This window comes from Aythya fuligula, chromosome 26, assembly GCF_009819795.1.
Source record: "Aythya fuligula isolate bAytFul2 chromosome 26, bAytFul2.pri, whole genome shotgun sequence".
Lineage (NCBI taxonomy): Eukaryota > Metazoa > Chordata > Aves > Anseriformes > Anatidae > Aythya > Aythya fuligula.
Genome location: NC_045584.1, coordinates 304,052 through 369,679, shown reverse-complemented (window position 1 = coordinate 369,679; position 65,628 = coordinate 304,052). Strand labels below are relative to the sequence as shown.

Here is a 65,628-nt window from a genome sequence, read left to right as displayed (position 1 = left end):
TCTGCTGCTACGTAGGGGAACCTCCTGCCCCCACCCCAGTGCCCAGGCTGCAGTGCTCCCCCATCATCCCATAGCCCCGGGGAGCCCCCAAACGCCCTGCACAGCATCAGCGGGCAGGAGAGCCCAGCGAGCTCCTCACCCCGGACCAGGGCTGCGCTCTGAACACATTTGGCAGCGCCCAGCCACGCCACGGGGCTGGGACGGGTCCTGATGCCACAACGCTCACAGCAAAGCCGCAGGGAGGCTGAACGGGAAGCGGGCCACAATGCAGGAGCAGCCCCGAGCCCCCAGCAGGCGAGCAGGAGCCACTTTCACCTCCCACAGGGCCAGCTCCTGCGGACACGGGAGCGCCTGAGCCCCCACAGCTCCCACTGCACCCGGGTGGCCGTACCCACGGCTGCGCCCACGCACAGCCAGGGCAGGGAAAGGGGGGGACGTGCTGCGGGCTGAGCCCACGGCCACGGATAGGTGGGGGCAGTGCGGGGGCTCTCTGGGTGCCCCATCCTCCAAGTTTCTCCAGCCAGCGAGGCTGCACCGCTCCTGCCTGCAGCGGGGCCTGGAGGGCAGCATCGGGGGGCTCGTGCCTGGGGCCTCTCGGTGTTTGAACTGGACCTCGCCAAGCAGCGAGTGGAAATCCCATGGGCAGGGGCGATGCTAAACATGATCCTGGGGGCCAAAGCCCCTGCAGGGACCCTGCGGGAATCCCCCTGGTCCTCTGGGGCACCTCGACCTGCTGCTGTCCTGCGAGCCCTGCTCCCTGCCCGCGCTGGCAGCGAGTGATGGAGACGAATGTGACTGCACGAGGAGGAAGACGGAAACTCCAGCGCTGCAGCCGGAGAACCGAGGCTGGCAGGCAGCGACCTCGGCTCAGCACAGCGGGGCTGGCAGGGCCACTGCGATCCCGGCTGGCCTGGGCGCTGGTGGCTCCTGCGAGGGAACGGCCACCGAGCCACCGGGCTGCCTCCGAGCACTGCAGAAGCTGCCGGTATGGCCACCCGACCCGGGAGGGCTCCGAGCTGCAAACTCCACACCCAAACCGGGAACCGGCTGCGGCTCCCGGCTCTTCCCATCCGGGCCGGGCGGCTCGCAAAGCACCGGAGCTCGGCGCTCAGCACCCCGGGGCGTTGAGGACCGGGACCGCCCCGGGCGGTGCTGCGGGGCCGGCAGCACCGGGGGCTCCGCTCACCTCCAGCCCCGAGCCGGGGGCCGGGACCGGGCACGGGCGCTGCCCCGACGCGGGCCTCGCTGCAGCCCCGGGACCGCCGCGGCCGGAGGTGGCCGGGACGTCCCCGGGGCTCGTCGCGGGCGGGACGCGCGGGGCCGGCGCCGCGGGGCGGCGGGGCACCGGCGGGGAGCGCCCCCCCCCCCCGCCCCGGGCCACCGGCAGCGGCTGCCCGGGGCCGGACGGGGCGCGCCGCGGGGCACAGCCCGGTAACGGCGCCGGGAGCAGGGGCCGCCGCAGGCACCTGCCGGAGGGACGGGACGGGACGGGACGGGGCGCGCCAGCTGCCGTCGGGCGCGGCCGCCCGGTGCCCCGCGGCCCCCCCCCGGCCCCCCCGCACTTACCGTGCGCGGCGTCGCCGCCGGCGGGGCCGCAGAGGGCGAGCAGGCAGAGCGCCAGCCGGAGCGGCATGGCCGGGCCGGGCCGGGCCGGGCGGCGGGACGGGACGCGGCCGGGGCGCTCCGGGACCTGTTGCTGTGAGGCGGCGGCGGGGCCGGCGGCGCTATAAAGCGGCGGGGCGGCGTGAATCACCGGGCGGGGCGGCGGCGGGCGGGCCGGGGGGGCCGGGGGAGCGGGAGGGGGGGGGGGGCGGCGGCGGGCGGCAGCGCGGGGGGGCGCGGGGCTCGGTGGCCGCGCGGTGTGGCCGCGACCGCCGGGCTGGAGCGCAACCGGGTGGCGATGGGGAGGGGGCCCCCGGTGGCGGCCCCCGGTCGCGGGGAGGTTCGGGGGCGCCCCCGGCACGGGGGAGCCGAGCGGCGGAGGCAACGTCGGGGCAGGAGGAGCGAGGTTTGTGCGGGGACAGCCCGGGGTGCTGCTGGGCTTGGGGTCCCCACCCTGCCCGCCCCCTCCAGCCGAGGCCGGAGCGAGCCCCTGGCCCCCGGCCCCCCCCGGAGCCCTCCCAAGCAGCAGCTGGGTCCGGCCCACGCTGGATGGCATCCTTGCCTCGCAAGCAGCTCCGCGGCCCCGCTGGCAGCCCAGGCCGTGCCGTTAGGGAAACCGAGGCACAGCCGGGTTCTGCTTCCCTGGGCAGTGCCAGCCCTTGTGTGAGCCGTGCGGGGAGAGGTGGGGAAAGGAGAAGAGCTGGGGGGGGCGCACGCCCCATGGCGCACAGTGCCACCAGGAGCGGTGCTCCTGCCTGGCATCATCCGGCCTCGGTCCCTGCCTGGTGCCACCACGCCGGGATCACCAGCCCATCCGCACGGGGTGCAGTCAGGGTCCCTGCCCATCGCCCTGCACCCAGAGCAGAGAGCCAGGGCCACGGGGCCCCTCCTGCTGCCGCTCCAGGGGCCTTTTCCAGCCCCTTGAACCTCCCCGTCCCTCTGCGCCGTGCAGCTGAGGGGAACGTGTTACCCTTTGCACTGGCCTCAGCTGAGGTCATGCTTTCAGCAGCGCTGGCCCAGCTCTTTCAGGAGAGGGGCCCCATCCGGACGGCCCCGGGGAGCTCGCACCACCCCTGTGCTCCGGCAGCGGCCGCCCCGCTCCGAGCCGATGCCAGCACAGCGCGAGCAGCTCGCTCTGGCGCGGGGTCGGGCTGGACGAGCCTCGGTCCAGCGAGGCAGAGCAGCGCTGGTCACACGCCCGGGGAGCGGGGGCGATGCCAGCGGGAGCAGCGCGATTGTGTCCGCTGCCACTGCCACATCCCCCCCTCCCAGGGGATGAGGACAGGGAGCTGCACCGAGGCCGAGCTCTCTCTCCACTTCTCCCCACGCAGCCCCCAGGGAGGGGACGCGAATGGGGAGAGCTGCGTTTTACCCCGTGCAGCATCACCGCGAGCCTTGGGGCTTCGCTGTCCTGAAGGGTCACATCACCTGTGGCCAGCACATGGGGGCAGAGGCACCCTGCCATGGCGAAGCACGTGCTGTCCCCACGGACAGGCGGACCCAGGAGCCCAGCACATGCTCGTGGTGTGCTGCTGGCCTCAGGCTGGGCAGCGCTGCCTCCCAGCCCCTGCCCTGGTCCCAGTCCCAGTCCCGGGGCGCCGTGCCCCCGCCTGGCTCTGCCGCCGCTCCGAGCGGCTGCCCATGTAAGGGCAGAGGGCTGGGGAGCCAAATCCCTGAGCTGGGTCTCAGTGAGAGAGCGGGCAGTGATGCACTCGCTCACATGCTCGAGGATGTCAGAGGAGCTTCGCGGAGGCCAAGAAGGGATTTTCCCTGGCTGTGAGCGGCGTTGCACAACCGGCGGCTCTGGCAGGGAAGGGGTCGTACCTCTCTCCAAGCTGCCGCATCTGGACGGAGCAGCACAGCTGGGCTCCCCGCTCCAGCGGGGACGGGAGGAGCTCGGAGGCCAGGAGGGGAGCAGGTCAGGCCCCTTCCTCCCAGCGCAGCGCAGCCTCGCCGAGGCCTTCCCAGCGCAAAGGGCAGCTCCGTGCTGGGGGCTCGGGCTCGCCCTGCGCCCGGCTCCCTGGGGGAACGCCGTCTGCCTGCTGGGGGCCGGGTGTGGGGCAGGGAAACGCTGCCCACGGTCCTGCCTCAGGCGGGGACCAGGGCAGGTTCTCGAGCAGGGCTGGGAGCAGAACTCAACCGAGCAGACCGCAGAGAGCCGGGGACGTCCTGCTGCCGTGTCCTGCTGTGCCCAGAACAGGACAGGCGGCAACCGCGAGCAACACAGCGGCACCGGCAGAGCGAGGGGAGAGAAAGTCAGACGGGGACCCCCGGGGGAAAACTGCCCGGCTGCAGCTCTGCTGCTCGAGGCAGGCGGGAGGAGCGGTGCCTGCGCCCTGCTCGCGGGGACGGGCAGGATGGGGCCCCCGCGCTGCCCGGCCGCAGCCCAGCTCTTGGCAGGGAGGGAGCCGAACCCAGTGGCCCGCGCGTGGGGCTCGGGGGCGGCGGGAAGAGCGGGGACAAAGGAGCTCTTTGCAGCCGCAGTGAATGGCAGCCTCGCATCTGACCTTTTCTGTCTGGGTGTTGGTATTGTTCTGGGTAAGGCGGCTTCCCGTCAGCCTTTGGTCTGCAGCAAGATTTCAGGCCGAGGTTCAAGAGGCGGCCGTCCCCCCGGCACCCGGGCTGCTCTGCTCTCCTCCTGCGCTGCTGGGCTCCTTTAAGGAGGGAATCTCGTCTCTCTCATCAGTTCAGGCTAATTAAACTCTGCTAAACCAATTAGAGCTGCAATTTACAACAAGACATTCAATTGAGAAGCGTTTCTCACAGAGCCCAGGGTCAGGGCGCATGCAAAAGCGTCGAGGTTTCCTGTCGGCTCCGAGGATTTGCTGGGAGGTTTTGGGCACGTCCCTCAGCGCCTCGGCCTCCGTTCCCCCCCCGGGAGCAAAGCAGGCGGCCCCGGCAGCCCGTTACTCCCAGCACAGCCCACGGGGCAGCCTGCGGGGAGCTGGGGGCCTCGGGAAGACAGAGGCTGCCGGGGACCCGAGCTGTGCTCAGGGCGATGGGGCCAGCTCGCTGCCTGCTGGGCACTCACAGAGCACGGGGGAGCCCAGCAAGGCCAGGGCGAGGCTTGGCCCCAGCCTTGGTTACCCCCCCCGAAAAGCAAGAGCTGAGCCCATGCTGCAGGGAGGCACCGGCTCTGTGAGCCCACGGCACCGTGCGGGGGTGCTGGGCCTCTGGTGCGCAGCTCTGCTGCCCGGCTCTGCCCCAGGGGGCTGGATTTTCTCCGCCGTGGCCGCACGGCCCCAGCCGGGCTGAGCGGGGAGCTGCCTATGGCTCACGGCTGCATCAGCGGCGTGGGGGAGCGCGGAGCCGTGCGATCCGATCCGCACCTCGATGGCCCGGTTGGGCACGCTCCACCCCCAGCTCTGACACGCAGCTTCGCCCCGCGCCCGGGGGCAGCAGCGTCACCGCTCCGAGCCTCAGTTTCCCCATCTGCTGCGGCGAGATAATGCTCCTCTGCTTGATCCTGCGCTATCTCACAGGAAGGTTGCATTAGCAGTTAGCTAATGCTTGCGAGGAGCTTTGAAGATGAAAAGCCGTGAACAAATGCCAAGAAGTGCTGAGCTGGATTCTCCTCACCGAGCAATCGTTTCATGTTACTGGGGCACTTCCACTTCTGCAAAATGAAAGAGGGCAGGGTGGGAGCCTGCGCGTGGGGAAGGGCGGGGGGCGGCGGGGCGCGCAGCTTCCCAAGACCTGCCCCTCCAAATCTGATCACCGTGCGTGGTTTGCTCCCATGCAGAACCCTCCTGCTGCTGCCTCGCCGCTGACCTGGCTGCACCCTGCGGTCGCTCGGCCCGACGAGCAGGACCCAGCCCTGCCAGGGGCGGCTTCGTCCCGCACGCCCTCGCCTCCCGCTGCGCTCAGGGCCCTGCTCCTGCTGCAGCATCCTCTGTGCGCGCTGCGGCCTCGGCTTCCAGGCTGCTGAAGTTGCGGGGTTAAACAGCACCGCACCCCCCTCGTCCCGCAGCCCCCAGCCTGACGCGCTGCTTTTGGCCGATGATCTTCGTGCCCGTTTTCAGCGTGTTGTAAAAGGGCTCCTATCACAGGCGATTTGATTTAATTATTCGGGTAGGATCTCACAAGGCGCCGTGTCAAATGCTTAATTAAAGCCTCAATCTGTGCGGCTGCCCGTGCCCCCCTCGGTGCGGGCTGGGTGAGAGCTGCTCCCCCGGACCCAGCACCGCCTGCTCCGTCCTGCAGCCCCGCAGCGCTCACTGCCCCTTCGTGGGGCTTGCTCCGCTCAGCCTTGGGTGCCGGGGAGGGTCCCGGGGGCACCCAGGGGGGTCCAGCCCCGTTCCTGCTCCTTGCCCTCAGCATCCAGGCTGCAGAGCTGCTGGGAGCATCCTCCCCAGGCAGTGCCCGCTGCTCGCTCCCTCCCCGCTGCCGTCCCCCTGATCTCCGGGGCTGCGCCCGGCCGGACCACGCTCACCCGACGCCTCTTCTCTTCCAGCACCTTCTGCGGTGATGCCAGCGGCAGCCCCCACATGGGAAGGGTGCACTGGGCTCTGTCCGTCCAGGGGGAGCACCCGGGGGGGGTCTCCATGGAGCAGAGACTGGGAGAGGTGGGCGAGGGGGGCGCAGGGAGGTACAGGGAGGGGAGGCGGCGGGGACGTCCCGCGGGCCCCGCTCGCGCGGCCGAGGAGAAGTGGCTGTGTCTGAGGGAGCGCGGTTCCCTGAGTGGAAGAACAGATGTCTCTTGTCTATGGCTCGCAGTTGGCTCTGGTTTTCATCTCTCCTGTCTGTGCACACGCAGATTTATGGCTGCCTTAATTAGTTCCTTACAAAACGATCTCGTTGCCCACATGGCTGTCTGAGCCCCGCAGGGGGGCCGGGGCGGGAGGTGCGGGGGGCAGGAGGCCGGGGTGGCGCGGGGCAGCGCGGCCAAGCTTCGGTGGCCCCGGTGGCCCCGGTGCTAAGCCCAGGGCACCTGCCGGGGGCCGGCCGGCACGGGCGGCTGTGGCCAGGGGAGGGCAGAGCAGGGGGCCCAGCCCCATGCTGCTGCCCTGGGCACGGGGGGGCTTCCACCTCCCGCTGCACGCACGGGACGAGCAGACCGGGCAGGGAAGCAGCGCGTCCACGCGTGCACAACCCCCTGGAGGCATTTGCACAAAAACAAGTGACTGCACAAACCCACCGCGTTCACACGGACGTGCACAAACCACGGCCACCCCGCGGGGGTGGAGGGGGGGATGCTCCAGGCACCCACGGGACGGCCGAGCGGCACCTCCGAGCCCAGCACCTCCCAGAGAGGCCCTGGCCGAGCCCCCCTGCCCGTCCCCGCTCCGTCCCCGGCCCCACCACGGGCCGGGAGCTGCAGCGGCTGCGTGGCCGTGGGGCTGCGGCCCCTCGGGGCTCTGCCCACACCTCGCGGGTTCCTTCCCCTCCTCGCCTCGCCCCGTGCCGGCCCCAGGTCGCTGCGCACGCACGGTGCCGCACGGTGACACACTTTTCTGAGTAACTTTCACAGGCACGCCGTGTAAACAAGCCGTGAGTCAGCGGCCGGCCGCCCGTGCGGTTTCCCCAGCGTAAACGCTTCCTCTGCCGCGGGGGAAGGCAGGGAGCAAACCCAGCCCGGAGGGGAGAGCCGGCAGCTCCGCAAAGCGTGAGGAAGCCGTGTGGGGCTGAGCCGGGTCCAGCGGGGCCGAATGCCAGCACAAATCCTCCCGGTCGGCGAAGCGGCTCCGCGGAGGGGCCGGGAAGGCTCTGCCCAACGCCGCTCCAGCAGCAACGTGTGGGCAAGGGGGGGGCTCGCACCCACGCCACTGTGGCCACTCGAAGCCACCCGAGGGAGCGGGGTGACCCATGGCGTCCTGTGGGCACGGCCAGGCTGATGCCGACCCTGGCCCCTGCAGTGGTGCGAGGAGGGGGAGCGGGGCCGGGGCACCCGGGGACCCAGGGGCTTGGCCAGGGAGGGGCAGAGGCGCTGCGGGGCCCGTCCCCCCCACAGAGCCCCGTCCGCCCCGCAGCTCCCTTCAGCCGAGCAGCCTGATTGCTTACATAGCCCAGGCTTGCAGTAAGTAGAAAAACATGTTTTTCGCATTAAAATTTCCCTTGAAAAACAATGGTTTAAATTAAGCGTAGGAAAAGAAAAGCGAAGAATCCAAAAAGAAAGAGAAAAAAAGAAAAAAAAAAAGTAGAAGAAGAAAAAGGGAAATTTTTGGTGGAGCCCAAAAGCAGTCCCCTGAGACCCAGAACTTTCCCCCGGGCTCGCAGAGCTCCCAGAGGCAGGTGGGCTCCTGCTCCACGCCGCAGCCCGCGGCCCCCGGGGGCTGCTGGAGGCCGGGCTGGAGGCTGGAGGCTGCGTGGGGAGCCGGCAGGGAGCCAGCACCCCCGGCCCCTGGCATGGCCGAGCCGTGGTGGTGCTCAGCACCGGGCTCAGCCCCTCCGCGGGCGCTGCCAGACGCTGCCGGGGCGGCATCCAGACCTGCGGGGCGGAAGGCTGGGGAGGGCGAGGTGGGGGATGCAAATCGTCTGATCTGTCTGCGAGCGAATTCAAAGGGAGGCCGATTCAAATCCGCCGTGACACGACTGGTTCGGGGCTGGCAGACGATCCCTGCAGTGCTTGTAACAAATCTCGCCGCTTTCCTTTGAGTGGCCTCCAATTTATTAATTAAAATAGGCAATTATATATAATCTGGGTGGAGGGGAGCAGGGAGACCAGCTGCACCAGTTATTCTCCCTCGGCAGGCGGGGCGCGGGGAAGGCACCGGGGAGCGAGCGCTCCCCAGGACCCGGGGCAGGGCGCAGGATGGGGCCCGTGCCCGGAGCTGCCCCCGGTCCCCGGCCCGACACGCCTGGGCGAGGAGAGCCAGGCAGCGGGGATTTCGTTCCAGCAACCGCTTGATTTAAGAAGACAGGGCCCAGAGGCCAGGGCGGTTTAGCAAATGACCTGCCCACGTCACCGGGGAGGTGGTAGCAGAGATGGAACCGAGCCCGAAGTCACCCGGGATCTGCTGGGAGCGCTCGCTCTGCCTGCCCTTCCTTGGGAGGCAGGAGCGTGGGGGCTGGAGAGGGAGCCCAGACCCCTTCCAAGCATCCTCACCCACCCCCCCTGTGCTCTGAGATGGGAACACCATGGGCAGGAGACCCCCGGCTTCTGCAGAGCACCGGGAGCGTGGTGCGGGCGGAGAGGGAGTGCCACGGGGAACACGTCTGTGCAGCGCGATGTCTGCGCGCAACATCTGCATGTCTGGGATTTATCCAAGCACTGCAGAGCTCGTGTCAGCAAATCCCGCGGTCAGAAGGATTTATCCAGAGTTTGTTCCTCTCTGCCGGGCACGCTCACGCGGGACAGCCCCGGCGCTGGGGCTCCTCCGCCCACCGACCACCCTGGTGCGACGGGCGCTGGACCCCGGTGCCACCGGCACGGTGCCACGTTGAGCCCAGCCGTGCAGTGCAGCGGGTCCTGCCCAGCCCACGTGCCCGGTGCACACGGACACTCACCCGCACGCACAGGCCTGTGCTGAGCCAGAGCTGGAGCCCGTGGCCGCCCCCCAGCAGCGCCTGGCACGGTGGCACCGCCGGCATTAAGTAACGTCTCGGGCGGTGAGCTCATCGCCAACACCCACGGCCGGGCGCTGCGAGTGGCCGCGGGTGGCCCCGGCCCTGCCTAACCCCGCCGGGCGCCCTGGGACTGCGCCACCGCATCCGCACCGGCTGCGGGAACGCTCCCTGCCCCGGGGCCGGCGGGCACCGTGCGCCTGGGCACAGGGCACCGCTGCCTGGGCCGGCTCCCATGTGAACGCCAGCCCTCCTCCACCTCCTCCTCGTCCTCCTCCTCGTCCTCCTCCTCGTCCTCCTCCTGCTCCGATCCCGGGAGCAGCACCGCTCTCTTTGCCTTTCCCTTGATGCCCAGGCTGCAGCTCCTGCCGGGCCCTGTGCTGACCCCGCTCGCAGGGGAGGCCGCCAGCCCCACGCCGTGCGCCCCCGCGCCCCAACACCCAGGGGTCTCGCTGCGGGGTCGATGCACGCACAGGTTCCCGGGAATCCAAATCCCTGGGCTGGGATCACGGAGGGGCACGCGTCCCCCTGCCCCCTCTGCATAGCCCCATGTGCCTCCCACCCCATCCCACCCCATCCCACCGCACCCCACCCCCTCGGGCAATGGCCCCACGATGTTTCCCGCTGCCCTCGGCCTCCCCCCGTCCCCGAGCGGGGCGGTTGCTCTGCGTGCCCGGGGATGGGGCCGTGCCTGGCGCTGACTCGCCGTTAATTTGGGAGGTGTCACCCCCCCGTCAGGGCTCTGGGGTGGGGGCCGCTGCCGCCTCCTGCAGCGCCGTGGGAAAATCTCCGCAGCCGCTGGCCCCGCGGGGTGACTCAAAATTCCGACCGGAGCCGGGCTGCCCCGGGGCAGTGTGGGGGGGGCACGGCCGGCTCCACAAACCTCAGCCCCGGGGTGCGCCCCCCCCCGCGCCCCCCTCCCCGGGCACACGTCGGGCTCCCGGGGCCGGGGCTGCCCTCGGGAGGGAGCTCGGCGCGGCCCCGGGGCAGGGACTGGGGTCGGGGGGGGTGAAACGAGCGGGGGGGGCACGGCCCCGGCATGGGTGGGCGCCTCCCTCCGGTGATGGGGGGGGGGCGGCCACGGGACGTGCCTGCAGAGCCCCGCACCCCCTCCCCACACCCTCACCCCGCACCCCCCCCCCGCACCCCCTCCCCCCCCCGCCGCCGCTCCCGCCCCGCCGCCGCGCCCCCCCCCGGCGGCAGCGCAGCCCCGGCCGGGCCCGGTACCGCCGGGAGCCCCCCCCCGGTGCCCGCCCCGGCCCCGGCCCCGGGAGCCCCCTGCCGGCTGCCTCGTGCACGCGCGGGGGGCGGGGCGGGACGGGACGGGCTATGTCCGGGGGGGGTCCGGAGCCCCCCCTGCCCCCTCCGGGTGGTTTTTGGGGGAGCGGGGCGCGGGGCCGGGCAGGGCCGGGGGGGGGGGAAATGAACGGGGACGGGACGGGAACGGGGAACGGGAATGGGAACGGGACCGGGACGGGCACAGGAACGCGCCCCCGGCCCCGCCCCGCGCATTTGGCCCCGCCCCCATCCCCGCCCCTCAGCTCCTCCCCCCGCCCCGCCCCTCTTCCCCCGCGTTCCGCCCCCGCCCCTTTTTGTCCCCTCCCGGCCGCCGTCCCCTCGGCCGCGCGTCGCCGGGCGGGGCGGGGCGGGGCGGGGCGGCGCGGGGGGGGTGGGAAGATGGCGGAGGCGTCCCCGCAGCCCGGCCGCTTCTTCTGCCACTGCTGCGCCGCCGAGATCGCCCCGCGCCTGCCCGTGAGCGGGGCCGGGACCGGGGCCGGGCGGGGGGGCCGGGAGGGGAGCGGGGAGCGGGGCTGGGGGCGGCCGGGCCCGGCTCCCCCCGGCGGCTGCGCGGCCCCGGTGCGGGCCGGGCCGGGCCCTGGGCGCTGCGGCCCTCGGGGGGGGGTCCCGGAGGGGTCTCGGGGGGTCCGGGGGGGGGGTCTCGGGGCCCCGCCGCCGGGGGGAGCCCGCCCGGGCCCCGCCGCCGCTGTCCCGGCCCCGCGCACCCGTCGCGAAGCCTCGGAGGCCGCCCCGCGGCCCGGCCCCGCTCCCTGCGCCGCGCTGGGGCCGGGCCGGGGGCCGGGGGCCGGGGGGGCTCCGCTGGGGCACGGGCCCCGCCCGGTGCGGCCCCCCCGGCGGTGCGGGGCCGGGCCCCGGGGGCGCTGGGTTTCACTTCCCGGCGGCCGAGCGAGAGCTGGGGGCGGCTGAGGCGCAGCGGCGGCGCCGTGTGCCCCCCCCCCCCCCCCCGCCAGGGACCGTGCTGATCCCGGCGTCTGGAGCTGTGCGGGAAGGGGAAAAGCCCGGGCTGCCCGCGGGGGGCGAGGGGCGGGGGGTGACCCCTGCCTGCTCCCGAGCGTGCCCAGCGCCGTAACCCGTCCCGGTGAGGAGGGAACGGGAAGGGGCCGTGCCCGAGGCAGGGGGAACCGCTCCCAGTTCCCGTGAGCTGCCCGGGGGCTGCGCCCTGCTGACAGCCATGGGGAGGCTCGGGACGGGGCAGGGGCGGTGTTGAAGCCCGGCGTTGTGTGAACCCCACCCGCCCGCTGCTTTCACAACCGCCGGCCTGGAGGGCTCGGCCCCGCAGGGGGAGTCGCAGCCCCCGTGGGTCCCTCTGGAGGCCTCGCAGCTGCTCGCTGCCCGCCGGCCCCTTATCTGCCGGGCAGACGGGAGCAGCTCCGAGGGCACCGCTGGCGCTGCCGCCTTCTGCGCGCCCTTATCGGCTCCTCCCGCGGCGCCTGGGGCTTATCGGGCCGTGGGGCTCGCTGCTCGCCCTCCCTTCTCTGGGAATCCACCGGCTTTGTTCCGGGTCTCGGCTCAGTGTGAACCCAAAGGGGTGAAGGGGGCTGGGGTTACCCTCAGCGGGTCCTGGCCTCCTCCACGCCCAGGGGTCCCGGCCCTTGCACGGGGCCCCCTGCCCGCGGCAGCTGCCCCGGAGGTGTGGTGAGGCCGGGCGTAGCGCAGGTCCCGGAGCTTCCTCCGGTGACTCAGCGGAGCCGAGGCGTTGCTGCTGCTGCCCCGACGTGCCGACGGCCTCGTGCTGCCGGCTGGGGTTTCCTCCCCTGCTCTGGGCTTCTCGCTGCTGACCCCCGGCGTCAGGGGGGACGCGTGGGGAGCTGAGGGAGCTCCTGAGGACACAGGCTGGTTGTCCCCACACCCGCTCTCCTCAGCGTTAAGGCACGAGGGCGGCGCTGGCGTTCTGTGGGAGCGTGAGGCTGGGGCTTTGTGCCTGGCCGAATGCCCCTCTTGTGGCTGCTGGGAGCCCCCGAGGCCGTCAGCTGCAGCCTTCCTGCAGTCCTTCCCCAGCGATGATGCCGTGGTAATTAGCCAATGCTGTGGTAATTAGCCCACGGCGCTGCTCCCTCCTTGGCCTCTCCTGAGGGCAGTTTGGCCCTCTGGGGACGTGGGGCTGCCCCCCGAGCCCACAGCTCTCTGCAGCCCGGCGCTGAGTTCCCCTCTTGGGAGCGCTGGAGGTTTTGCTTTCACTTCGGCCAGCACCACATGGGTCGTTCCCTGGTGCTTTGTGTGTGCTGCGGGTCCGTCAGGATCACCCAAACCTTTTTTAATCCCGACTCCCAGGCAGGGTCAGGCTCAGCAATCTGCCTCGTGAGCCTGGGGGAGGCAAACATCGGCGGCTGGGGGGGCGTTTTGGCTCTGCCAGCCCTGCGTGCTGCCTGCACTGAGCTGTGTTGGTGACAGACCTGCCAATGGGTTTTGTACAATAACTGCTCTGTCTGTGCTGGCTGGGCGTTTCCCTTTAAAATAAATTTCGCTTTTCCCCTTAAAATAAAGGGAAATGGGGTTTGAGGCTGGCTGCAGCAGTACACAGCCAGACGGTGGGAGGAATGCTGCTGTCTGTGCCGAGTTGCTCTGAGTTGTCTTCACTGGGGCAGAGTTCCCTTTCTAGCAGGTACAGTGTGGGGAATCGATCTCCCTTTACGCTGCTGTGAGGCTGATCGAAGAGGTTTCCCGGGCTCAGGGCTGGCTGCCTGCTCTGCCTGTGCAGCAGGAGGGATGCCCCTGCCCATGTGGCCGCGGCGTGGCTCGTCTCGCTGGCTCTGATCGCAGGGAGCGTGCTGCTGAAGGTGTCGCAGCTCTCAGGGAGCTGCCTGGCTCCCCGGGGGCTGGTGCAGGTGCTGTGCCCGTGGCGTGGGGCCGGGGCCGTGGGCTGCAGGGCTCTGCTCTTCCAGGGCACCGTGCTGCGGGTGCTCCTCGCGGCTCTTTGCCCACTCTCTTTTCTCACTCTGTTTCTTCTCCCGCAGGACTACATCTGCCCACGGTGTGAATCTGGGTTCATTGAAGAGCTTCCTGAAGAGCCAAGGTAACGAGCTGCTCCCACAGGCTTTTGCAGGGGTGATCCCAACCTGTTTTGTGCTTTTCCTCTTCCTAGGTAAAAGGCACTGCCACTTACTACCTTTTTTTTTTTTTTTTTTTTTTTCCTCTGGCCAGTTTGTGGCCTGTCACCACGGGAGTGCAGCACGTAATTTGTATAGGCAAATCAGCCGGTGCTGGGTGTCGGTGCTGGCAGAGGCTGGGGGTGAACGTGGTGATTTAAAACAACAAGAAAAGGCATTAGAGAGGCTTTCCTTGTGGCACATGTGAAAAGGAGGCCCAGAGGCGACCTCGTTGCTTTCCGCAGCTTCCTGAGCAGGGGAGGCGCCGGTCTCTGCTCCCCGGCCACTGCTGAGCGGCAGGAAGGGCACCAGGCTGCACAGGGGAGGGTCAGACTGGCCGTTAGGGAACATTTCTGTACTGGGAGGGTGGCCCGGCACTGGAACAGGTTTCTTAGAGAGGTGCTTGGTGGCCCCGTGCCTGTCGGCGCTCCAGAGGCGTTTGGACAATGCCCTCGTGTGCGTTAGCGTTCGGTTAGCCCTGACTTGGTGATCTCTGAGGGTCCCTCCCAGCTGAACTGCTCTGCTCAGACCGTCCCAGAGGAGATTTCAACCACCTGCAGAAGGGAGAGAGCGCGTGGAACTCAGCTTAAAGCACCGGTGGCACCGTGTTTTGGCTGAGCCTTTGGACTCTGCACCGAGGCAGCTGAGATCTGCGTCCACGTGTCTCGCTGCTGACTCTGCAGCGGGGCTGCTCCCCGGCACTGTCAGAGTGGGCGAGGGTAGGAGTGATGTCCTCGTGCCTCAGATGCTTGCGGGACCTCAGCTGGGAGCAGCACGGGTTGGCACACACTCGGTGCAAGGGTTCCCTGCCTGGGGCGTGTGTCAGGCACATCTCGCTGCCTCCCGACTGCTCTTGGAGCTGGGCAGAGCTGCCGTGCACCAGCGGAGGTCTCTGTGCTGACAAGGTGACCTTTTGTTTGCCTCTGCCAACCCGAGAGGTGGAAAATCAGTCCTGGCAGACCCTACCTGTGCTGCTCGTTTGCCGTGACCTTGGGGAGAGGCTCTTAATCTCCAAACCTTGGGTTTTGTTACCTACAATGCCAAAATGGGGACCTGGACACTGAGCTGCAAATACTCCTGCAGCTCTCCAAAAGCAGAAGCCTGATGGCATTAGGAGATTTCCTCCTGGCCTGCCCCATTCGGTCACATGCTGCTGCAGCAGAGAAGTTCCTTGGATTTGAGATTAGGCTTAAGCATGTTTGGGTCGTGGTGCTGAGGGTTGTGCCCTAAGTCTTCCCTTCCTGGTTCCCCAGGGGGTAGCTGACGTGTTTGAGGTGGGTTGTGCAGGGAATCTTTGCTTGACATCGTGCTCCGGTCGCTTCTGTGGCTTCACGGAATTGGAACCTGAAAGTGTTGGGAGAGACAGATGAGGGCACGAGGAACTGAGGGCTGCATGAGGGCAAAATGCAAATTGGTAGGGACAACTAGAAAATGAGCACCCGAGGCAGGCTGCTGTCTGTCTGGGCTGGAGCTGCTCCTGCCATGGGGCAGAAGGGCAGGGAACGGCCCCTCTGAGGTCCCTTTCAGCTCTGGCTTTCTGTGCACTGAGCAGCTGTGCCTGTGCTCAGCACGTCAAACTCATGTCCCTTGATCCCCTCTGCTGGGAAGATCTCTGCACAGCACCCTTCTGCTGCTTACCAGCACTCTTCGTTCTTCTCAGAAACACCGACAATGAGACCAGCTCCTCTACGTCAACCAGCGACCAGAGCAGGCATCCTTTTGAGGTGAGTCCTTCCTGTCTCTTCAGAAGTCCTCTTGCTGCTGAATTCAATCCGCTAACAGAGACGTGCTTCTTTAAATGTTCCTGGATTGTGATCAAATCTGGGACAGGAGGTGTTAAAGGCATCCCCGTGCTGCTGCTGGAATGGCTGCATGTGGCGTTTTGCTGTGTTTTTAATAGGACCATCCCTTGTAGCTTATCCTCGTTGTGAGGGGGCTGAGCTGGGAGCTGTCTGGGGGTGTTGCTGTGCAGTGGCCTCGGCTTAAAAGGCAGCAGCCACACACAGCAGCTACCGAGGAAGCAGGGGGGCTGTCTTTATTTCTTAGGGTCACGTGGAGCTGTCTAGGGGTGGGTGCCCCGGCCCATGTCGGGGTTGGAATTAAATGATTTAGGGTCCCTTCCAACCCAAACCACTTGGTGTAGTTTCGGGCTGTGTCTGTGCCTCACTAAGCTATTTCTGAGTGTGCACCTGGACCAGCCGAGGCTCGTGAGCTGATCTGAAGAGATCAGTCTTTGTTGGGAGGCTGAGGAGATGCCAGCAGTGAAAACCGAGCTGTTCCTGTTCCCGTTACAAGCTGCTCCTGAATTCTCTCCCCCCAGAACGTGGATCAGCACTTATTCACCTTGCCGCAGGGCTACGGCCAGTTCGCCTTCGGGATTTTCGATGACGGCTTTGAGATTCCGTTCGGGTCCAACGTGCAGTCGGAAGACAACCGGGACTCTGAGAACCGGAGGGAGCGAGAGCACCAGTCCCGGCATCGATACGGCGCCAGGCAGCCCCGCGCTCGCCTCGCCGCACGGCGTGCCGCTGGCAGGCACGAGGGCGTCCCCACGCTGGAAGGGTGAGCGAGGGGCCTGGGGAGGGGGCTCTGCTCCTCCTCGCTGCTGGGCCTGCTGCCAGGCGGGCTGCGTCCTCTCCTCCTCCGTTTGAGGAACGGTCTCTTGAAGACTGCTCTCAGCACAGCCGTGCGCTGTGACCGCCTTTCGCAGGCGTCCATTTGTAAGATGCGGTTCCTGCAGGGTGTTTCGTTCTTCCTTCTATTCCCTCTGATGATGCAGCAGCATCCAGCTGCTCTTTCCATGTCAGATTTCCGGGCTGGGAGCTGGCAGACCTGAATTCTTTTTTAATCCCGGTTTTCTTGTCTTTCAGGATCATTCAGCAGCTGGTCAATGGCATTATTGCACCAACAACAATACCAAACCTAGGACTTGGTCCCTGGTGAGTTAAAGATGGACTCTTCTTTCTGACGCTGTTCCTATTCCCCCCTGAATTTAACTCTGTTCTTATTCTTAAAGGGGAGTCTTGCATTCAAATCCAATGGACTACGCCTGGGGTGCTAATGGCTTGGATGCAATTATCACACAGGTAAGAGTAGCGTTGTCGCGGGGTCTGCAGCGCTCTTGGGCGGTGCTGCAGAATTGTCAGCACCCGCTGTGAAGCAGGGGAGCAACCACTGGAGGTGCAGGCGTGGGAAACAAGGCCCACGGTGCCTCCGCTTGGTAAACGAGCAGATTCTGTGTGCTGCTGAGCTCACATCTTTCTGCCCTGTATGGCCTATTGTTTTTTCAGTTACTAAATCAGTTTGAAAACACTGGACCGCCGCCAGCAGACAAAGAAAAGATCCAGGCCCTCCCCACCATACAGATCACACAGGAGCACGTAGGTGTGTATGTCTCCTCCAGGGAATTGCTCACAAAGAGGTCTGTGAAAATTCTGTTCAGCTCTTTCGTGTGATTTTAATTTTGTCTGCCAATGCCTTCAAGGTCTAAAATGTTTCAAAGAGGGGCGAAAGCTGACATTGCTCTACTCACACAAAGTGAAGAGCAGCGTAGACTGGATGGATTTGCCCTGGGGAGGGAAACTGTTCTGAAAAGTTGAGCGCAGATAGAGATGAGCAAGCACGTGCGCACTGCTGGGCCGGGCTGCAGCTCTGTGCTGGCGTGCGCTGCCAGCTCTGCCAGGCGTGCTGGGTGAGAGCTTATTTATCAGTTGGGCAGGCACAAATTGAGCACCAGGTGCTTTGGTATGAGTATGTGCACGTGTACATGCTCTGCTCGTTAAATATGGTTTGTATGTAGTAGGTTGAAGAGGGGAGCAGTGCAGCAGACCCGGGGCAGAGGAAGGTGGAGTGGTGCTGGTAGGGCCTGCAAAGCAACAAGTTCCCCTCCCGGGATGAAGCAGCAGTGGGGGCAGAAGCACAAGAGCTAAATGGGTGGGAAGGGAGAAAGTGATGGGATCCTGAGGGGGTGCTTCAGTTGTCGTTCCCTCCTTTATTGCTTAGCTGTGTTTTGCTTCCCCTTGTGACGCAGATTCTGGGTTAGAGTGTCCCGTGTGTAAAGAAGACTATACAGTTGGGGAAAACGTCCGACAGTTACCTTGCAATCACCTCTTCCACAACAGCTGTATAGTCCCTTGGCTGGAACAGGTTGGTGCCTTCTGCGTGGATCTCGTGGGTTTTGCAGCAGCTGGGGGCTTTCTGGTGGTACTGCTCTCTTCTGTGAACATTTCCACACCTCCGTGATGAGGCCTAAGCAGCCTTTCATCAGAGGAAGGAGTGTCACCCTAGCCCTTCCCTTGAGTGTCGCTCCTGTAGCGTGTTTCTAACCATATTTCCCATATTTCTTTTTTTTTTGTCTGCTCTCCAAAGCATGACACGTGTCCTGTGTGCCGGAAAAGCTTAAGTGGACAAAACACTGCCACAAACCCTCCAGGACTCACAGGAATGAACTTCTCCTCCTCCTCTTCCTCCTCTTCCTCCAGCTCACCAAGTAACGAAAACTCATCGAACAACTCATGAATCTTAATCCATACCTCTGTCCCTGGGGCCCTGTCCATTGTCCTTCCTCCCTCCCCAGCCTACGTAAGCAACAAAAGGGGCTTCCAGAGCAGAGCAAGGGGAGGGTGGCGAGGGGGAAGCAGCACCCCCAGAATTCCCTTTTGAGTTCTGAAGACGCGGAGACTCTGGGTCCTTCAGAGATGAGAAGCCTCGAGTTCTGTGCTGGGGGGGAAGAGCTCTGTCTAGTAATAAAATGCATCCAATTGCCGCGTGGACTTAAAGCCGTTGCAGTGAAAGGCTGCTGTGCCCCACAGGTGGAAACCCAAGGTGCTGAGCTAGCGGTTGCAATTCTGAATGGAAAGGTTGTTTGTCAGATTCTGAATTTGAGATTTCTTTCTTTCTTTCTTTTGCTCCTCCTCCTCCCCTTGGATACTCTCTCTTCTGCTTTGGAGATTGAAGTCTTTAAAACGAAAGCGTAACGACACTGCCTCCCTCCCAGGATCTCCAGCTGGGGAGGGCAATAGTTGTCACTGAAAAAATGAACTCTTGAAACAGACCCCATTATCCTTCCCTTTCCCCGGCTCGAGTCCCATTTATTTTTCTTTATAACCTTGCCCTTCTGATACTCGACACTGAAAGGGTTTTTATAATTTTAAATTATTACTGCTGTTTAAATAAATGGACGTTTCAGCTCAACGAGACCTTATGCATGATTTGAGGAAAACTACAGGGTAAGCTCTCTGGAGACTGCTGTGCTGAGCCCTCCCCTCTCACCCAGGGGCAGCCTGGGCTTTTCCCAGCCCTCCCGGCGTGCTGGGGGCTCCGGGCACCAGGCTCCAATGTGGCCAGCACCCCTCCGGGCACTGCCAGGCCCTGGGTTGGGGGCAGCTGGCCACAAGATTGCAGCTGAAAGCATCCTTGCCTGGTGTTTTGTATTTTTTACATCTTCTCCCTGTTGCAGTCCTTCTCTCGGCTCGATGGACTTTTCCACTGTGTTGACACCAGGACTGGGTGCCCGTCAGAGCGAGGACCAGACAAATCTCATTGTGATCAAATAGTAGATAGGAAAACCAAGATTTTGGAGGAAAATGTATTTCAAAGTTACTTAAAATATAGCTGATTAAAAAAGGAGAGAGACAAATACCCAGGTGTTTCACAGTTTCTGTGACAGAGCTGGAGGCTGGAGAATGAGAAGAACGTGAGCGGGGTGGGCAGCGACCTCCCTGCTGCAACCCCTGCTCCCCTGGGGTGGGGGGTGGGGGAAAGGGGACAAAAACCTGGCTCTCCCCAAGGGGCTCTGGTTTCCTTCCTTCTCTGGAACCTCAGCTTTGCGCTGCCAGCTCTGAGGAGCCGGGATCGTGGGCAGGGCTGGCTCCTCGCTGCACGGTGCAGGCAGCACGTGGCCGATGCCTTCTCTTCTGCCTCCGCTCCCTGCAGCAGGCGCAGGGCTCCCTGCCCCTGCTGTTTGTGGAAGCGTTGTGTGCTCCGTGTGGCAGGAGGCTTGGCAGCGCTGTGCTCCTGTTTTTCACACCCCTTCCCTGGCCCTGCACCCTCCCGCTGTGCCCAGCTGTTGCTGGGATGAGCACTGCAAGACCTGGGCTTGGTTTTGCCGAGGGCTGCCCTGCCCTGCCCTGCCCTGCGTGGTGCCTCCTGCCCCTGGTGCCCTGCAGCTCCCTGCTGGCACAGTGACCCGGTGGCCTCGCTGTCCTGGGGCTGGGCCGCGGCTCTTGCAGTGTTTGTGTCTCCGGTGACTCAGGAGCAGGAGCTCGGATGTGGCCGCGGTGCAGCAGGAAGAGGGATGAGGAATGAAGGAGGAGCCGAACGCCCCGCGGGCACCGGCGGGTGCTGCCCTGCGGCTGGGACGGGGCTGGGGGGGGTCTGGCAGGAGGCAGCCAAGCTCCGCGGGGCCTCCGTTACCTGCCCTTGCCCGGGGCAGGAGGGTTGAGCATCCCTGGCCCCGAGGTTCCCTGCATCTCCCCCAGCCTTTGGCTGCACGGGTGGTGCCCTGTGAGCAGGCTGAGGGTGTCTGGGGAAGGTGCTGGCCCTGGAAGGGCTCCCCACCCTGCTGCGAGCTTCCCAAGCAGGGCCGTGCCTCCCCACAGCAAGGGGAAGGCGTCGTTCGGCACTTCTTGAACCATTTCACAATAAACGGCAGCTTTGCTGGGGAAAACATCCCCCCTTCAGTCACCGGGAGCGATTTGCTGAGCGACCGTCCCGGAAGGGTTTGGTGTCGGCTTCCCCAGCTCACCCGGGGCCGCTCGGCAGCGCCTATCTCAGCAGGTGCTGCCCCCAGGGTGAGGGTTGATTTCAGGACTGGGGCATCGGGGGCCAGAGCTCGTCCTGTGCCAGAGCTCGAGCCAGGAGCTTCTGCCCCTGGGATCCTGGGCTCGGGGTGGCGACGGCAGGAGGGTCCCGGGGTGGGGGGGATGCTCCTGCAGCCCCCTGGGAGCTCCACGTGGGGTTTGTACCCGTGTTAAAACGCTCGGGGTGGGTTTTGGGTGTGTGAAGCACTCCTGGGGGCTGTGGCTCCTGCTGCCTGCCCCAGCTGGGGGCTGCTGGCCTGGGGCCGGTGCCCCCCGCGGTCCCGACAGGGCTACCACAGGGGCCGTCCCCTCCTGCCACCGACTCCGGGAGCTGGTTCGGTGAGAAATGGAACGAGTTTGGTGGTTTTCGCTCGGCCGTCGCTCACCGCTGCCACGTTGACGTGACGAAGTGACCACGCTGCGCAGCGGGGTGCGGCGCGGGGCTATTTCTGGCCCTGCTCCCCTCAGGGCAGGTGCCTGTGCTCGGCGCCACCTCCCCGGCGCCTGGCTCCATCCCTGCCCTCCGGGAGGCCGCGGAGCAGCACCGGGGCCGGGCGGCAGCGGGGGGCTGCCGGGCACGGGTGCAGCCGCGCGGCTCCTGCAGGAGGTCGCGCTCCCACTGGCGCCTTCACCCAGCGCGAGGCCGGGATGCGCGGCTCTCCCCTTCCTCGGCTGCTTTTTCCAGCTCTGTCCTTTGTGTCGCTGGAACAACAATCGCTCTTTTTTCCGATGGGTGAGGTTTTGGGCTGGGTGCGCCTCCGCCCGCACGCTCAAGGCAGGGCGTGGGTGGGCGAGGAGCGGGGAGGCCGCTGGTGGCCGCGGCTCCTGCCCCAGGGCAGCTGCTCGGGGCTGCAGCCGCTCAGAAAGGGCCCGCGGCCACCCCCACGGAGCCACCCCCGGCACCAAACCTCCACGACTCAGCCCCTTTGTGTGCCACAAACACAGCTTTAATGTCCACGCGTGCTTGGCCACAAAGCGAACGCAGCCCTGGGATGTCCCAGCCCCAGGGCTGGTGGTGGCTGCTCGGGGTGGGGGGACGGCGGCAGCCCCTGCCCGCGGTGGGCGCGTGCCCCAGCCCCGGCGTGCGGCTCTGCCCCCCCGGGACACCAGGGACGGCCACGTCCCTGCACGGCCACATCCCCGCACAGCTTTCATCCTGGAGCTTTCGTGTCCATGTCCATTGTCCACCATGCGTTTAAAAAATAAAACAATAAATAGCAAAAAAAAAAAAAATATTTACACTTATAAAATAACCCTATTTTTCCCTTTTTTTTCCACAGGACCGTCTGGGAGCCAGGCTCAGCTGATGAGCATGGGGAGGAAGTGCGTGGAGAGGTGCTGCCGGCGCGTCTGGCCCCCTCGCTGCGGCCTGCCCTTGCTATTGAGCGAGAGGAACATGGGGCGGCCCCGGTGCCGCCAGCGCAGCGACGCGTAGGTGTTGTAGCCGTTCTCCTCGATGCGCTCCTTGAACTTGCAGTTGGGGCTGAACTCCTTCTGGCAGGGGAGGGAAGGGGGTGAGCGGGGGCTGCGCTCTGCAGCGCCGGGTCCTTGCCCTGCTGCGGCACGGGCTGGAGCCCCGAGAGCAGGGCAGGTGCAGGAGCCCGGGCTCCCCGCAGGGCAGAGGGGCTCCGGGGGCACCATCCCCTGCGGGGAGCGTCCCGGGCACGGGGAACCAGGAGCCCACTCCCGGCAGGTGCCGGTCCCACCATTCCAGCTCTGCCCTGCGCCCCCGGCCCCGGCGGCAGCACCCGACGTACCGACCCGTAGAGCCGCCCCTGCTTGTTCATGGCCAGGTAGAAGCCGGTGTGCACCGCCCGGATGGCCACGACGCCGACACGCACCGACCGGATCTCGACGATGCCTGCGGGACAGCGAAGCGCCGCAGTGAGGTGGGCGACCTCCCCCAGGGGCCCTTCCCCAGCGCCACGGCTGTGCCCACAGAGTGCCACCAGCGAGGGACAGCACCGCCGAGCCTCGCCTGACAGACAGACAGACACGTGGACAGAGGGATGGATGGAGGGATGGATGGAGGGAGGGAGGGAGGGATGGAGGGATGGATGGAGGGATGCCTTCCCCACAGAGGGACAGTGGGGAGCAAGGGCTGCAGCCTGAGTCAGGAGCAGGAGGGGGAAAGCCGTGACCTGGGGAGGGTTTGGTCTTTATTCCTGCCCTCCCTTGGCCCAGCTGCCCCCGGGAGCAGAGCTGGAGCGACACCGAGCCAAGGTTCTGCTTGCCTGAACAAGCGGTCAGCCTTTGACCCGCGCCCACCTCGTGTTTATTCTCCCCAAACTGGCAGCTGTGCCTCTGCCCAAAACGTGCTGCGGTGCCCCAGGGACCCGACCCCGCTCTCAGCCCGATTGTCCCACCGAGGCCAGCAGGGCCCTGGAGGGGGCGAAGGGTGTGGGGTAGCGGCGGGTGGGGGCCTGGGGGGGGAGGCAGCGGGCGCAGCTGGGTGGTGCTGGAGGGGTGCACGAAGGCTCCGTGCCGGTGCAGGGGGCTGCGGGCACCAGAGTGCGGCCAGGCCAGTGCTCCCCATGGGCACCGGTGCAGCTCACCTGGCTGGCACCAGGGGGGATCGGGGCTGGGGGCCGCGGGACGGAAGCTGCACGGAGGGGGCGAACCCAGGCACTGAGCCCGCAGCGGGGCCCGGCTCCAGCCCAGCCCGCAGATCCCCATCGGAGCCGCTAATGGGAAAGGCATGCGGTCAGACCAGGCGGGTTTTATGGTGGAAACACCCAGAGCACCCACGGAGACTCCGGGGATTCGGCTTCCAGGCCAGCGAGAGAGCAGCCGGCCCGGCCCCATCCCCATCCCTGCTCTGCCCGGGGAGCCCCACAGAGGCTGGACAGGGCTGGAGGATGCGCAGAGGCTTTGGCTGGCTCACGGCACGCACAGAGCAGCCTCTGGGCAGGGTCTTTTGGGGGTCCTCCCCCCCACCCCCAGTGTGCTGAGCACCGCTGGAGCCCCCACGGGACCAATCCTGCCATTGCTGGGAGTGGACGGGGCTGGATGCGGCACCAGGACAGCGTGAGTGCTCCTGAGAGCTCAGCACTCTTGGGGGCACACCTGAGAGGGGGATTTTCAGCCCAGCCACCCCGCAGGGGGCTCCAGCAGCAGCCAGGACCCACTCGGGGTGGTTCATCGCGTCCCAGCCCAGTGGAGCCATTAACGAGCAGCAGCCGTGGGGACGGGCTGAGCAAACGCCTGCAAATCCATCTCAGTTTATCGCCGTCTGGAGCTGCTGCTATTTATAACAGAGACTTTTACTCCTCTAAAAATAGCCCCACGCCGCTCTTCCCAGCTGGGGACCGCTCTGCGGGTACCCGGGAGGGCGCCCGGCTCCGGGCGAGGGGCCGAGGGGTGCAGGGCACCTGGGGCCGAGCTCTGTGGGGCCGGCAGCACCCCGGGGACGCAGCGGCGGCTCCCGGACCCTCGGCCCCGATGGGGTCGGGGCCAGCCCTGCCCGGGAGCCTGGGGCAGGCGTGGGGTGTGAGGAGGGGGGGGGCCCGGGGCCAGCGGCCGCTGGCAGGGCTGGTCCGGTGGCTGCCGGGAGGCTGAGGAGCAGCCTCGGCCCAGCCCAGGCGCGGGTTATCTGCGGTGCCGATAACCAGAGCGAGCCCGGTGCGACAGCCTGGAGCCTCTCCACCTGCCAGGCCCCATTGCCACACGGCCGAGGGAACGTGTCGGGGCACTGGGTGCTGGCAGCGCGCCCGCATGGGGCTCTCAGCGGCTTTGGGCACCACGGGAGGGTTCCCCCGGCCCCGCTGGGCTGGGCTGAGCCCCTCACACCACAGCGCGGGGTCCCTGGGTGGGCGACATCCCCCCGGCTGTGGGCAGGGGATGCTGCTCCCGTCCTCGCCATCCTGCCCCCCCCACATCCCACTGCCCTGCCCGGGCATCTCCCCGCATGAGCCCCCCACGGCCGCCCCCGATGGCTGCGGGGTGGAGGGGACGCGGCGCCAGCCCTGACCCTAGGGGAAGGCCTGGCCCTGCCCCCTGCCCCCTCCCCACCTCCCGATGGCAGCAGCAGCCCGGGCCGTGCCGAGACCCCCCCCGGTCGCCCTCCTGGTGCCCACCAGGACGCGCTGCCCGACCCCACGAGGCCCCCGCAGGCCCCTCCATGGGGAGGTCGCCGCAAGCCCCCAGCGCTTGGCCACCTCTGTGCCAGGGGGGGCTGCCGGCCGTGCCCAGCGGGTCCCCACCTGGGGGCTGTCCCCGGGCACGACCCCACACTCGGGGCTCGCTCTTGGCCCAGTCTGGCAGTGCCGGGCCCCCTCGGGCTGACCCTCACCTCCCACTGCCCCGGCCGTGACGGACCCCGACCCCCCCGCAGGCAGCAGATGCTCCGTGCACCCCTGCTCTGCTCCCCCCCAGCTGCCGGGTGCGGAGCCCAGGGGCACCCCTGAGCCCCCCGATCCTTCCTCCTCCTCCTCCTTCTCCTCCTCCTCCTCCTCGTCCTTTCTCCCTCCGACACCTTCACGGGCAGGGCCGGACCCCCCCAGCCCCTGCCGGAGCAGGAGAAGCCCAAACGCGGGGCTGGGGGCAGCGCTGCCAGCTCTGCCGAGGGGGACACGGACGCCCGGAGGGATGGGACCCCCTCCGAGCCCCCCCTGACACCGGGCCCTGGGGCAGAGCAGGAGGCTGGCAGCGCTCGGGGGGGTCGGGAGCTGCCCTACAGCCGCCCCCCCGGGGCACCGCGACCCGCGGCTGCCGCCCGGCTGCAGGAGCCGCCCGGCCCCGCCGCCCCCCCGCGGCCGCAGCCCCCCCGCGGCCCCGCTCGCTGCCCTTTGCCCGGCCCCGGCAGCGCCCGCCCCTGGCACCGCGGGGGCGCCCGGCGGCTCCTGGCTCCGGCCCCGCCTCGGGGACCGGGGGGGAGCCGGGGCGCGGGACCCCCGGCGAGGAGCGGCCCCGGTCCCGCTTCGACGTGGCGGGGCCGGCAAACGGGGGCTGGAGCCGTGCGGAGCCGGGGGGGCAGAGCCGGAGCCCCGCGTCCCTCGGCCGTCGGGGCACGGCCCCGGGAGCCGGCGAGGAGGGGGCGGCCCCGGCCCCGGCCCCGGCCCCGGCCCCACTCCCTGCCCTCCGCACTCACTGCCCGGCCGCTCCCTGCAGCGCGTCCCCTCCACGCCGCCGCCGCCGTCGATGCGCAGGAAGAAGCGGGTGGCGGAGAAGAGCCGGCGGCAGCGCACGTCGCCCTCCAGGTGGCCGTAGCTGCGGGGGGGCCGCCGGCCGCCCCACGGGGGGCTGCCCGGCCCCGGCCCCGGTCCCGGTCCCGGCCCCGGCCCCGCCAGCACGGCGAGCGCCCCGGCGAGGCAGGCGGCGAGGGCGGCGGGGCCCCCGCGCCTCATGGCGGGGCGCGGCGCGGCGGGCGGCGGCTCCGGGCCATGGCGGCGGCGGCGACGGCGACCAGCGGCCCCGACGGGGCGGGCGGCCGAGCGCGGCGCGAGGCGGCGGGGAGGGGCGGGGCGGGGCCGCGGCCACCAATGGGCGGGGAGAGGAGGGGAGAGGGGCGGGGCGAGGGGCGGGGCCTCCCATTCATACATCCGCGCGGGGTGGGTGTGGGGGTGCCCCGACGGGCGCCCCTCTGCCCGCTCCCGCTGCCCCCCCCAACCCCGCAGCGGGGCCGGGGCTCCCCGAGGCCGCCCCCCGCCGTGTCCCGGTCCCCGCTCGGGGCTCCGCGGCCCCGTGGGGGCGGGAGGCGCCGCGCAGCTCCCCCCGCAGCGCCCCCGACGGGCTCCTCGGGGGGCTTGGAACGGCCGTGGGCGCGGGGCTGCCCCGTGGACGAGCCCCGCGGGGCCGCCCCGCTTCGTGCTCGCGATCCCGGCCGCTCCCGGCCCCGCTCCCAGTCCCGCTCCGTGCCCCCGCTCCCGCCCCGTCGGGCCGCTCCTTCCCCCCCATGGCCGCCAGGGGGCGCGGGGCGCGGCCGCGCTGCCCGCTGGGAAATGTAGTTCTCGCGCCGCCGCCGCCTCCTACAACTCCCGGCGGGCTGCGCGCAGCGCCTGCGCGGTGCGGCGGGGGGCGGGGGGGCAGCATGGCGGCCTAGCGCGGCTCCATGGCGCTGCTGCGGCTGCGGGCGGCGCTGCTGGGCCCGGGCCCGCTGCGGGGCGGCGGTGAGGGGCGGCGGCGGCACCGGGACCCGGGGGGGGGGCGGGGGTGTGGCGAGGGGCCGGCGCCGAGGGGTCCCCGGGGTGCTGGGCCGGGGGGGGCTCTCGGGCCGCGCCCCCATGCACGGGGTGGGGGTGGGGGTGGGGGGGGCACCGGGGGCCTGACCCCCCCCCCCCCTTGGGGCAGGTCCCGGCTGTGCGGCGGGGCCGGGGCTGGGGCTGGGGGGGGGTCCTGGGGACGGGGGGGTCCTGGGGGTGTCCCTGGGGGGGGGGCTCTGGGGTCTTGGGGGGTCCCTGGAGTCCTGGAGGGGGCCCTGGGGTCCTGGCCCCCCCCGAGCCATGGGGCAGCCCCGGCCCCTTACCCCAGCCCCTGTCCCCATCCCTCTGAGGCCGCTGCCACCCCCTGAGCCTTGCTGGGGATGGCCCCGCTCCGCGCCCACCCCACTGCACGCAGCAGGGCCCCTCTCACCCCCCCCCGCACCGAGCAGGGCCCCTCTCACCTCCCCGCCTTCGTTCCCTCCTGCCGCAGGGATCCCGTGGAGCGTCCTCAGGACCTACTCCTCCGTCAGTGCCAAGGAGAAGGCGAGGAGAAATGCGGTGTGTGAGAGGACGGAGCTGCTGGAAGGTAAATGGGGGGGGGGGGCGGAGCTGCAGCGCTGCCCCTTGTTCAGTGGCCTGGGAGGTTTTATAGGAGCCTTCCCGTTCTGTGTAATCATAAGGAAAAGATTTGGGACTGGAAACGCTCGCGGCCTGCTGAAGGATGTGGGCTTCCCACAGACCTGCTGGCTTTCCTGAGCATGTTCTGCCCTGTCCCGGTACCTGGAGGTTCCCCCTGCCCACATCGAGTCCCTGTGACGTGCAGGGTGGTCCTAAGGGGTGGTGGCAGAGCCCCTCACAGGGCATCCGAGGGCCCTGCAGACTGGGGAGAACTCTCCCTGCAGAGAGTTCCAGCTTTGGGCACTCTGCCCGGGTGAGCTGAGGGCGTGAGGTCCTTGGAGGGAGGCCCAGTGAAACGGCCCAGCAGCAGGTCGGGGTTAGGCGGGCGTGAGCTGCTGCCTTGCTCCACGTGGTGCCATTTTTTGGCTCCCCCTGACCCTGGGACAGGCCACGGCTTGGAGCTGGACCCCAGAGAGACCCCGGGCAGCGCGTTGATGAGAGCTGCTGGGGGGCAGGGCTGGGGGGGCAGGGAGAGGAGAAGCCCTCGCGTGGTGCCTCTTCCCCGTACCCACCTTTCTGAGCACCTTGCTGCGCCTTGTGCCGCTTCACCTCTGCCCCGGCTGTTTCCCCGCAGTGCTGAAAGCCCGAGTGAAGCAGCTCCAAGCCTCCCCCGGCCCCGAGGTGACGGTGAGCAAAGCGGAGCTGGCGCCGCTGGGGCTGGGCAGGCAGCAGGAGTCCCCGGCCCCCAGGCAGAGCACCGCGAGCCCAGCCCAGCCCAGCAGCTGGGTGGAGAAGCTGAAGAGGGAGATGTACGTGCGGCAGGCCAAGGTGGAGAGGAAGCTGTCCATCGCGGCCTCCAAGATGACTCTGGTGGGCCAGGCCAACGCCAAAGTAAAGGTGAAGGCGGTTCCCAGCACCAAAGTAAAGGTGAAGGCAGTTCCCAACGCCAAAGTAAACGTCAAGGCGGTTCCCAAGCCCAAGGCCAAAGCCAAACCCAAGGCCAAGAAGATGCCCAAGGAAACCAAAGCGGCTGCGTGGAGCCAGAGCCATGCCGGCCCCAGCAGCGCCTGCAGCAAGCCCGAGGTGGTGGAAGTGAAGCAGGACGTGAAAGCAGAGAAACCCCCGAACGTGCCTGAAAAAAGAGAAAGCAACCACCAGAAGATCATGCAGCAAACCATCCAGTCTAACCTGGAGTGCCTCCTGTGCTTGCAGCAGCCGGAGGAGGCTGAGAGGCTGCTCCTGCTGTATCACAGCTCCCCCATGAAGAGAAAGCTGCTGACCATCGGCGCGTACAACATCGTGATGCGCAGCTGGGCAAGAAAGGTGTGGGGCCGTGGGGTGCTGCCTGGGCTGGGCTCGGCCCCGTGGTGCTGGGCTGTCTGAGAGGCTGAGGGGAGGGCTGTGCTGGCTCAGGGGGAAGAGCTCCGTGCTCGTAGGAGCAGTAGTTGCACTTGGATTTCTGTTTGTCACGCTGCGCTCAGTGATTTCAATTTGGGAGAACTGGGTTCTGTGAGGGGTGGAGCTGGGCTGAGGCCCCCGATCACTGCGAGGTGGCTCTGAGGGGGGGGAGAGCACGGGGCAGCACGGACGGGGCTGGGCTGGACAGGGAGCAGGGGCGTGGAGCTGCGATGGCAGCATTCAGTGTCAGTTTTCCACGGCCTCCTTTCCTTCTCATCCCCAGGGCTGCCTGCACCGCCTCAACCGGGTCCTCTCCATGCTGGAGTCCGCCGGCCTCCGCCCCAACCTGGACTCGTATGCGGCGGTGCTGGAGTGCATGGGCCGGGGCCAGGCGTGCACCAAGATCATCTGGAGGTGAGGCACGGGGCCCCGGGGTGGGCTGGCAGCTCCCGGCCGGGGCTTTGTCAGATCCCGGGGGCAGAGGAGATCTGGGAGCAGAGAGCTGTGCACGGGGGGTACCCGCTGCCCTAGGGCGGTGCAAGTACAGCACCTGCAGGGTTTGTCAGCCCCCTGCGTGTGTTTGTACGCAGCTGTGTCTGAGGATGGGGGAAGCGGCTGCTTTTCCCTGGCCTCACAGAGGCAGTGGAGACCAGCAGTCAGCCTCCCCACCCGTGTGGAGGAGAGAGCTGCCCACTCAGCAGCAGCGAGGGCCGGGGGGGGATGGCTGAAACCTGAGGCTGGTGACCTTGTGGGGGACGGGCTGCGCTCTGCGGGCAGCTGGGAGCCTCAAAAGGGAACGTCCCCAATGGCTTCTCTTCTCTGTGCTCAGTCTTCTCTTGACAAGCTTTGTTCCCTGCCTCATGGCGTGCTAATTTCTATCAACACACAGCACAGTCCCCCAGGGAAGTTTAAATCTCTTACCTGCCCCTCCTCAGGTGTGTGCAGCAGCTGAAACAGGACGGCTTCCACGTGGATGAGCTCTTCCAAAAGTGCCTGTTTGAGGGAGATGAGAAGGAGACGGTGCTGAGGGCCATCAGGATCGTGCAGCCAGACTACCAGCTGCCGCCTGCCCCCAAGCCCCAGACCTGCAAATCTGCTCTGCTCAACAACTTCTACTCCAAAGTAAGCCGCCGGGTTGGGGTGGAGGTGTTGGAGGTGGCCACACGGCGCTCACACGTCCCCAGGGTGCGGTCAGGTGCAGCTCAGGACCGTGGCATGGGAAGAACTTTGCAGCCTGCTCCCTGCTCAGCAGCCAGCGCAGTTCATCAGGCAGCAAATTGTTCCGAAGGAGTAAATGCCCTTCCAGCTGCCTCACAGAGGAACAGAGACACCGAGGGCTGGTGGGGGGCCTGTAGGACCTGCACGTGCCAGAAGGGTTTCCTGGCAGGGCAGCGCTTGGCTACAGGCAGGAGCAGCACAGTCCCTGGAGAGGCTTCTGAGCCCAGGCTCCCTGGAGCTTGCCAGCCAGAAACCCCAGACCTCTGGTCCCAGCCGCCCGCCTCTGGCAGCACAGGGGCACCTCTTGTCCTCCTCTGGCTCCTGGCGCTTACTGCCTCGCTCTCGTTGCAGGAGAAGGTGGTGTCCTACCCCAAGCTGGATTTCTCTGTGCAGGAGCTGCGGGAGCGCTTCCAGCAGCAGCTGGAGATGGAGCTGAACAGCACCATCACCATCCAGTCGGTGGAGTCGACCAAACCGCTGACCCCGCAGGCTCTCAGAGCGGTAAGCTTGGGGTGCCTGGGGCCGCGTGTCGAGGGCTGGGGGCGGTGCAGTCCTCGGGGCTGGTATGGGCCCGCAGGGTCCTGTGAAGGGGGCAGCTCCCTGCTGGTGCCCCCTGACCACAGCGGGGCTTTTCCCCTTCCTGGTGCAGCGCAAGCAGCTGGCCGCCCTGCGTGCCCAGTGGCGCGGGGCCATCCTCCAGGCCCTGCAGAAGGCGAAGCACAACATGTCCCAGAAAAGGACGATGTCGGGGTACAACAGCCTCTACCCCTACCTGTGCCTGCTGCCCGATGAGGAGTACGTGGACATCATGATGCAGGTAGGAGCCTGCCCTGACCCCGCAGAGACGCAGGAACGGGGCCTCCTGGGGCTCCCACAGAGCTCTGATGTCCCAGTCAGGGCTGCAGAATCAGAGCACGAATCTCAAGGTTTGCCCAGGCTGTTAGACGTGGGCTCTGTCTGCTCCCTCTGCTGAGCAGCTGTAGCAGCCCCACTCTGTCCCTGAGCATCCTTCCTCATGCTCAGCATCACGGGAATCAGCATTTTTCTGTGCTCCCCACACAGGGACTTTAACTCCTGCTTTCTTTCTGCTCCATCTTTCTGCTCCTCCCTCCTGAAGTCCCTCTTTGCCTTCCCCTTTCTCAGATCCTCAACACGCTCTCTCCACAAGGAGAATCCCTGTCTGTCCTAGCCAGGGAGCTGGGCTCCAAAGTCTACGACAGATACCTCACCCAGAGGAAGCTGCACAGCCGCCAGCTGGAGAAGGTGCAGGAGATTTACCAGGACTACATCCACCTGCTGGCGAAGGACAGCCAGGTGGGCGCTCTGCAGGCCCATGGGAGCAGAGCAGAGGTGGGGCTGGGCGCTTTGTGTGGGCGCCCCTCACACCCACAAGGTCGGGTCGTGGTGCTGCAGGGGCCATCAGAACCTCCAGGGCCCCGTTTTGTGGGCCCCAGCCCCACGATGAGGGTCGGGTCGCTTCTGGCAGGGCTGTGGCTGTTCCTGAGGGCGTGACCTGAGCACAGCTGGCCACTGGGGGCCGTGCGTCCCGCACGGAAGAGCTCTGGGCTGGAGCAGGGTGCGCTCTGCGGGGCAGGGCAGGAGAGGAGATGGGCACCAGGGCCACGGGTGTGGGCAGTGAGGGCACGGAGAGCGGGGTGCTGGCAGGGCCACGAGCCTGGGGCACTGCAGAGGCAGATCTGCAGTTTGGGGGGCAGGGACGGGGGTGGGCATGGAGATGTGGCTGGGAAGGGTCTCACAGGCCAGGCCAGGGGCACTGCAGCAGAAGCAGGTTCTCCTTGTTGGCCCTTTCTCAGCCACAAAAGCAGTGCTTCCCCACGGAGCCCTGTCAGGCAGGAGCTCACAGAGTCCCTCTCAGAGCCACGTGCAGGGTCCAGAGGTCACGTCCAGCTGAACTGGAGCGTGGCTGCCCCCTCCAGCTGACTCGATTTTTCTTCTTCCCCCTCCCAGCCTGGGGAGTACTTGCCACGGGAATACTGGGAGAAGCTGGTGGCAGAAGCTGGCTACGGGCCTTCCCTGAGGCTCAAGGACTGCAGCTGGCCGTACGTGCTCCTGATGCGTCTGGGCGTGTACCTGCTGGAGATCCTGGTGCACTCCGTCAAGGTGCCCAGGAACACCCTCAAACCTCGCTTGGAGTCCAGGCTTATCCCCGTCCTCTACCACATCTACTCCTTCCGCAGCAGCTGGCAGGTGAGCCTCGCCCCCGGGGGGTCACCTCTGCGGGGGCTCTTGCGGGGCCCTTTTCCCTCCCCGATGTCTTTCTCTGAGGCTCCAAGGAGCATCTGGGTCCGTCACTTGCCGACTGACCACGCTCTGCCAGGTTTCCCCCTGCTGCTGTCCCTCACCTCTCGGATCCTCTCCCCCAGGTCGGGCTGATAAAGCCCCACCCCATCTTCTCCCAGCTCATGTCAGACGCCGCAGAGACCACGCTGACCTTCAGCTCCTCCGTCATGCCCATGCTGTGCCCCCCGATCCCCTGGACTTCCCCCCACTTCGGCGCCTTCGTGCTGAGCGACACCAAGCTGATGCGCTACGTGGACGGGGCCTTCCAGCACCAGCAGCTCCTGGACCAGTGCCCCCAGGTGAACCTCCACCCCGTGCTGGACGCCTTGAACCAGCTGGGCAACTGCGCGTGGAAGATCAACCAGCCGGTGCTGGATATAATCATCTCCATCTTCAACGACAAAGGCAACGAGAAGCTGGACATCCCGCCGCCCCTCTCCGAGGCCCCCAAGCCCCCGGTCAGCCCCGGCAATTCCTCTGCCTGGCACAAGTCCCAGAAGCACGAGCTGCTGCTGTGCAAGAAGAAGGCGGCCGAGATGCACAGCCTGCGCATGGACGCGCTCTACAAGCTCTCCATCGCCAACCACGTGAGGGACAAGGTCTTCTGGTTTCCTCACAACATGGACTTCCGCGGCAGGACCTACCCTTGCCCGCCGTACTTCAACCACCTGGGCAACGACGTCACCCGCGCCATCCTGCTCTTTGCGGAGGGCAGGCCCCTGGGCCCGAAGGGCCTCGACTGGCTGAAGATCCACCTCATTAACCTCACGGGGCTGAAGAAGAAGAACAGCTTGCAGGAGCGGCTGGATTACGCCAACGAAATCATGGAGGAGATCCTGGACTCCGCCGACCGCCCGCTGACGGTGCGTGGGGAGCGGCCGGGGGGGCCCTGCCTGCCCTCGCGGCGCAGGGCTGGGACCCGGAGCCAGAGGGGAGCAGCTCGGGCTGCAGCCAGCCCTGGGCGGGTTGGGGGTCGCCCGGTGAAACGATGAATGGAAGAGCAGGAAAGCTCGTGCTGGTTTGAGCCCAAACGGGAGTTGTTCCAAACGTGCTAAGAGAAAAAGGCATCGGTGTCCTCTGATCTCAGAGGAGTCTTTAATCGCCCCTCTTGTGTAGCAGAGCTTCTGGGAAGTAAAGTAAAAAGGAAATCAGATCAATTTTGAACCGGCAACGTTTTGAAAGATAATTCTTTAAGGGGAAAAAGCAGAACAAAGCATTGCGAGTTTCCTAAGTACCACCTTTCTGTCTGTAAACACCTGGAATATTGTGGAAATAACGCTTCCCCACGGAGGCATGGTGAGGAGGTGCCTTGCCCAGTATTTCCTGAGAGCCCAGAGGCTCACCTCCTGCCTTTGCTGTGGGGTGCCACAAGAGCACTGCCTCCTAGCAGCGCGTTTTCCTCTTCCCAGGGCAGGAAGTGGTGGATGAACACCGACGAACCCTGGCAAGTCTTGGCGTGCTGTATGGAAATCGCCCAAGCCTCGAGGTCCCCGGACCCAGCGGCCTTCGTCTCCCATTTCCCGGTTCACCAGGTGGGTGCCGGGGGTTTGGGGGCCGGGCGGGGAGCTGGGGCAGAGCCCGGGCACCCGGGTGCAGCACGGCCAGGCCCTCCGAGGTGGGAGCGCAGCCCACAGGCATCTCGATCAGCTCCAGCAACGCGCTGCCGCCCGCAGCCGTGAAGGAAGCGGTTGAGGGAGGTGCTGCCCCACCTGCCCCTAGGTAACGGAGCCCGGCTGGGGCTGGATCCCTGCCCGCGGGGCTGCTCCTGCCCTCCAGCTGCAGGGTGCGGACCGGGAGCTGCCCTGCCCCGGGCTGGCAGGGCCGTGGGTGATGCAGGCAGCTCCCGCCTGCTCTGAAGGGCTCGAGGCTGCTCTCGGCCAGGGCTCGTGGAGGCGTGCACCTCTGAGGACAGAAATCAGCCGTCCCCTGCGTTCCCTGCTGTGTCTCTGGCCCCAGGTGCCTGTCCCCACCCAGCCCCAGATGTGCTCTAGGTGGGGCTTGCCCAGTTGCTCTGGTTCTGCTGGTGTCTGGCAGTGTCCGTCCCTCTGTCTGTCCGTCCCTCTGTCCGTCCGTCCCTCTCTGCTTGGGAGGAGCCAGGCATTGCCCCCCACACCCAGCTTCAGCCCTTCCTCCTGCTCCGTCCCAGCAGATCTCCAGCCCTCCTGCCCACCAGCTCTTTACCTGCACTGATAAATTCCTGTGCTGTATGGAGACAGGGATTAATTCTTCTCCTGGTGAGAGGGGTTTGCTCGTTTGTCTCACCAGAAGATCGGATGGCCCTAATGAAGCGTGGGGGGAGGACAGGGGGGTATTCTGCTCCTAGCTGTGGTCCGGAATATGCATGAGACTGTCCAAAGTGAGGGGCTCTGATGATTCTGTTATGACAACAAAAGATCAAGAGAGCAGCTGGGGGTGTGCGGAGGGTGCAGGGGATAAAATTCAAGCAAGGACCCTTCCTGGAGGGCACCGGAGTCTGCTTCCACCTGAGTCATCAGCGCTGGGTTAACAGCGGCGGCTCCTCTGCAGCAGCGGGGCTGCCGAAGCCGTGTCAGCTCTGTCCTCCAGCGTGCTGCACTGCAGGGCCTGGGGAGGGAGGCGGTGGAGGAGGAGGAGAGCTGCCCCTGCCGCAGGCTGCCTCGGAGCAGGGGGAGCAGGGACAACCCGGGGCAGGGGCACAGCTCCTGTGAGCAGCTTCACCTGGCACTGCCTGGGGGCAGCGGCGCCTTCCAGCACTGCCCTTCGGGTGCCGCCTGCCCCGTCCTGGCTGGTCCTGGTCCCAGGAGGGCCGTGACAAATCAGTCTGTGTCGGGCTGCGGGAGGGGCTGGTGGAGCTGGGCTTCTGCTCCAGGAGGAGGGGTGGAGGCCGCGGGGCTGCAGCTGCTCAGGCAGCCGTGGGCTTGCGCAGGGGTCGTGGTTGTCCCTGCCTCTGCCTCCGGTCCTGCTCCTGGGTTTTCTGAGATCTGTTGTGACTGCCGGGTTGTGGGGCCACTTTTAGCATCCCAGACACATTTGCTGTTTTCCAAATTTTCTGTTTTTTAATGTTTCCATGGAGCTGTCTCTCTGAGAAGTTGAGGGGGGCAGTGTGAGGCGAAGTTTCCCTTTTTCTTTTTTTAAACCCGATAGGCAGCAGGAGTTAGCGATGAGATCCAGACAGGAGAGCTGGCGGAAGGGGGATGGAAACCGGCACGGCCCTGGCCACTGCTGGGAGATCAGCTGCAAACCTGCCCACCGAGGGGAGGAAGCAGCAGCCACCCTCCAGAGCCAGGGGTGTCGGTGGCGCTGAGCGGCAGCGGGCGAGCAGGACGCCGTCCCCGTGCTAACGACTCCTCTCCCTCCTCTCTTCCCACACAGGACGGCTCCTGCAATGGCCTGCAGCACTATGCAGCCCTGGGCCGGGACCTCATCGGTGCCATCTCTGTCAACCTGATGCCCTGCAGCGTCCCCCAGGACGTGTACAGCGCGGTGGCCCAGCAGGTGAGGCGTGGAGGGGGCGCAGGGAGGTGTCCTGGACCCGCTCTGCCCCTCGTTGCACGGGGTCACCGCAGCTCCAGCAGAAAGGCTGGGATGGGACCAGCGTGTGGAGGGCTGGGGGAGCGTGGGCTGGGCAGAGGCAGGATGGCCCCAGACGGGGTCACTGCAGCGGGGTCGGGCCGGAGAGCTGTCCCCATCCACGTGGCTGTGAGAAATCCCTGGGGTTTCTGCTCCCCTTCGCTTCTGAATGAAATCTGGGAGGAGCGGAGAGGTGGAGGAGAGCAGGGAGTGCTCCTCATCTCCTGCTAACAGCTGGCTGGCCTGCAGGCTATGGGATTTTCTTCGTTTGAGATGGGTGGGAGGGAGGGGGAAGGGATTCAGCCCTTGGCCCTGCTGCCAAGACGTCAGCTTTCCTGGCAAGACGAAACGAGCCCGCTGGGGAGTGTGCGAGCCCTGCCAGGCGTCCAGTGGGCACTGAGCCCCTGGCTCTCCCTTCTAGAAACCAGCACGTTTCAGGGGCAGCAGCACACCTGCGCCCAGGAGGGGCCTGCCCGGGGTGCACGGCTTGCTCAGAGGTCCCAGCGGGGCGGCAGGGGCAGCACAGCCCGAGTGCAGGGCTGCGTCCTTGCAATGCGCGGGGCAGTGGCTCTGCTGAGGCAGCAGGGGAAGGCTCCGCTCCCCGCGGGCCCTGCAGCACCCGGCTGCCTCCTGATTCTGGCAGCAGACGAGCTCTGTTAGCCAGGGCAGGTGTATGCTGATAGCTCAGGCCAGGCAGTGTGGGGCTGGTGGGGGGCTCACGGGGTCCCCCAGGCTCCCCCAGCCACGGAGGGGTCCTGAGCGAGCACAGCTGGGGGATGGTGCTGAGCCGCAGGGCGCTCTGCTCCCCAGGTGGAGGAGTTTCGGAAGAAGGACGCTGCAGAGGGGCTGAAGATCGCCCAGGTGCTGGAGGGCTTCATCAGCCGCAAGGTGGTGAAGCAGACGGTGATGACGGTGGTGTACGGCGTCACGCGCTACGGCGGGCGGCTGCAGATAGAGAAGCGCCTCAAGGAGATCGACGAGTTCCCCGAGGTAGCCTGCCCCCCCCGGCCTCCCTGCAGCACCTTCCTCGGCTCAGCCCCTGCCCGTCCTGCGGGAGTTCCTCCTGCCCTGCTCTCTCCTTGCCCTCCCGAATCTCAGCTGGGTGTGCGGGGCTGAGCCCCCGGCCCTGCAGGTGGGCTCTGGGGGAGAGCTGGCTGCCAGCGCTTGTGGGTGCCAAGGGCTGTGTGGCTTTGGGACTTCTGCTGCCCCTTTGCCTGCCCCTCATTCTGCCCCTGGTCTGTGCAGGAGTACTTGTGGGAAGCATCTCACTACCTCGTGAGGCAGGTGTTTAATGGCATCAAGGAGATGTTCTCAGCAACTCGAGACATCCAGGTAAGGGGGGCGAGGAGCTCTGTGGGGAGAGCTGCTTCTGCTGGGCCCTGGCCCAGGGAGGATCCTCCCGTCCCAGCCCAGGGGTGCGGGGCTGTGCCCGGGGCAGGGCCAGGCTCCCCAGTACGTGCCGGGCTGTCCCAGTCTGCAGCAGGAGGCCGGGCTTGCCGGTGCTGGGAGGGAGCGGGGTCGGCTGCTGCCTGCACTAACTCCAGCCTCTTTCTTCCCCTTTCCCCCCCCAAGCACTGGCTGACGGAGAGCGCCAAGCTCATCGCCCAGTCGGGACAGACGGTGGAGTGGGTCACGCCCATGGGGCTCCCCATCGTGCAGCCCTACTATCGGGTCAGGTCCACTGTGGTGAGTGTCTGGTGGCAGAGCTGCGTCCCCTCGCCCGTCCCTCTGCCGCGGGGGGGAGCGGGGAAGGTGCAGCAGGGCTGGGGCAGCGAGCTGAAGGCTGGCAGTGCCTGCGGGTGAGGCTGCAGAGCCCGCAGGGTGCCTGTGTGCAGGCGCCTCCTCCAGCCTCACCGCGGGCACTGGAGCGTGGGGTGGGCTGCGAGGGAGCTGCCGCTTCTGTCCCACTCCAGCAGCTGGGGCTCAGGCCCCTTCCCCGCTCTGCAGAGCTGCGGAGCCGTCCTCGGGGCTGGCGTGATTCAGCCTCGCTGCTCTCGCCTCCCACGCGCCTGCACTGACTCACGGCTGCCCGGCCTCTCCCGTCCCGTCCTCACAGCCGCCCTCCGGTGGCCTCAGCTCGGCTGCGTGGGGGGCTGCAGGCGGGTGCCTCCCACCTGCAGGAGCTCTTCTCAGCCCCCGCAGGGTGAATCAGCATCTCCATCGCCCTTGGAAGGGGTGAAGGGTGCTCGCCAGCATCCTCGGAGGGGCGGCAGGCGAGGTGCCACTGGGGAGCGACGGCTGCCAGGGTGCCCGGGGGGCCCTGCAGACATCCCCGTCCGGCAGGGCCGTTCCCTGCAGCGCCTGGAGCACCTCGCTGCTCTGCTCCCCTCTGCAGAGGCGGGCGGCAGTGCTCAGTGCCTCGTGCTGCCTGGGCAGCCTGGTGTGACAGCCGATCCCCTTTCTTCCTGCAGCTGAATTCCAACATGCAGAACCTGAGCGTGAAGAGCTCCGCCAACACCAACCAGTAAGTATGAGCCTGCGCTCTTCACCGAGTCCCCGATGCCCAATTCTGTGCTTTGGGGACAAAACCTTCCCTGCCAGCGTGCCGAAGCTGCTGGTACTCCCCTGAGCTGCGGAGAGCCAGCTGGAGGAGCTGGGGCCCTTCAGGGCTGCCCCCGTCCACCCCAGGTCTTGGCTGGCTCTGCCCTGGCTCCCTCACCCTGGGCCCTGGACGTGCCCCAGCTCCTCCCGTGTCCCGCTCTGTGCTGCAGGAAGCCTGACACGGTGAAGCAGAAGAACGCCTTCCCGCCCAACTTCATCCACTCCCTGGACTCGACGCACATGATGCTCACGGCTCTGCACTGCTTCAGGTAGGCGCTGGTGGAGCAGGGCTGGGAGGAGGCAGCAGGGCAGGGCCGGGGAGCTCCCAGGGGCCACCTCTCTTGAAGGGCTTCAGGCCCTGCGCGGGGAGTGCCCTCTGCTCGTGCCCCAGGGTTTCTGTGGGGCAGGGAACAGCACAGAGCTGGGGCTCTCAGCGCTGCCTCACAGCACCTTCTGCTGCCTCCCAGGCAGGGGCTGACCTTCGTCTCAGTCCACGACTGCTACTGGACTCACGCGCTCACTGTGGACGTCATGAACCAGGTAAAAGTGTCCCGAGGCCCCCGTGAGCAGGGATCTTGCTGATCTGTCCTCTGGGCACTTGCCAGCCCTTGCCTCCCCTGGGCTTCGCTCCATAGGCGCATTGGCTTACCCAGGCAGGGTGAGCCTGGCTGCTTGCTGGTGGCTGCAGCTGACTCCTTGGTGCCGCAGGCCCCCTCCTGCCACCCTTCAGGGAGGGTGGAGAGCAGCACAGAGCAGAATCAGCGCCTCTGTCCTGCCCTGGGCTCTTCTGAACTGCTGCAGGGCTGCTGTGCGATGGATCAATAAACGGGGCTCGGCCTCTGCTTCCCACCTCCCCACACTGATTCCCTTCACCCTTGTCCAGCAGCCTCCCCCCCTTTCCCACTCCTGCCTGCTGCTTTCCCTCCTCTCGCCCCTGACCTGTGTTGGCTGAGGAGCGCTGAGGGGAAGGAGGGGAAAACGCCTCTTAACCTGCGCCTCACCATTGCTCCCTGGACCAGATCTGTCGGCAGCAATTCGTGGCTCTGCACAGCCAGAAGATCCTGCAGGATCTGTCCAAGTTCATGCTGAAGAAGTACTGCAGGTACTGCTTGGCCACGGGTGGCCCCCAGTCCGCTCCCTCCTCCCAGGTCCCTGTCCCACGGCTGCTCCCAGGCTGTGCCATCTCCCCGGGGGCTGATCCCACGGGAGGTTCTGCTTCCTTCCCAACTGACACCCAAGTTGTCTTAGACTTTGTTGTGAAACTCGAGGCATCTGCATCCTTCTGCTGCATTACTGAAGTGGGATTCAGTGCTTGAATCCCTCTGTGGGCCTGGGGTGGGCCTTGGTTTGCCCATGAGTGAGGCAGGAAGATGAGCTGGGGTCACCCAGTGTGCAGCCCTCGGTTATTGCCGTGGAGTCGGGTGAAAGGAGAGAGATGTCCCCAGGTCTGGGGAGCACCTGCAGCTGTCTCAGTCCCTGCCTGAGGCTGCTGTGGCAGGCGCTGGGCTCCTGCTGCCACAAGGCGCAGTGTTTTGGACGAGCTGAAGCCATGTTCAGGTCCCGTACTGGTGGGTGGAAGAGGGCGCCTGTTCTCCCAGAGCTGCCTGTGACTCGCTTTCCTTCTGGTTTGTCCAGCCCCAGCAAAGACAGCAGAGCCCCTTGGCAGAAGAAGCTGATGGAGCAGCTGTCGAATGTCCCCGAGACAGGTAGGAGCACAGGATGGAAGCTGCAGAGCTCAGAAACTGTTTGAAAACCAGAGGAAAGAGCTGGGGAAGGGCCCTGGAAATGACTGAACGTTTTATGGCATCTGATGTTGGACCTGCTGAGGCTCCAGGCTTGCCAAAGGGGTCCCCAAAGATCCATTTTTCCTGCCCGTCCTGGACTGCAGAGCCCGCAGACAGCATCTCTTGTCATTCCCCCAGTGGCCCCTGCCTTGCCCAGAGCTTTTCCTTTGGGATTGGCCCCGGCTTGACCCAGCTCCTGCTGTCCCCTGTCCTGCTGCTCTTCTCCCATCTGTTTCCAGCCACAAAGCATTTGCCTGGAGATGGGAGCAAGGATCTGAGCGCAGTAATTGCCAGGATCTAGATGATATCCACGCAATGGGATTAAGGCAATTAGTTTAACTCCTCCTAATCTCTCAGCCGTGCTTCTGCCAGGCCATCTGGCTAAACTTTGCCCTGCCGTTGTGGAACAGCAGAGCCCAGCGCAGTGCTGCTGAGCAGCCGCCGTGCAGTCAGTTTGCACCGAGGGGCCACGTGTGCCCCTCTGCCTTCTCTTCCTTGCCCCCAGCTGCCCGTTCCTCCGCTGTCCCAGACATGCAGGGGGCCGTCAGTTCCATATGGACCTCTGTGAGCCCACCAAGGGGGCTGAGCTGAAGCCATGTTCCGCAGCAAGCTCGGGACAGCTCTCTCCCAGGTGCCTCGTCACCATGCTCTGACCATGCTCTCTCACCTCTGGTCTCCCTTGCTTTCCCGCAGGGGAATTCAACCTGTCGAAGGTGATGGATTCCACTTATTTCTTCAGCTGAGCCCCAGCAGCCAGCGGCCCTGCACCACCTCTGGACTTTGGCTGCCTCGGAGCCTGGGGTAGGCGCTGGCTGGGTTCTTCTGTGCTGTGGCTCGTGGGGAAAGGGAGCGGCCCCCAGCCCACCAAGACACCCGCACCACATGGAGATGCTGGGGCAAACTGGCGCTCCTGGAGGAGCGCAGGGGGCTGGTGGGGATGGGGTGGCTGCGCTATTCACTGTTACTGCCTGGCGAGGGGAGAGGAGCTGGAGAGGGCAGCGTGATCTCGTGTGGGGTCACGGGATTCGACGGGGTTGGTGTGTCCCCACTGCTGCTGCCAGCTCCAGAGCTGGTCTGCCCATCGCTTGTGCTGAAGGTGCTGTCCTTGCTGTCCTTCTCTTCAGCTGGAGGGCTGGCCCCTGCCCGCAGGGGCAGGAGGGTGACGTGGCCCTGGCAGGAGCCTCCCCCTGTGGGGTGGGTGCTGCTCTCTGTGACCAGGTCCAGCCACCGGGCACCGTCACAGCTCCTGCTGTAGCACAGCCCCTGCAGCTCCCCCCTCTCTTCTCCAGGGCTGTGTTTAAGTTCTGCTCATTGGGTCTCAGGTAGGGGAAGAAAACCACTAACAGGGGTGGAAGTGTACGATACTGTAAATAAAATGTTTTTTGAAACATGGGGTGGAAAGTTTGTCCTTCTCCCCCTCTTTGCTTGGAGTCTGAGGGCCGCCTGGGCTCCCCTCCTGGTCCTCCTGCTGTCACCGTGCTGACAGGTAGCGGTTCGGTTCTGGGGGCTGTTGCATCCTGGTACCTGCTTTGCAGCAGAAGGGGATGCAAAACTGTCCTGCAGCCCTTGCTGTCGGAGCTGGCAGATTGGTGAAGCTGGAGCGGGGCCGGCCTCCACCCAGGGCTGTTTGCGGCTGCTCCCTGCAGTTCTGGCCAGGAGCCTCCTCTGGCCTTCCCCCCCTCCACCCTTCTCCCCTGGGGCTGTGTCTTTGTGGCCCAGCTCCTGCAGCCCGGCTGGAGGTGAAGAGTGCTGGGAGGAGGCTTTTTGGCCGCGGCCCTCTGCTCTTTAAAGGACAAACCTGCCTCCTGCAGCCCGGCCTGGGGCTGTGCCCGCTGGCAGGGCCCGAGCGCCGGGAGCAGGGCCAGGAGCAGCCGGAGCCGCGGCAGGGCGGGACGGAGGCGAAGGAGAAGCAGAGACGGAGACGTGCATAGCTCTGTCAGGTGCTGACGTTTATTGCACGGGATGGGCTGGATGGCAAGGTGGGCGCTGGGAGCGGGGCCCTGTCCCCCCGGCTCTGCGGGGGCAGGGGGCGCGTGGCCCCTCGCTCGGGGGGCGCTGCGTACATTCAGTGTGGAAGGCTCCAGCGTGCCGGGCTGTGCCCGCGTGCACCCACGCTCACACCTCTGCCATCCCTCGGGGCACGCGTACACACGGGCACGCGGTTCCACGTGCTGTGTGCGCCTTCCCCGGCCGGCCAGGGGAGCCCGGCGCTGCCTCACCGGCGACTGCCCCTGGGGCTCCCCAGGGCTCGGCTCCCCCGGCTCCAGCAGCAGGGAGCGGGGCTGAGCTCGCCCCCAGCCCCAGCCTTGGGCTGGCACCGGGGGCTGGTGTGTGCGCGGGGGCTCGCAGTCCCCAGACCCCACAACTTACCTCCAGTCCTCGACCGTCACCCCTCGCCATCGCTCTGTGGGAGGGGAGGCAGGGACGGGCGGCGGCGCTGGGGCTGGCCAGCGTGCCTTAACCCCCGGGGAGGTGTCCTGCGGATGCACACATACAGGTTTGTATTCAGGTCATAGATATCATATACAGCGTTGATCACAGGGGACGATGCAGCTGTGGCTTCTATGGGGCAGCCGGGGGCAGTGGGGCACCCCTGCAGGGCGCAGGAGACGGGGCCAGACTTTGGTCGGAGGTGACGGAGCCCCCAAACCCCCCACCCCCGGTGGGAGGAAGCCGGGGAGCGGGGCTGGAGGTGGCCAAGGGGGGTGGAGGTGCCCCTGGCGTGGACGCCTCGGTGGGGATGTGCGGGCTGGGAGCGGCGGGCACAGGGCTGGCCGCCCACACCGCGGCCCCCCCCGGCGCACCCGTCCCCACACCCGTCCGGCGGCCGGCGCGGTGCGGAGGTCACAAGTTGGAAGACAGCCTGGATTTGGCTGGGTCCGTTTCGGGCGTGCCACCCACCGAATCCTTGCGGGCCGCCCCCGAGTCCTGCTGCAGGGCGGGCGGCCCCGCGGGCGCTGGGTGGGACAGGGCCCCCCGCGAGGAGGCCGGGCCCCGCAGCCCGGCCGGGGGCGCCGAGCCCGGCGAGGCGGCGGCGGGGCCCCCGGCGATGGAGGCGCAGGACTCATGCGCCGAGGCCGGGGGGCTCTGGGTGCTGCCGGCCGCCAGCCCGTGGGGCAGGGAGGGCTGCGACGCCGACAGGGGCCGCGAATCCTGGCTGAGGCTGCTGGTGTGCAGCGCCTGTGTGCTTTTGTGCACGGCCAGCCGCGGGGGCGAGCCGGGCGCCTGCTGCTGGCTCAGGGAGAGCTGGGAGCCCAGCTGCCCCTTGGCGCCTCCGTAGGCGAACGTCCGGCTGGCCAGCGGGCTTTGGGACGGCGGGCTGGCGGCGGCGAGGGCGCCGGCGGAGGCGGGCAGGGCGGTCGGCGGCGCCTGGTCCTGCGAGGGCGACGGGTTGGCATGGGGCGTGGGGGGCTGCGGCTGCTGCGGGGGGCTCTGCTGCAGCAGCACCGGGGAGACGGCGAAGGGGCTGGGCACGGCCTGGGCGTACTGCAAGCGGCGCATCATGCGGGGCGAGCCCAGCGCCATGGAGCCCACCAGCGGGCTGGCCATCTGCGGGCAGAAGCTCATGGCCACGGCTTGCTGGAGGGTGGCGATGGCGGAGGTGACCTGGGGCTGCACCGGGCTGTACATGGCCGTGTGCTGCTGCAGCTCCGCCTGCTGCACCATCTCGCGGTCGTACTTGACGATCTCCTGGATGATCTCGTTCTCCTGATTGTTGAAGACGCCCGAGTTGAGGTCGTGCTGCACTTTGTGAAGCAGGATCGAGTTCTTCTTCCCTGCAGGAGGAGGGACGGGGCGGGGAGAGTGATGAGCTCCAGTGCTGGGGCTGTGCCGGGCCCCTACCCAAGCCAGGGCTGTCCTGGCCCCTCACCACCCATCCCCGTGGCTACCTCCACGCGCTGCCACCCCCCGTCCAAGCAACCCACAGGGTCCCTGCACCCCGGAGTCCCCATTGCGCCCCTTCGGCTGTTTGCCCCCTGGGGCACAGGGACAGGCAGCGCCAAGGAGCAGCGGGATGTGCCAGCAGGAGGGTCCCTGCGCCCCCGCAGCCCCCAGAGCCCTACCAATACGGTCGAGGCGGTCGATGGCCACAGTCTCGAAGGCCCGCCTCATCATGGGGTACTCCTCCAGCACCTCGTTGAAGTTGTCCACGGAGAGCGAGTAGAGGCGGCAGTAGGTGTCTGCCCGGACGCTGGCTGTGCGCCGGCCGCGGGTCAGCAGGCAAATCTCTGGGGAGGGGAGGTGCAACGGTGCCAAAGCCAAAACCCCACCAGCAGGTACTGGAAACGGGGCTGGGGGGCAGGGGGCAAGGGGCAAAAGCCACCAAGCCCAGGGGAACCCAGGACAGAGTGAGCATCCTGGGTGCCTCTCACAGACCCGGGAGCGGGGCCCAGGCTCAGGACCCCCAGGAGCTCACCTCCGAAGTAGGAGCCGTCAGAGAGTTTCATCTCCTTGTTGCCCTTGGTGAGGATGCTGACCACGCCGTGCTGGATGAAGTACATCTTCTTGCCGATGGTGCCCTCGCGGATGATGTAGTCGCCCGGCTGAAACACCTCAAACTTCAGCTTGGTGAGCATCGCTGTGACAAAGTTGGGGTCCGCGTTGGCAAACAGCGGCATCGAGGCCACCAGCTTGCGGCAGTTGAAGTTCACGATTTCCTGCAGGGAAGGAGGGGAGGAAGCAGGTGGGGAGGTGGGACACGGTCCCCGGAGGCTGGCTCACACACGGAGGTGTCAGTGCACACAGACACAATTGTGCAAGGACTCAGCCACACTCGGAGCTGCAAAGCCAGAGCCAGAGGTGTGCGCGTGTCCTGCAGGAGCGCTGGGACCTGCAGCCCCCTCCATGGCTGGGAGCAGGGGGCCCCTGACCATGGGGGGGGGGGGCAGGGCAGTGGCCCCTTCCTCCCAGCTGCCGCCCTCCAGCCCCCAGGACCGTACCTCGCGCAGGGGCTCGTTGAGCTCCCCCAGGATGCTGTCCTCATCAAACATCTTGCCCTGGTAGCGATGCTCGTAGTAATCATGGATCTTCTGGCGGAAGTCGGCGGGCAGCTTGTGGAAGGACATGTACTGCTCCACCTGCTTGTACTGCGCGGACAGGGAGGGCGGCAGCGTCAGCCGGGTCAGGGTCCTGCACTGCTGGGTCCGGCCCCACCGCCCCGTCCACAGCGGGCAGAGCAGCCCCAGCCCCAGCCCTGGACCCAGCCCCAGCTGCACCTGGAGCCCTCGCCCTGCTCGGCTGCACCCGCAGGCAGCCATGCACCAGGGGGGCTGCACCAGCCAGGATGGCACAGGACAGGAACCATGGTCCCAGTCCCACCCAGTCCCACCCAGTGCCACCCAGCCCTACCTTCTCCTGGTACTGGCGCCGGGAGGAGTCCAGCGACTGGATGAGGGCCGTGGCGTGGCCGATGAACATGGCGTAGCAGGTGGCCCCCACGATCATGCTCAGCATCGTCAGCCAGATGTCCGTCATGCTCTCGGGCGCCTGCTTCCCGTAGCCGATGCAGAGCATGTGGCTCATCGACTTGAAGAGGGCGAAGGAGTACAGCTCGCTCCAGGAGTCGTTCTGCAGCGCCGAGAGCGCAGCAGTCAGCCCGGGGGCGCGCAGCTGTGAGCACTCGCACACGTGGGTACAAAGCGCGGCCCTGGCTCAGTTCTCTGCTTGCAGCTCCCAGCAGCGCTAAGCAATGTGATTTTTGTTGTTTGTTTGTGGTTTTTTTTTTCCTGTCTCACCACACAGGTGAGATCCAAACAAATCCAAACACCAGGCACCGGCTGGGTTGGCAGCGGTCCCGCCGCGCTCTGCTCCCTTCACAGCATCCACCAGACTGGAAGGTTTCTGCACCTCGCCATCCTGCCTGGCTTCTCTGTAGCTCGCCAGCCGTTCTGCCGGTGTTACACTGCTCTGCAAACACGCAGAGCCCCTGCAAAGCACCGTGCAGGGCCCAAGCCCCGATGGCCGGGCACCTCACAGCATTTGGGGGTCCCTGCCCAGCTGGGGAGGGGACGGTCTGGGGCTGCAGGGCTGGCAGCGCACAAAGCCTCAGTTCCCCTCGAGAATGGACGTGGTGGGGAAGAGGAGCGGGAGATGAGGAGCAGAGGACGGGCAGGAAGGCAGGCAGGGAGGGAAAATAGCACGGGGATGGAAACCCGGCAGAACGGAAGGGATGAATGGGGAGAGCAGGAGGAAGACGAGCCTGTACCAGGGCTGAGATTGCAGGGAGCAATTAGCTGTGTGTCCCATTATTTATTAATAGCAGCTTTGTTGCTAATGAGAAGGGGATGGAGGCAGGGGACATCAGCCACATCAGCATCTTCCTCCTGCCGGCGATCGATCCCTCCCCGTGTCCTGTGAGCTGTCGTGCAGCACTCACCACCATCCCGTTGATGGAGACCCAGCAGTTCTGGGGAAAATCCTGCAGCATGGGCACGAGGAACTGGAGGCAGCCATCCCAGTGGCACAGCAGCAGCATCATGCCGATCAGGTTGATGATCCTCATCACGGCGCTCGCCAGGTCGTAAGTCATGTGGAAAATCTGCAGGGGCCGGGGCACGAAGGCGGCCACATGAGTGCAGGACCGGGACCGTCCTGGCCAACCCCTGCAGCACAGCCCCATCCTCCCTGACACCGATGGGGTCGGGCACAGAGGCAGGACACCGCCCGCATCCTGCAGCACAAGGCTCAACGTGCACAGCCTCGGCCCAAACAGCCACCAATGGCCCCGTCCCCCCAAAGGCAGCTGCGCTCCTGCCTCCTATTTATAGCTGGCGGGGGGCCTGCGAGCCGCAGCACCGGGGAGCGCGGGTGGCTGCGGGCTTTGATCAGGATAAGGCGCTCGCGGCGCTCCTGGGGGAGGAAGGAGCGGGGCCGTGCCTGGGCTCAGCACGAGGTGGCTTTGAAAGAGATGGCACAAGGTGCCCCCGGCAGAGCCTCCGGCCGCGGCGGGTGCAGCTGTGACCATGGGTGCAGGGGGACCCAGCCCTTGTGGCTGCTCCTTGCCCTGTGCCCTCACTGCCCCGAGCCTCCCGGTCACAGCCTTGCCTGTCCCCAGTGCCTCTCTCCCCTGGGCGCACAGTGGAGGAAAGGGAAAAGGTCTTAGGACATGTTCCTTCTCCTTTAAACTGTGTTTTATGTTTTTTTTTTTATTTTTTTTTTTTAAGTTGAATTAAAGAAGCAAAAAAGCAGTAAAATTAAATAACTCCCCTCCCAAGTCTTCCTCCTGCTGCAGCTACAAGGCTGGAGCCCCACAGCATCACACCGAGCAGCCGGCACAGCGAGGGCACAGCAAAGTCAGGACAAGGGCACAGCAAAGTCCCGTGTCACCCCCCCCCCCCTTGGTACGCGTGCAGAGCCGGCGCCGTGCTGCAGCGAGCACCTGCACGGCCGCAGCCATCGGGGCTGTCAGAGGCTCAGCCCACGCGCCGCAGCCACGCGGCGAAGCCGAGCACCCGCAGCCAGGCACCAAGGCACAGCCCCTGCAGCCCCTGCAGCCCCCCCAGCGTCCTGCCTCCCCCCCTGCCCTGAGGCCGGCGGCTCCTGCGGCGCCTGCAGCCCCCTGGGGCCCAGGTGGGGAGGGGGCAGTGAGAAGGAGCCCCTGGCTGCAGGTGGGGTGCAGGAGGATGCTGCTGGTGGGCGCAGGGCGTGGGGTGCTGTCACCCATGGGGGTCCCATGGACACACACACGCACACACACACACACGTGTATTCGCAGGGCACGGCTCAGCGGCCCCACGGAGCTCGGTGCTGCAGCGGGCTCAGACAATGCCCACATCCCGGTGTCACAGCTCTTGTCCCCATGCCCCCCGCCCACCCCCAAGCTCGTGGGACTGTTCCCATTCTCCATCCCGGAGACGATGCCGCAGAGACCCCCCTGCTGACAGTTTGGGCTCCCCAAGCCCCCGGAGGGGTCCGGGCCGGTTCCCCCCCCCAGCACCTCGCAGCCCCTCACCTCCTCCCACTGGTGGATGTAGCGGATGAGGCGGGAGAGGCGGAGGAGCCGCAGCAGGCTGAGGATCTTGGTGAAGCGGACGATGCGGAGGGCGCGGGCCGTCTTGTACACCTCCGAGTCTATGCCCTTCTCCACGATGAGGAAGACGTAGTCCACGGGGATGGAGGAGACAAAGTCCACCACGAACCAGGTCTTGAGGTACTTCTTCTTGATCCTCTCGGGGTCCAGGATGATCTCGGTGTTGTCCTCAATGACGATCCCCGTGCGGAAGTTCAGCACCAGGTCCATCAGGAAGAAGGTGTCGGAGACCACGTTGAACACGATCCAGGGCGCCGTGGTCTCCTCCTTGAAGAAGGTGATGCCCACGGGAATGATGATCAGGTTGCCCACCATGAAGAGCAGCATCGTGAAGTCCCAGTAAAACCTGGGGGAGGACGGAGGAGCTGGCACCCCGCGGCCCCACGCCCCTCCCAGGCACAGCCACGTCCACGCATGGCCCCGTCCGGCCCCCAGAGCCACAACGGGTACAGGACCCGTGTCACTGCGCCCCTGGGGACGGCCCCCCCGATGTCACCCCAGGGAGCACAGTCATGAGCCTGATCCTGCGGGCCCGGGTCCCGGGGGGGCCGCGCAGGTGCAGGATGAGGCCCGGGGCTGCGGGGGGCTCCTGGTGCTGCGCTCCAAGGGGGGGGGGACACAAACCCGGGCGCTGGTGGGGAGACCCCTGGCCGGGAGCCGCTGCGGGAGGGTGGGGGGGGGAGCGGCTGGGGACCCCCGACCCCCCCACCCCGGGGGCAGCTGCGGGTGAGCGGGGCCGGCTCTGCGCCAACACCTCCGGCTGGGGGGGGGGGACCCTACATAGGGGGGGGGCACACGGCAGAGCCCGGCCGGGGGCGGGGGGGGGGGCTGCGGGAGCGGCCGAGCACGTACAACTGCAGCTGGAGCCAGCGCCGCCCGCAGCCGGGGGGGCACCGGGGGGGCACAGCCGAGGGGGGGGCACGGCCGGGAGCCTCCGCACGTCTGCACCGCGACCTTCCCCAGCACCGGCAAGGTCACGGCAGGACCGGGTGGGGGGGAGGCCGGGCACGGAGCCCCCCGAGCCCCCGGGGCACCCCCGCACCCCCCCGCCCTTTCCCAATGACACCGTCCCCGCGTGAGCCGCTGCCATGGCAACCGCGAGTGATGTCACCGCTGCACGGGCATGACGTCACACGCGGGGCCGGCTCCTGGGTGCCCTCCGCAAGCTGCCAGCCGGGGGGGGCACAGCTCGGCACGGCACGGCACGGCACGGCACCGCGCTCCCCTGGGAGCAGAGGGCACCTGGGGGGCACCGAGGCCCCCCCCGGACCCCCAGCAGGACCCCGAGGTGCCGCAGGGTGGCCGCAAGCCCCCCCCGGGCTCTTGCCAAGGCCCCCCCAGCACCAAGCAAGCCCCAGGGGAGCATCAGCCGTGCCGAGCCGTGAGGAGCAGAGACCCAGCCACCGCGCCAGCCGGGCACTGCCCTGCACCGCCTCAGGAGCCTGCACAACCCCACGGGGCCAGAACCAGGAGGACTGAGGGGGACGATGCAGCCCCCATCGCCCCCCAGCACACACAAACGGGGCTGAACCTCGGGCAGGCTCTTATGAGCCTGGCTGCAACGCCAACACTTTGTTCCTTGGAGGGCAGCGCGTGCACGGAAGAAAAGATCCAGCCCAGGCTGCTAAAAATACCTGAAAACAAATTAATTAGGATCCTTGCCCCCCCCTTACTTCTGACCTAGTTGAACCACAGCGATGGTGACAGGAGATGCTGAGGGCCTCCGAGCGGGGACGGCCGCTGGCCCCCTGCACCGCTCACCCCAGGCCTGGCACAACAGCCCCAGCCGGGCGGCTGCGGAGCCGCGGCAGAGCCCAGGCCCGTCCTGTCCCCAGCAGGAGGGGAGGGCAGGGAGACCCTTGGACCCCTCCGGGTGGCAGAGCCCAGGCAGGACACTGGGGACATCCCTGCGCAGCCCCATCTCCTGAGGACGGAGCTCTGGTGGCTCCTGGGGATGACCCATCCGCCTCCGTGCCACGCATCGCTCCCCGTCAGCCTAACCCAGTCAACCAGGACGCTGCTGGGGCTGAGCAGGGTGCACCGGGGCCTGGCGGGCTTTGCAAAGTTGTAAGAAATACTCAGAGCCTAAAAAAACGAGGTCACGCACAGAAGTGGGTTAAGAAGCCACCTGCAGAAGTTCAGCCCCAGCAGAGGCAGAGCAGCGGGTGCGGTGCCAAACACCCGCGTGCACCCAAACCACGCGGCCGGGGCAAGCCAGCGGCGCTGCTCTCCCCAGAAGCCTGTCCCCGTGCGGTCCCTGGGGCTGGGGCTTCAGGCTTTGCAAAATGTCAAGGACACAAACCTGTAAAATCACCCCGGGACAGACAGCCCCAGCCTTTTTTCCTGATGAGTAAGCTGTGGCTTTTTGCCATCTCTCAGGTCTGCGTGCCCCACATTAATCCCGCGGAGTGGGTGCACGGTTCCCGTCACTGTCACCAGAGATAGCAGCAGCAGCGGGCTCATCAGCAGGCACCGAGCGGTGGCATTCACAGCGTCCCCGCCGGGAGCAGCGGCAGGCTGCCAAGCCCAGGACCCGCTCTGCGGGGCCGCGAAGCAGCCAGGGCAGCCACCCGGGCGGCAGCAGCGCCACGGACACGGCTTTACCGCAGGAGGACGGCGGCAGCCAGGACCTGCACCTGCCCTGGACGCCTCCTCGCCCCACGCTGGGGCAGGGAGCACCTCCCGCGGGGCTCAGCCCCAGCCGCAGCGCTGCGGGTGCCGGGTGAGGCCGGGCTTGCCCGCGGCAGGCAGCCCCGGGGCCGTCACGGCACCACCACCACCACTGAATCATCCGCTGCCTGCAGCTCGCATTACTAATGCAGCCGGCAGCTCCGGGCTGGATCCTGCTTCTCGGGCTGGATCCTCCCTCCTGGGCTGGATTCCGCTTCCAGGCTTATGCAAGGCTCCAGTGGCAAGGGAAGGGGAAGGGATGGAGTGCGGCAGCACAGTGCCCCTAACCCGGCACCCACTTCCCTGGGAAGCCCCGGCCCCGCTGCACGAGCCCCCGCACTCCCTCTGGGTGCTGGCCTTGGGCGCGAGGCTTCATGTCCCGCAGGGCACCGGCGCCTGCCCCCGCACAGCCCTAAAGGGCTGCGAGGATGGGATCTGGGCCAGCAACATGGCCAAAGTCACTGCAAAGCTAGGGCTAGACACAGGCCTGATCCTGGCTCCAAACCCCGCTCCAGGAGCGCTACCCAGCTGCAGAAACACCAACAGAAACGACGGCGAAGTCAACGCTTGCCTTTTTTTCCTCCCATCGCTAAAGACCAGAAGTGGAGAAGATGGACAAGGCGATTGAATGAAGCACCCAGGAATGAGGGTCTCTGCTCAACGTTGTCTACTTCAGCCCACAATTTGCAAGGTTCTTTTACCAGGTTTGCAACTTGGGATCTCAACAGCCACCCGTGCTGCTTCCTAATAACTCAATATTTATGGAAATAGCGACTTTCCTTCCTGGAGCAAAGCATGCCCCTGAATTTCATATGAATAATCACGGTGCTGCATCCAGGAGACAGGATCTCTAAATGACTCCTATTATGAAATGATGTCACATATGCAGATGGGTAATGATTTTATCTTAAGATGGGAAAATGGGCTTTGCAGGGCAAATGCGGATGGGTTCATATCCATTAGCATTACTAGATAAATGATGTATATATTTTTTTAAGGCAGGAATAATGTGAAATACACAGACACATGTCCTAAACACGCATGAGTGGAGTGGACTCCTCGCTGCTGGGCTCCCAGCCCTACGTTGAGCTGATCTTGTTTATTTCCACATTTGTAGACTGGGCTAATGCATTGGTTCTCCTCGCAGCTCCTCCCCGCTGAGCAGGGAACTCTTCTACGCCACTTGCAGCATCACAGCACGGGCAGCAGCTCTTCTCCCATGGGTTTGGTGTCGTGGCAGAGGCTCCAGGAGGGGATGGAGCCGCAGCGGGACAGGGTGACCCCCCCAAGGTCGCCTGCAGGGAGGCCCCGTGCTCCAGCAGCACCGCGGCGCTGCCGGCTCCGCGTTGGCCATGGAGCCAGGCGGGCTCTCGCCCCGATGCAGTCAGCACGGGGCCTCATCGCCACGCCGCTCCCAAGGGTCCCGTGGCCGCACGAGGTGAGCGGGGCACTCACCAGCTCCCCGGGAACCCCCATGGTGGCAGGGGACCCTCCTGGTGCAGGGACACTGCGCTGGCTGCCACAGCAGGGACCGAGGAGCTCCCGCAGGAACAGCAACGCCCTCGCGCCCAGCTAAGGCCAGGCGCCGCTCACAGCCCGACCTGCAGCAGAGCTGGTGCCCGACCGGGAACACCAGCAGAAACCTGCGTGGGCTCCCGACAGCAACGTCTGGTGCGAGGGTGAGGGACCCTGAGCGTGAGGTCAGCCCTGGAGAGGAGGCTGGAGGCCTCCGGCTGCTCCTCCACACACCTCGGAAGACGCCAGAGCAGCACAGGAGCCGTGCACGAGGCCAGGACGCCGGAGCTGCAGGAGCTGGTCCCTGCCCCAAGCCTGCCTGGCCAGGACAGAGCCTCACCGCCCGCTGCCTCCTCTGCCCGGGGACCTCTGCGTGGCTGGGGTCTCACCCGCAGCCCCCGCACCCTGCACCCGCTCCCCTGCGTGGGGGTGAAGCCCCCCTCAAGTGCTAAAAGAGGGGCAGAATGACTTGGGCCTGAGCCACACGCTGCCTCCCGGCCCCTGGCAAAGGGTCCCCAGCCCCCTTAGGGTCACCACGCCATGGGCTCCTGATGGCCCCAATCTTGGCTACCAGTCCCAAAATGGGCTGCGCCACTTGCCCCCAGTATGTCCCTCCTGGCAGCCCCCACCCAGCCCATTCACCACCAATCTCTCCCCAGGGCTCAGAGGGGGCAGATGGAAAGGAGGGGCTGCTGCAGCACCTTTCTCCCAGCTGCAAAGGCTGGACCTTGGGGACCTGGTCCTCCGAGGAGAGAGACGAATCCCTCAAACTCCTTGGATCTTAGGGATGGGATCTGGCCTCCCGGTGGGAAGGGGAACCTTGACAGAGCTCTGCAGGTCTCCCAGCCCGGGCCTCGGGGCCCTGGGACCCCAGAGCCAAGTGTGACTCCTTCCCCCATGACAGCTTTAGGGCCCAAAGCCTGGTGGGAGTCTCCAGAGCATCCTCGCTGGGCCGAGCCGTTCCGAGGCCCTGGGAAGGACAAGGGGATGCCCTTGGCCGAGCACCCGGCTCGGAGAGCAGCGGGCTCCCGGCACCCCCGGGTCGCTGCGCTGGGGAGGGGGGCGCCCGGCCGCCAGCCCCTCCCCGCACACCCGCGGGCTGCGCCTTCCACCTCCAGCGCGGCTCAAGGTGCCCTCTCCAGGGCACGGCTCGGCCCGGCCCCGGCCGCGGGCCCCCCTCGCCCCCTCCCCGCCGCCGTCGGAGCACCCCCGCCCGGCGCAGCCCCCGCAGGGGCCGGGGATGCTCGGGGCCGGCGGCGCCGCCCCGGGGGGGGGGCGCAGCCCCGGAGCCCCGGGGGCCCCGCGGAGCCCGGGCGCGGTGCGGGCGCCCCCGGCGCGGCTCGCACCTGAAGTCGCTGTAGGGGTGGATGATCCAGGCCCCCGCCGACTTGACGCGCTCCTGCTCCCGCTCCACCGCCTTCTGGGAGCCGAACATCCGCAGCGAGAACTTGTTGACGCCGGGCTGGAGCATGGCCCCGAACTGCCGCTGCATGAAGCTGGCCTGGCTCCCGCGGGCCTCCTCGCCCGCATCGTCGCCCTCCTCGGCCGCCTTGGCCCCGCCGGGGGACGCGCTGCCGCCGCCGCCGCCGCCGCCGCCGCAGGAGAAGGAGACCTTGGGCTCGCGGGGCGGCTCCGCGCCGGGGCTGCGCGGCGGCTCCCCGCGGCGGCACTCGCCGTTCGGGGACCCCTTCCCGCCGCGGCCCCGCGGCCGCCCCCCGGCCCCGCCGCCGCGCTTCGCCCCCTCGGCCGCCGCCGCCGCCGCCGCCGCCTCCTCCTCGGCCGCCGCCTCCCCGCCCGCCGCGCCGCGGCCCGCCCGCATCCTGCCGCTGCCGCCGCCGAGGCCACCGGCGGCCGAGTGGCGCCCGCCGCCGCGCCGGGGGCGGGCCGGGGGCGGGCCGGGGGCGGGCGCCGGGGCCGGGCCGGCTCCGCAGCTCCCCCCGCCGGCGCGGCCCCCGCCGGCTGAGCGGCCCCGCTGCCCCCCGACGGCACCGGCCGCTCCCCGCGTCCCGGTCCCCCGACGCCGCCGGGCCGGGAGCCGCCCCCGAGGCGCGCGTCCCCCGCGGGGCCCCCGCCGAGCCCCGGGCCCGTCCTTCCCCGACGGCTCCGCCGCGCAGCCCCGAGCAGCCGGGCGGGGGGCACCGACGGGACCCGCCGCGGGGGGCAGAGGCTCCCGAGCGCCACGAACGGGCTCCGGGAGCGGCGGCGGCGGGGCCCCGGGGAGCGCACGGCCCCGGAGCCGGCCCCGCACAGCGAGCGGGGCGCGGGCACCACCTGGTGCTCGCCGCGCAGAAACGCACCCGGGGGTGCCCCGGAGCCGCGGCCCCGGCCCCCGCACCCTGCCCCAGTCCCGGAGCCCCCCCGGCGCCTCCCAGCGCTGTCCGCCAGCAGCAGCCGATTTCCAAAACAGCCTCCGAGCGCAAAGCCCCCGCCTGCCCAGGTCCCCCCCGGCCCTGCAGGGGCACGAAGCGCTCCGGGAGCCGGCGCCGCGTCCTCGCTTCGGCGGGAGGCTGCGGACACCGGGGCGAGCGGGCGACACCGGCGGGAGCCGGGTGCCCGGTGCCGGCCCCGCAGCTCCCGGCAGGGAGCAGCACGGGGCCGACCCCCCCCCCCGGCTCCCCGGCCGCTGCCAGCCCCGGCGAACAAAAGGCACAAGCAGGGCTTTGTGCCGGGTCGGGCAGGCCCCCTAATCCTCATCAAGGAAATTAAGCCACGCATTGATTTTTATTTTTTTTCTTTTTCATCACCCGAGAGCCCGGGGCCGGCGGTGCCAGGGCTTGCATAACCCGCCGACGTGCAGCAGGACCACCAGGACAGCGGAGCCGTTACCGGCTGCTGCTGCTCCCGAGGCCAGGCCCCGCGCCTGTGACCCCCCCGGCAGGGAGAAACAGCTCCTGGTGCACGCAGAGCCCAGGTGCACGGCCCCCGCAGGACAGGGAGCCCCTGCTGCATCCTCTCTGCACGCAAAGGAAGCAGATGGAGGCCTTACACCCCTGTTTTGTCCCCCAGGAAAGAAATTGCTTAGAGAGGTGCGATGCATCAAGCACAGATGCTGCAGGCTCTGCTCCTGAGGGTCAAGAGAGCAGAGACCCTTCACTGCTGCAGGCTCCTCACACCTCCCTTACAGAAATTGAGGTCCCAGCCAGTCCCACACATTCTGGTTCACAGAGCTCCCGAGTGGGCTTTGATACTCTTCGGAGGATGAAGTCCCAGGCAGCTGAGATCCCAAAAACCTGCAGCACAGCTGGGATACAACCCAGAAGCCAGAGCAGAAAGGCAGAGTTTGCCTTAAGAGGCAGCACACAGCACCCATCCCCAGAGCTGCTCACCTCCCTTTGTTAGGGCTTGAACACCTTTCAGGGTGTACGCACGTGAGATGAGAGAGCAGCCAGAGCTGCACTAGCCTGTGGGACAACGGGGGACAAAGCTTTGTGTCCAGGAGCCAGAGGAGCCAGAAAGGGGTCAGAGCAGGTCAGGAAACTCACGGGCCCACCTCTGAGGGAAAAGAAAGACCAGAATCCAAACCAAGGTGGAAAAAAGAGAGAGAGGAATTATCTTTATTTGTGTATGTTAACAGATGGAACAGCTCAATGCTACTCAGCAATAAAGGTATTAGACACCACTGAGCATTCGTCTGCTCTCAGGCTCCTATGTTGCACAAACACCAAGATGGCCCAAGCACAAGAACACATGCTGTCACACCACCCCCCACCACACCGCACCCCCAGCGTTCACCCCACACTTTGCCCCCAGCCCCAGTGTAGCCACTTGAGAAGCAATACTAACAACCCATTAAATAAGTTAACACAAATCATGTTCAGCCAGTGTCCAGCTCTAACACTGCCTCCTGGTTGTCTGTTTGTGTGTGTGACCACCAAGAGCATCCCTGGAGGAGCCAGGGGGTAGGGGGGATCTCCTAAGATGCTCTGAGGGATGAGGTCACCTCCAGAAGGCTGCTACAGCAGTTTCCTCCCAACCCGCACGTGCAGGACACGACACCGTGCTGGGAACCCAGGCCAGCCATGTCTGGTGGAGCAGCCCTCAAGGAACTGTGCATTTTGCTGCCACGCTGAGGTCAGCTCTCCGCAGCTCCTCGTGTGGCCTCCAACACTGAGGTGGGGCGAGGAGGGCATCTCAGCACAGCCCCCCCAGCACACGCTGCTCTTCAAGAGGAGAGGAAGAGAAGTTGTACTCCCACCCACCCGCTCTGCTCCAACATGAAGAGACCTAGGACAGACAGCCAGTGACCAAGACTACCAGAAACAAGGGATTTACACACTTACAGGTAGAAAAAACCCTCCCACAACTCTTTTTTAAAAAAAACAACACGTGTATTTTAGTTTCTACAACTTAAGTTCCTTTAGAAAGTGAAGTAACTCAATCGCAAGGACACACTAGAATATTTCATGGTGCTATTTTACCAAAGAAAAGAAAAAAATGTCCAGACGAGTTCTTCAGCTACATATCACCTGGAGTGAGAGAGAAAAAAGCCAGTTAGATAACCTAGCAGTACCGTAAGGCCATGCTGTGCTAGTGGGGGGCTGATAAAGCCGGACAAAAGCTGTGGGCTTGGAGTCATCTCTTGCTCAAATCCAGGGTACAAACTATCAGGTAGTCTTGACCCTCCCATGCTGCAAGACCCCCACCATGGAGAGCCCAACACTCTCCTGCCTCCCTTGGCCCATTTGGGAGGAGGCCAGGCCCTGCTGAGTGTGCCTCACACGCAGTCCCAGCAGCTTTGGCAGTTTACTGCTCGTGGCCTGTGCTTGAGCTTCACAGCAAGGCTTCCTTCCCTCTCCCAGGAACTGCACTATGATGCTGGGCCAAGGGGAGCTTTTGCCCACATGGCTTTTACAAGCTGCTAAAGAGCCCCGGCAGGGTTCCAGCCAGACACAAGCACCTCCAGACAGCCGTACGAGCCTCATGCTGTGAGGAGGTGAAGGCACCTGGCTCAGCAGCTGCAGCTCTGCCCCTGGGAGCAGCACTCACCTGGCCCCTGCTTAGTTAGCATTTCTCTGGCGGACATTCTTGTCCTTGTGGTTTGTGGCATTGCTTTTCCTGGAAAGAAGGAGAAAAGGGTCAGTGAATACAAAGCACAAAAACCCACCCTACCCAGTAATGCAATTTGTACCCAACTTGAGGCTCAAGATACAGCAAGGTGAGTTTAGTTGCCAGAACAGTTTCAGAGACCTCTGTACCATTCTAAGTTGTATGCAGTTCATATAGAGGCCATAAAAAAAAACAAACACACATGGGAAGGGAAAGTCCCCCTGTAAGCTAACGAGCTATTCCTGTACCAGCTCGCTTTTATATTCAAAGCAGATTTCCTGATTAATGTGACCTGCCAGTACAAACAGGACTAAGTAGAAAAGCAAGGCACTTACAGTGGTGCAGAACCTCCATCATCATCTTCATGTTCAGGACAGCACAGGAAAAGAAAGAACAAAGAGCGTCAGGGAAACACACGTACCAAGTAATCCCTGCCTCCCTTCCACCTCTGTAACTGGGGACCAGCATCCCGAGGTGACGGGACTCTGGACACCACAGGTCACCACAGACAGGGCTCCCATCTCACCAGGGCTGGGGGGAGCAGGGGGGCTACTTCTTAGAATACCACCACCCCCAGCATGAGTTTTAAGCTGCTTCTTGTCTAAGCAGAGACACGGCACAAGCTTAGACATAAGCTCCTGTTAAGCAGTTGCTTCTGTTGGCACTGCACGGGCACAACCAGGTCTCCTACCCCCCCATCAGCAGAGGTCAGGTCTGGTGCTTCAATAACCACGAGGAACACCTGAGACTATCCAGGAAGCCACAGAAGCAGAGTTACATGGGGAAGTGTCCGGGCAGCCTCAGGCAGCACTGCTGACCACTACCATCTGCTGACATCCACAGCCCGTGCCCCCGGCCGGTCCTCCCACTAGCACCCGGAGCTGAAATGGGAGCCACAGTCCACTCGGTGGGACAGCACACCCAAGTACTTGCTGCTCTCACCCCTGTTAACAGCTCCCAGACCTGAACACAAAGTCAAGGCTGCAGGAACAAGGCTTTAAGTATCCACGTAAAGCCCTTCTTCCTCCCTGCACACCTTGTGAAACAAAACAAACACTGCACGCCACGGTCTCGCTACACAGAGAAACACGGCTAAGAAAACACCTTCGCCAACAAGTGCCCAGCCCTGGGACCTTTCACCAGCTCCTTGCAATCTGCCACTTTCCAGGAGAGGGTTCCCATCACCTCCTCCATGGCCCAGGCCTCCGCTCAGGCAGCGCTGAGTGGTGAGACCCGAGCTGTAAACTCGGGGCTGCCGTGGACACCCAGACTTGTGCACAGCTGGTGAGAGGACACGGCTGGAACCAGCTTCCACTTACCATTTGAGGTGGCACCCAGCAGCAGAGAAGGGAAGAGTGGAAAGATAACACCAGCAAGGATACCAGGCCATGCACAGGCTGGACTCCTCCCGTCCCAGGAAACAGGGAGCAGCCAGCCCACCGCCACGCACCCACGGCTCAGCAGCTCTGAGCTGGCTCAGCACTGCCTTCCTGAGGCTTTCGAGGAGCGAGATGCAGCTTTACACTGTCCTGTTATAGCATCAAGTGCAATGCTGTATCCTCACCCACAAGCACTCGGGAGCCTGAGCTTAAGATCTTTGGCTGAGGAGCCGCCAGAGGAGCCCTGCCAGCATGACAGGACCTGTCGTCATCTGCCAAAGGCTCCACCACAACTCGGACAGAGCTCAGCAGGATCTGGACTCAGCTGATATCAGCAGAAACCACACTCAGCAAACAGGCTACAGCTTTTTTTTTTTTTTTTTTTTTTTTTGCTAAAAGATGTAGCTACAGCCATTCTTAAGTAGACATCTGCCTTCCAGCCAAGAGCGCCGTGCCAGAGGGCAACACGTTTACTTATAAAACCACCTCGAGTAGAATCTCTCAAGCTCTGCAGCCAGGCAGGGATACTCAGTTTTAGTCCCTCCACTTCCCTTCACACCACTCGGTCCACCTGATGTGCTGTTCCCCAGCAAAGGGCAAAGGTGACTGACCCAGCCAGCAGGAAGGATACCGAGCATTCACACTGCATTGTTAACAGGATCAGATAAGGGAGGGGCTGCCGGGTCCACACAATGAAGATTCCTACTGATAAGGAAAGGGAGGAGCCACACTTCCAGAACAGATTCAAGATAACACCAGGCTTTGAGGAACTCCCAGAGAGCTGGGATGAGTACATTTGAAGACCCAAAACAGATTGAGGAGCTGAGGCTAAGCCTATTGTTACGGAACTGCTGACACTCCCATACTTTGCAGCTCAGAAAAGCTCTACTACCTGTTCCCACATCATTTTCTCCAGAATGTTAACTCTCAGAGAAAAACCCGTCCTGGAGATGCTCATGTGAAGCAGCTGAACAAAGTGCAGAGGAGCTGCTGAGACAAAGGGTCAGGCTGACCTGCACTACATCTAACTCTGGAGCCAAAGCACGGCTTGCTGAAGGATTGGCAAAGCATGCAAGTACTTCCAGGCCAAAGTAACCTGGTGTGGGCTAGGATGATTAGACAAGAAGCATTCCTGAGAAGCAGGCCTCCCACTGAGGTGTGGTGCCCATCTGACAAAGTCTGAGTTCTCTGAGAACAATTTGCCTGTACCCTACAAGCTCCTTTTTCGCCCTAGAAAGATATAACCCCGGGTGCCTCTTACCATCAAGAACTTCATCTGGCTTCCTCCTCTTCTCGTAGATAAAGATGATGGTGACAAGGACCAGGACTTCTGCCACTATGCCCAGGAAGGGCCAGAGCGCTGCCAGACGGCTGCGTACGCGCAGGTTCACCGTGGCTTCACCCTTGCCAAAAAAGTTGGTGGCAATGCAGTGGTAGTCACCCGTATCCTCCTCGATGTTCAGCTTAAGAATGCGTAGCTCTGTCTTGTTGCCGCTGGACTTGATGATGTATCGGCCAGATCCATTGACGATGGACTAGAAGGAAGGAACAGAGAGCTTCAGGGTAGTGCTGGCACAAGGGGAGCTGCTCACATTATATGCACAGGTCCACCACTGCAGAAATCCTCCTTGCCATGGCACTAAGGAGAAAGCTACTCTGGAAGCACTAGTTCTGATGCAAGAGGTCCTCTGCCTCCTTGTTGGCAAGCAGGGTGGGCAGAAGGGGAGCCAGGACAGACACAGCACCTACCTCCACACCATTTCTGGACCAGGTCCAAGAGCTGACAGGAGGAAAAGAGGGATTCTTGCAGGTCAGCACCCCCGTGTCCCCCTCATTCCCATGCTCAGACTTCTTGTAAGCCACCACTTGGGGCACAACTGCAGCAAGAGAAGAAGGAAGTCAGACACCTCGCCGTGGAAGAGGCAGAAAGGCTCGTTGCAGTCCAATAGCCACTATCAGACAAAGTTGCTCATAAGGCAGCTTCAGTTTAAGGAATGTATTAGCGGGTCTTAACCTCTCCATTTGTGCAACATTTGGCATTTTCAGAGCAGGAAGCATCTCAAGCTGCTTCAAGAAAGGCTCAGACAGGTTTGACCACCAGGTACTGCCCCCCTCCCATAACAGAAGGCTGATTTCCTGAAGGGCCCCCAGGCTGACCCTGCAGACAGCTTAATTGCTTGATGTAACTGAGATGCCTCACAGAGCAAACCTGATAATTCACAAGTAGAGCCCTGCAGCCCTACAGGTAAGGGCTATAAGCAGCTTTTCAGCTTGCTTTGCTACCAAAGCAAAGCGTTCAGGAGGCCACGGCTTCCCCACTCGCCCCCTCAGCCACAAACCCGTAGAGTTACCTGATATATTTATTTCTCCTTTTATCTCTGGGCTTGTTTTGTAGATGCATTGATAGGTACCAGAGTGCTCTTCCTCCTTCCCCTCGATCCTACCAAAAAACAGGTTGTCAGATAAGCATTCAGCTCAGCTACTGCCATCCAAAAATACGCAACTCCAGACCCACAGAGACAGCCCTACAACCCCTGAACAGCAGCCTCCTCCTCAGGCCGTTTCTCCCATTCCAGCACCAAGATCTGTGCAGCACCACACACCTCCCTGCCCTTCTCTCCCCACACATTACGGCTGGCAGAGGGGATTTCACACACACCAAGTCTGACATGGGTCTGTCACCTCAGTGATCACAGATATCCTGCATCCCAAACCCTGCAAAGCAGCAGCTTCCACTCCCTAACCCGAATCACTCTTGCCTCCAGGGCCTCTACAGAGGGGAAAATAGAGCAGACTGCTAGCCCCTACAGAAGGGGAGGAACAAAGCAACACGTCTTCACCAGGTATGCTGACTTACGTACACCTCGAGGTGTACTTCACACTTTTCCACCTTCCATACAGACTGCAGCCCTGTTAGAAGTCGTCCCCTACTACACCAAGCCCCCGAGCACAGCCACACACCTCCAGCAGAACACCAGCCCTGCAGTTCACCTCTATGGCAGAGGGGCAGGGGCTTTAAGACAGCAGATTCAGAGGAAGGGTACTCTTCCTGTACAGGGAAGGCTGCTGGGACACATGGCAATGACAGAAAAACCCAGGCTGAGTCACTCTGGATTGATCCAAGTGTAGGGAGAGCTCTCCCATTTTTGCCTTTGTGAAGCTGCTGCCCTGAGATTTAGTGGATTATGCTGCACTACAACAAACATCACATTCTGCAGCTTAGTAATAGCCACTCAGGGGAAGGGGCAAAGTTTCAGTCCCCGGCTGCGCTGGGACAACAGGCTGTTTGTTAGCTCTGCCGTGCACCGAGCTTCCCACTTCCAAAAACCACTCAGCTAAGGAATTGAGGTCACGCGAGGGAGGCTGGGTTATAAATACTTTAATCCTTGTTCAGCTCCCTGTTGCTATGGGGAGACAGGCACGTCGGCACTGCCATACAAAAGGACATGATGCCTCTACAGCTGCTGGGTCAGTGCCAGCCAGGCCTGACTGTAATCGGAAAGGAAGGCTCGCTGCACCGCCACAATACGGCCGGGATCCCCGGCATGCTCAGCTACAGCCTGCAAACAGCTTCAGAGACTAATCTGCAGGCAGCTTCCCCACTCACTCTGTAGCAGGGAGACGTGCATAAAAGCGTGATGCACAGAGAACACGGGAGTCTGCAGCTCCACATGGGGCAGGGGGGGCTCCTCTGGGCTCCGCGAGGCAGCCGCGCGGCTCTCAGTGCTGCAGGCACAGCGCGGGGCTGGGCTGCACCCAGCAAACCCAGCCCAGCCTAATTCTGCATGGAGACACGGGGCCACAGGGCTCTTCCTGCCAGGAGGACACTGGTGGCACTTCACTTTCCTTCCCTCCTCCTCCTCATTCCCTCCTCTCCCAGAAGTAGGAAGAATGGGGTCTCACCAACAATTTTGTTCATCTTATGTTCCGAAGTTCAAAAGTTCTTATTTTTGGCAAGACTGCAAGCACTTAGCTTTGAGTTCAGTGGGTAGGAAAGATTGCCTCCAGTTAAAAAAAAAAACAAAAAAAAAACAAAAAACTGTCCTTGTATAGATCCTTATCTGGCCTTGCACCCGGCACTTACTCGTAAGTGGTGGAAGGGCTCGACTCCATGTCTGTTTGAAGTATCTTGTCTCCATGCTTCCATTCATGACCCTCAATGGCAGAGTGAGGCTCAGTTAGGTTGCAGCTGAGGACCAACTTGCCAGCAGTGCTTGTGAGCTGTGTTTGGATTTCTGGACCTGTTTGTAAAAAAAAATCCCATTGAAGTTAGCACCTGGTATTCACAAGGTCACGCAGCTGCCCAACAACCTGTACTGAGATAGCCAGAACCCGCAGCTCCTCACCTCCACCAGAGCTTTTCACTTACCTTTGTGGTCTGTTTCCTACCAGAACTGGTGACACCAGCATGGGAGACTGGAAAGCCAGACAGCTAGCACCTGACTGCACCTAGCAGTACCAGGACACTGACTCTGTGGCTGCTCCCACCAGGGTCGGGATTGCTGCCATGTCCTATGGACAGCTTTGAGCCTCCTGCTCAATGGGTGCAGCTCTAATAGAGCTGAGTGCTCAATAAGCAGTGGAAAAAGCCATACTGTGAAGGGCAGTTACAGTAGCTCAGCTCCCTGCTTTTATGAGCCACTTTAGTGCTCACTACATGTCAACACCTCCCACAGTCAGAGTGGATTTAGGAACCTGCAGGTAACATAACCTACGGCAGCCACAGCCCTCTTTTGGGAGGGGTAACAAAGGTGACCTTACACAAGCAATACATGCATCATATGATGCTGCCCAAATTTTTATAGTTGGGTTTATTCCTGGGAGAACACACATAACCAGGACTCCAAAAGGTCCCAGACTTCCATGTGCCAGGCAGCAGTAAATTATACATTGTGAGATGAGTCAGACGTTTCTACTTGGAGGCAGTGAAGCACACGGCTGCCATTAGCAGAGCCATTACACAGCCCCGGTAGCACTGCGTTCCCTGCCCTTCCACGCAGGCTCTTCACCTGGAAGGAAGAAATTTTGCACAGGCCTAACAGACCTTCTGCTTTTCCTCCTACCCCAATTCCACTGGAAGAAGGCTCTGCTGGAGTTTTGCACTCCCTAGCACGCTTCAGGATTCCTGAGACAGTAGTGGGACGTTAAATCCCCTCACCCTACCCAGGTTTCTGGGACTCAGGAGCCAGCAGCCCGTTAGCTCCAGTCCCGCTGCCAGCTCTGGGAGCAGAGGGCACCCGGTGGCCCCCAGCGCACGCGGCTACGCCACACTCAGTGTCGCACACAGACACGGCCATTTCAAAAATGGTTGCACCACGGGAAGCTAAAAGCAGATTTTGGTCCCCACAGCTTGTATCACTAGCAGGAAAGCGAGCTTAAAGCAAGACCGCTGACGGAAGCAGAGGCTGCAGGAGCTGTAGGGAAGGGCTGGTTTGTCAGTGGTTAGGGCAGAGTCTACCAGCAGGACCAGGACTGAACTCTGCAAGCCAGCACCGGGACACGGAGGCACTCGGGAATAAGCAACACGTTCCAGGTCTTTGGCTCCGGAAAAGGCACGGAGTTGCTGAATGGCGTTTTGGTTGGGAAGTCACAACCCTTTTTGAGGGCCATTTTGTGTCAGGTCAGAGGCGGTGAGGGAGACGACACAAGGGGAAAGTCTCTCAGTTCTACGGCCAGGGTGGGAAGGTGAGGGGGCTCTGGGGAGTCACAGGACACGGGTGCAGGGGTGAGCATGGCGGGAGACTCAAGACACTAGTGTCCGAGCAAGTGCCAAGGCCTCAGGACGGCCACTCACGTTCGATGACAAAAACGTTAGCCTGTGAACGGATCCACTTGACTTTGGGGCTCTTCGACAAGTGGTTGCGGTCAGGGTCGTTGCTGGCCCGGCACTCGTACGTGCCCGAGTCGTCGCCCGTGAGGTTGGCGATGTAGATGGTGCTGGTGGAGTGCAGGTTGTAGGTGGCGTTGATTTTGACACGGTCCTGCCGTGCACCATCCCAAAGCTGAGCATAGGTCTCGTTTGGCTCGTTCCCCTCAAACCACCACTGGATCTCAGGGATGGGATTGCCAATCGCCTCGCAGTACAACTCGACGCTGTCCTGAGTCAGTCTCTTTTGAGACAGCGGTGACTTTATAAAACCAGCTACGAGTTGAAGAGGTATTAGTGCAAAGTGTTAGTGCAAAGCAAGAATTCACCCTCTACAAGCAAAAAAAATTCAGCCATCGAGAAGATGCCACAGTCTTCAGACCAGAATCCTCTCCCTCCCCACTCTCCGTCCAGACGCACAGCTCACGCAGGGCCCTAGCTCTGGGTTACTGCGCCTCCAGGCAGCAAGGCCTCCCACCACGAGGCCAGGACACCAGGAGCCTGTGCGGACTCCGCCAGGATCCCAGCAAGAACAGCAGCACTGCCTCTCCTGTGGGGCCAGCACCCCAAGGCGATGCTCACCAGGGCAGGCCAAGAGCCCCCCAGCCTCGGACCTCGGCCCACAGCCAGGTCAGGCCGAGGCAGCAGCAGGTTTCTGCCCCGGCCTCCACAGGCCCCACTGCTCGAGCATCCCACCAGGTGTCTGCACCAGGGCACCACGGCAAGCACACAGCGAGCCCCTGCCCACCAGCTCTGTTAGGACAGCCCCGGCACAGCAAAACGCTGCCCTAGACACCCCTGTGTGTACACGGACCGCACTGAGAGGCCGCTCCTCGCCGTAACATCATTAATGCCTGGAGAACGCCAGCTGGGTACCCGAAGTGCCCCCGTCAGAAGCACCGCATGCAGCTCGGATCTCCCACTGACGGAGATGCTCCGCACCCACCTCCCCAGCCCCGCGCTCCCAACCATGACCCGGATCTGCCCAGAGCCCAGCACAGCCACAGGCAGCGGGCCGCCCGCTGGGCCTGGCCGTCAGCCCTGCTGCTCTCCTCCACGGTCTCACGAGTACCTCAAGATGCGGACACAACTAAACACCTTACTGATACGACTGCTTGGGTTTTGTGGGCTTTTTTTTTTTGTTTGTTTTTTTTTGGTGTGTGGTTTTTTGAGGTTGTCTTGCAGTCCGCAAAGTGCCACAAACGAGGTGAAGAAATTTCTAACATCTGTTGCCACACAGGAAAAATCAGATTTTTCCATCCGACAAGACAGCTCTGCAGAGGT

At 64.8% G+C, this 65,628-nt stretch overlaps 6 protein-coding genes across 7 annotated transcripts in view; 2 read left to right on the top strand and 4 right to left on the bottom strand.

The window, feature by feature from the left end:
- Positions 1–1,633, bottom strand: part of FSTL3 (follistatin like 3) — an 8,171-nt gene extending 6,538 nt beyond the window's left edge. Inside the window, exon 1 of the mRNA XM_032203727.1 lies at positions 1,567–1,633. Coding sequence (XP_032059618.1) covers positions 1,567–1,633 — 67 coding nt within the window. The remainder of the gene's footprint in view (positions 1–1,566) is intronic.
- A 9,140-nt stretch (positions 1,634–10,773) lies between these two features.
- On the top strand, positions 10,774–18,683 carry RNF126 (ring finger protein 126). Its single transcript, XM_032203857.1, has 9 exons — positions 10,774–10,857; positions 13,359–13,417; positions 15,151–15,214; positions 15,811–16,052; positions 16,361–16,429; positions 16,507–16,576; positions 16,781–16,874; positions 17,521–17,636; positions 17,859–18,683. The coding sequence occupies exons 1-9, from the start codon at positions 10,783–10,785 to the stop codon at positions 18,006–18,008; spliced, it is 939 nt and encodes a 312-aa protein (XP_032059748.1). The 5' UTR covers positions 10,774–10,782; the 3' UTR covers positions 18,009–18,683.
- Positions 18,684–21,554: 2,871 nt separating this feature from the next.
- Positions 21,555–25,635, bottom strand: FGF22 (fibroblast growth factor 22). Its single transcript, XM_032203906.1, has 4 exons — positions 25,631–25,635; positions 25,380–25,531; positions 22,048–22,151; positions 21,555–21,784 (listed from the first exon to the last, which is right to left on the bottom strand). The coding sequence occupies exons 1-4, from the start codon at positions 25,633–25,635 to the stop codon at positions 21,590–21,592; spliced, it is 456 nt and encodes a 151-aa protein (XP_032059797.1). The 3' UTR covers positions 21,555–21,589.
- A 704-nt stretch (positions 25,636–26,339) lies between these two features.
- On the top strand, positions 26,340–41,227 carry POLRMT (RNA polymerase mitochondrial). 2 transcript variants are annotated; one of them, XM_032203690.1, is made up of 21 exons: positions 26,340–26,397; positions 26,921–27,016; positions 27,683–28,371; positions 28,730–28,860; positions 29,382–29,568; positions 30,016–30,165; positions 30,314–30,481; positions 30,808–30,978; positions 31,633–31,872; positions 32,049–32,828; positions 33,375–33,497; positions 35,317–35,439; positions 36,325–36,504; positions 36,760–36,846; positions 37,087–37,200; positions 37,926–37,978; positions 38,226–38,324; positions 38,523–38,595; positions 39,075–39,157; positions 39,691–39,761; positions 40,533–41,227. In XM_032203690.1, the coding sequence occupies exons 1-21, from the start codon at positions 26,340–26,342 to the stop codon at positions 40,580–40,582; spliced, it is 3,726 nt and encodes a 1,241-aa protein (XP_032059581.1). In that variant the 3' UTR covers positions 40,583–41,227. The 2 variants fall into 2 exon arrangements, with proteins under 2 accessions (XP_032059581.1, XP_032059582.1); XM_032203691.1 differs by lacking the exon at positions 26,340–26,397 and having other exon boundaries at positions 26,929–27,016; positions 28,261–28,371.
- A 551-nt stretch (positions 41,228–41,778) lies between these two features.
- HCN2 (hyperpolarization activated cyclic nucleotide gated potassium and sodium channel 2) lies at positions 41,779–55,206 on the bottom strand. Its single transcript, XM_032203905.1, is given in 10 exon segments — positions 41,779–43,615; positions 43,904–44,068; positions 44,257–44,497; positions 44,780–44,926; positions 45,189–45,407; positions 46,216–46,377; positions 47,791–48,214; positions 53,400–53,878; positions 53,880–54,025; positions 55,176–55,206. Coding segments are annotated over 10 exon segments (2,946 nt in total). The 3' UTR covers positions 41,779–42,683.
- A 374-nt stretch (positions 55,207–55,580) lies between these two features.
- On the bottom strand, positions 55,581–64,648 carry BSG (basigin (Ok blood group); the record flags this gene model as incomplete). The annotated part of the gene is made up of 8 exons (XM_032203903.1): positions 55,581–56,519; positions 57,040–57,108; positions 57,435–57,459; positions 59,740–60,013; positions 60,228–60,355; positions 60,830–60,918; positions 62,563–62,719; positions 64,273–64,648. Coding segments are annotated over 7 exons (1,107 nt in total), but the record flags the coding sequence as incomplete, so codon positions are not given.
- Between the last annotated feature and the right edge of the window lie 980 nt (positions 64,649–65,628).

Excerpts from the sequence above, each read along its gene's own strand:
- RNF126 (XM_032203857.1), top strand. The coding sequence starts at position 10,783 with ATGGCGGAGGCGTCCCCGCAGCCCGGCCGCTTCTTCTGCCACTGCTGC. Across the intron at positions 13,418-15,150 it reads GAGCTTCCTGAAGAGCCAAG|AAACACCGACAATGAGACCA; the intron begins GTAACGAGCTGC and ends CGTTCTTCTCAG. Across the intron at positions 16,577-16,780 it reads TGGATGCAATTATCACACAG|TTACTAAATCAGTTTGAAAA; the intron begins GTAAGAGTAGCG and ends TTGTTTTTTCAG.
- FGF22 (XM_032203906.1), bottom strand. Across the intron at positions 22,152-25,379 it reads CTGCAGGGAGCGGCCGGGCA|GCATCGTCGAGATCCGGTCG; the intron begins GTGAGTGCGGAG and ends GCTGTCCCGCAG. Across the intron at positions 21,785-22,047 it reads AGGGGCGGCTCTACGGGTCG|AAGGAGTTCAGCCCCAACTG; the intron begins GTACGTCGGGTG and ends CTCCCCTGCCAG.
- POLRMT (XM_032203690.1), top strand. The coding sequence starts at position 26,340 with ATGGCGCTGCTGCGGCTGCGGGCGGCGCTGCTGGGCCCGGGCCCGCTG. Across the intron at positions 28,372-28,729 it reads TGCGCAGCTGGGCAAGAAAG|GGCTGCCTGCACCGCCTCAA; the intron begins GTGTGGGGCCGT and ends TCTCATCCCCAG. Across the intron at positions 33,498-35,316 it reads CCCATTTCCCGGTTCACCAG|GACGGCTCCTGCAATGGCCT; the intron begins GTGGGTGCCGGG and ends CTTCCCACACAG.